The sequence below is a fragment of the Jatropha curcas genome, chromosome 4, assembly GCF_041381405.1.
Source record: "Jatropha curcas cultivar XTBG-Jc1 chromosome 4, XTBG_Jcur_1.0, whole genome shotgun sequence".
In the NCBI taxonomy this organism is placed as follows: Eukaryota; Viridiplantae; Streptophyta; class Magnoliopsida; order Malpighiales; family Euphorbiaceae; genus Jatropha; species Jatropha curcas.
In genome coordinates, this window is record NC_143154.1 from 8,665,404 (window position 1) to 8,737,492 (window position 72,089).

Consider the following 72,089-nt stretch of genomic DNA (forward strand, 5'->3'; position numbering starts at 1 on the left):
AGTTCTTGCTGCATCCCGAGCATCAGCTCCATCATCTGACTGACCAAGCAGTTAGGAACCTGGAAATCATACAAAAGACACAAGTCGATATCAAATCTCTTATGAATCCTTTTTGTGAGAGATTTATCAGTCATTACCTCATTAATGTCCTCGGGAGGAAGATCCAAGCGATCCACATTCTCCAGCGAGACCTCCCGAAAAGCTAGAGTGCCGTCAGGTGTATAGTAGGAAATGCTGTATGGAAGACGTAGGTTGGCCAGGCCTGGATGAAGCGGCCCGGTAGCCTCTGAAATGGCCCGAGGAGCCCTGGAAGGACCTGACGGGCGACTAGGCCCAGCCCGAGATGGACCCTCAACCGGAGTGGAAGAAGAAGGATCGGTCGAAGGCCTCCTCCTTGGAGTCCTGGTCGAGGGGCCTGAAGCCCGAGAAGAATGTGTGATAGGAGGCTGGGAAGGTGCCTAAAAATCATCAAACCGAGATCCGATAGGCTGCATCAGAAACATCTTGCAGAACTCATCATAATCTCCTCCCAGAATGAACTCCACATGTGGGAAGCCCTCAATATGAGTGTCGGTAAGCATCATCTACTTTCCCGCTCGCATGTCTTCGGGAGGGGGATAAGGGACGGAGCGGCAGCCTCTGATCTGAAAGTCTACTCTCTCGCCCAAGTAATATCGTCTCAGGACTATATTAACAAGGATTATGATTCAAGGAATCTTTGAACAAAAACATAAATAAAACAAAGTGAAAATTAGTTAAAGTGATTGAAATTACTAAAATTCTTAATAAGAACTATATTAACAATACTGTAAAAATAACACCTATCAAAACTCCCCAAACTTAAATCATTGCTTATCCTCAAGCAACAAAACTAAAAACAAAAGAAAAACATAAGCTAAACAAACTAACAAAGCTAGCTTACTATGGTTGGAGATAATTATTCACAATTTCAAAAAGATATCAAAATTACTAACATGTGAAGAAATCAAGTGTTTCCCATGCTAATTATATTCAAGCAAAAATTCAATTTTTGATGAAACACATTCCTTAATTTAAACATAAGTTAATAAGATTTTCAACACTAATAATTATCCAACCTATGATAAGCAGAATATGAATTTTCACAAACTATTTAACCTTTGATTAAGATGTTTTAACAATATAAATTTAACGTTCCCATAAGCAAAATTAGTCATCCCTTCTCCACAATTGAAATGCATACGATTTAAAAAGATCAAAAGGTCTTTATTTTGGTTGTAATGGGGTTTTTGAGGTATAATTTTAGCTAAACAAAGAAAAAGGATAAAAAGATAGACAAAGAGCATAGAAAATGCATAATATCAAGATTTTCATTATATCAAAACAAAATTTTCTTTGTAAAGGGAGATTAATCTTGAAGTTCTTCACTAGCTCAAAAATTAGAGATACTTTGGCAAGGTCTTTTCATAATACTTTGATAATTTCTTCCTTGCTTTAATTCCCCAAACTTGAATTCTTGATTGATTGCTTCTTTTATGGGGTGTTTCTCTTTGTTTTTCTACTTGCTTCTCTTGCTAGTATTAATGATATTTTTCTCCCTTTTGCTGCTATGTTTTAACAGAAATCAAATCCTTCAATTATACATTATTGCACTTACGGTAGGAAATTAAGTTAGTTTAATGGTTAGGCTTAATAAGGGTGAATAATAAAATTTGGATATAGGTTTCAAATTGGTTGCAAAAGTCATATTTTAATTTAGTTGGCCTAGGCTAAATAAGGGGTTCAACAAAGAATGCCTAAATCATCTCTTTCTAAATGTAAGCATCTTAAAAATTTTGTCTCAAAAGGAATTCTAATTTGTTATAGGAATGCCTAGGTTAAATAAATTTTGATTAAAACATATCTATATATCATAAAATTTGCAAAAATTAGTGTTTATAATCTTAGAAATAAATAGTTAAATAAAAGACTTATGTTAAGTCAAAAATTAAAATTAAAGCTCAAACATACTAAACTAGGAAAATAACTAAATTTATCACAAGTTAGTAAATTACGATAGTTTTCAAGCTTGCTCATAATTATTCCAACCATGTTAAGCTAAAATAATAAAATAAAATTTTAACTAAAATTTTCCTTCTCCTAACTTAATCTAGCACATTGTCCCTAATGTGTTCAAAAATAAGACCGCTTCCCCAAACTCATCACATTATCAATATAAAAGAATAAGGGAGTGTAGTAAGCATTACCGTCATTGTATTGAAAAATACAATAGAGCTAGGTGTTGGAATGTAGCAAAGCTAGAAAATTAGAAAAAACACTAAAAACGAGAATATATAATATTCAAAGAAATGGAAACAACAACAAAGGAAACAAAAAAATCCAAGATATAACATCCAATATATAAAAACAAAAAAAAAAATCAAAACAGAAGGCAACCGAAAAGAAGTCAAAATCCATCGAGATTCCGATGGTGGAGGCGGGTGTGGTTGCAATAACTGAATGACAGTGTGGAGTTGGCCTTGCATAGTGTCAATACGAGAACCGAGGCTCCTGCACATAATCTCTGTGGACTGGAACCTATCAGCAATCATGGACTCCATTCCGTTAAGGCGAGTGTCAAACATGTCCATTCAGGACATCATCCGTGCAAGTACTTCATCGTTGGACATGCTCGACGCTCCCTGAAAAGATGGACCAGCTCTAGAAGTACCTGCACCAGAAGAAGTACCAAAAGTAGGGAAAGGAGTCGGATTACCCTCCTCCATGTTAGGGTCATCGGCATCCTCAGCCTCCTCATCATTAGAACTGTCTTCTCGAGAACCCACTGTCCGATATGAATCGCCCACTTTTTCAATCAACTTCATATGAATCATGACATCTAAGTCTAGCCTAATGCCCTTTCCTCCTCCGACACTATCATAAACTGGTCTAGCGAGATTCCATAGTCTCAAATATGCTGCAATTCGGGTTACAAAAAACCCCATCATAATAGCTCCTTTATCCGCCCGTGCAACTCTCGCCCGTTGCAAACATAGCTAATAACCAACATGCAACAAAATCCCCTGATCAATGGCCCATAAAAAGTATAATTCGTTGTGGCTCAATACCCCATCACTCTCATTTCGCCCAAAAATAGTGTTGGCTAGGAATTTGTGAATATACCTCAGGGCAGGGTTTCTCAATTTCGATGCTTTCGAAAACCTAGGATTATAATTATCTGCTCCAGTTAGTTTGGTCCATATATTGCGATCGATAAAATTCATCGGTATTCGATTATGAGCATTTTCAGTGGAAACCCAAATATATGACTAACCTCGTTTACAAAAAGTTCATAATTTCTCCTAAATAGCCTAAATTTAATTTTGCTAGGAAAGTCAAATAAGCGAATAATGGAAGAATAGGAACTCAAAAACTCTAAAGTGAGAGGTGCATAAACAAGATCTTTCATGTTAATAAATTGTTCCCACCCAATACGCCTAAGTGGTTCTAAAACAGCATCCCTAAGCCCCACTTGTGCTAGTGTAGTCTCATCAATAAATCAATTGGGTAAAATAGGGCGAAGAGAAAGTTTGTTGTACCTTTCTTGTTGTTCCGATGAGCCAATTTCAAATAAAGGAGGAGCTAGAGTCATAGGAGGTGGAACGGGTGGAGGAGAGGCAGCGGAAGATCGAGCAATTGGTTGTTGTCTAGCGGCTACTAAAGAGGCAGGTCGGCTGCGCTTGTATCGGGGAGGCATGGTGAAGGAGAGAGGTGACGAAATTTGGTGGTTGGTGTGTTTGGGTTAAGAGAAAAAGAGAGAAAAACAGAGAAAAAGGAAGAGGCAGCTAGGCCGTGCGGCTTGGGAAAAGAGAGGAATGAGGATGTGCCCTTTAAATAGAGGTGTGTTTTAATGCGCAGATCTGAACATGGCACGATCGTGCTACCTAGCACGGCCTGGTCGTGCTACCTGGCACGGCCTGGCCATGCGCGCTTCTGACCCTCTATGGCGATTTGCGGGCACGGGCGTGCTTGGAAGCATGGCTTGGGCGTGCGTGCCTCTAACCTGTAGAAGAAATCTTTGGCTTACCTGGCACGAGCGTGCTGGAGGGCACGGCTGGGGCGTGTGTGGCTCTGACTTGCGAAGCGACTTTCTCCTTTTTGGACTCACGGGCGTGTCCTGGAGCACGGTTTGGGCATGCAAGCTGCAATTCCTTATCTTATATTAGCATGGACGTGCTGTATTGCACGGTCAGGGCGTGCTAGCCTCTGACCTTCAAGGGGATTCCCACTTCTTTGCGGCACAGTCGTGCTGATGAGCACGGTCAGGGCTTGCTAGCCTATGACCTTCAAGAGTGATTTTCACCTCCGTGAAGCACCGTTGTGTTGATGAGCACGGCTAGGGCGTGCTATCTTGTAGACTTCAACTCGATCCTGAAAGAATTTTTACTGAAACAAAGAAACAATTATAGAGAAAATTTTTGGGAAATTTGTAACAGCGATAACAAAAATAAATTGAAATAAGAAGATTTAGAAAATAATATGGGTTGTCTCCCACAAGCACTTTTGTTTAACGTCGTTAAGCTCAACGCACTCAACCAGGTTCAAGCTAAACAAGACTGATGGTGTTTTTGACTGGATCAAAGTTTTCATTTTGATAAACCTTTAAGCGTTGAGCATTAACTTTGAAACTCCTGTCACCATCCACTATTTCAATGGCCCCATGTGGAAAAATTTCTTTGATCGTGAATGGACCAAACCATCTAGGGCGCAACTTACCTGGAAAGAGATGAAGTCTGGAGTTATAGAGCAATACCTGTTGTCCTACCTTTAGATTCCTTAGGATAATGTGCTTATCATGCCATTGTTTGGTGCGGTCCTTATAGATTTTGGCATTCTCATAAGCATGTAGGCGCATTTCATCCATCATATTTAATTGAAGCAACCGTTTTTGACCAACTTCCTTAACATTAAAGCTAAGAAATTGGATTGCGCAATATGCCTTGTGCTCCAACTCAACAGAGAGGTGACAAGCCTTACCATAGACCATGCGATATGGAGACATACCAATTGGTGTTTTGAATGCAATTCTATAAGCCCATAGAGCATCATCGAGTTTCTTAGACCAGTCCTTCCTAGATTGTCCAACTGTGGTCTCCAGAATCTTGTTGATTTTCCCTATTAGTGACTTCCACTTGTCCACTTGTTTGAGGGTGATATGGAGTACCTACACAATGAGTAACACCATATTTTGAAAGAAGGGAATCTAAGTACTTGTTATAAAAGTGCTTACCTCCGTCTGTGATTATTGCCCTTGGGGTGTCATGACGTGTAAAAATATACTTCTTGATGAAGTTCATCACACTTTTGGCATCATTATTGGGTAGGACAACAGCTTCCGTCCACTTCGAGACATAGTCCACCGCTACTAGAATGTATCGGTTGGAGTAAGACGATGGATCAAGTCCCATAAAATTTAAACCCCAAACATCGAAGATCTCTACTTCAAGGCTACTGTTTAAGGGCATCTCATGTCGCTTTGAGATGTTACCTAACCTTTGACAACGATGACAAAGACGAACAAAGTTAAAAGCATCTTTAAATAGGTTAGGCCAATACAAACTGCTTTCCAAGATACGTGCTGCCGTCTTGCTTGCTCCAAAGTGTCCCCCACACTCCATTAAAGGACAGAATCGAAGGACACTTTCCATTTCTTCTTCTGGTATACATCGTCGAAAGAGCTGATCACTACAATATTTGAACAATAAGGGCTCCTCCCAATAGTAATATTTGAGCTCATGAAAGAACTTTCTCTTTTGTTGATAAGAAAGATTGGGAGGAATTATTTTGCAAACAAGGTAGTTAACTATATCGGCATACCATGGAGCTTGTGTGTTTACCAAGAAGAGAAGATGTTCATGGGCGAAGTCTTCATTGATTTGTAATTCTGTTTGCTCTTCTTCCCCCAACTCGAGCTTGGATAAGCGGTCTGCTATGAGGTTCTCGGTTCCTTTTTTATCACGAATCTCTAGATCAAATTCCTACAAAAGAAGAACCCAATGGATTAGTCTAGGCTTTGCATCTTTCTTTTCCAATAAATACTTAATGGCAGAGTGATCAGTGTATACTATTGTTTTAGCTCCAATCAGATAAGCCTAAATTTATCAAAAGCGAAAATAATAGCTAGAAGTTCTTTTTCAGTGGTGGCATAATTTAATTGTGCATCATTCAATGTGCGACTGACATAATAAATAACATGCAACTTCTTTTCCTTTCTTTGCCCAAGAACAGCTCCAACAGCATGATCACTAGCATCACACATAAGTTCAAAGGGAAGAGTCCAATCTGGTGTAGCAATGATAGGAGCTAAAATCAACTCTTTCTTCAACCTGCTAAAAGCATTCAAACACTCTTTGTCAAAATCAAAAGGGACATCTTTAACTAATAAATTACAAAGAGGTTTTGTGATTTTGGATAAGTCCTTGATAAATCTCCTATAAAATCTTGCATGGCCAAGAAAGCTCCTTATTCCTCTCACTGAATTTGGAGGAGGTAACTTTTCAATTACCTCGATTTGGGCTTTATCCACTTCAATTCCTTTTTGTGAGATTTTATGCTCTAGAATAATACCTTCACTAACCATAAAATGACATTTTTCCCAATTTAAAACAAGGTTAGTGTCCTCACATCGCTGCATAACTAAAGATAGGTTATAAAGACGTGTATCAAAAGAGGAACCAAACATAGAAAAATCATACATGAATATTTCAATAAATTTTTCAACCATGTCAGATAATATAGACATCATGCATCTTTGAAAAGTTGTAGGAGCATTGCATAATCCAAAAGGCATTCTCCTATAAGTAAAGGTACCATAAGGGCAAGTGAAAGTGGTTTTCTCTTGATCTTCAGGAGCAATAGGTATTTGGAAGTATTCTGAATAACCATCCAAAAAACAATAATAGGGATAACCTGCAAGTCTTTCAAGCATTTGATCAATAAAGGGTAAAGGGAAGTGATCTTTACGTGTTGCTTTGTTCAACTTCCTATATTCAATGCACACACGCCAACCTGTGATTGTTCGAGTGGGAATTAACTCATTGTTTTTGTTAGAGATAACTGTCATACCTCCCTTCTTTGGAACAACTTGAACAGGACTTACCCAACTGCTATCGGAAATTGGATAGATAATGCCAGCATCCAAAAGTTTTATGATCTCAGCCTTAACTACCTCTTTCATATTTGGATTTAATCTTCTTTGATGCTCAATTAAAGGTTTATAATCTTCCTCCATCAGAATCTTGTGCATCCATACACTTGGGCTTATTCCTTGCAAATCTAAAATTGACCACCCTAGAGCTTTCTTATGTTTTCGAAGAACCTGCAACAACCTTTCCTCTTGATCAAGTGTTAAGTGAGAAGAAATAATAACAGGAAAAGAATTATTTTCACCTAAGAATGCATATTTTAAATGAGATGGAAGTTGTTTCAGTTCTTGCTTTGGTGGTTTACTCTCTTTCTCATCCATGATGCTTGAATCATTAATGTCATCTTTAGTCTTAATATGCAAAGTGTTTTCCACACATTCATCAACAACATCAATTCGAAAGCAGTCATTATAATCTATAGGAAGTTTACAAGGTTTAAGAACATCAAAATCAATTTCCTCTTGACCAACCCTTAAAGTTAATTTGCCCTCATATAAATCAATCAACGCTCTTCTAGTTGCAAGAAAGGGTCTTCCAAGGATTAAGGATCCTTCTCTATCTACATCAATGTCAAGAATAACAAAATCAACAGGGAAGATAAATGTACCTACCTTTACGAGCACATCTTCTACAATTCCTCTTGGATATTTGATCTATCGATCTGCCAATTGCAGAGACATCCTTGTTGGTTTTAGTTCTCCCATCCCTAGCATCTTAAAAACTTCATAAGACATAAGGTTAATGCTAGCACCTAAATCTGCTAAAGCTTTTTCAAAATCAAGATTACCAATATTACAAGGGATAGAAAAACTTCCTGGATCTTTTAACTTTGGAGGCAATTTATTTTGAATAATTGCACTACACTCCTCAGTTAACATTATCATTCCTTGATCATCAATTTTTCGTTTCTTGCTCAGGATCTCTTTTAGAAATTTTGCATAGCTGGGCATTTGAGCGAGAGCTCCAGCAAAAGGAATGTTGATTTGAAGCTTTTTGAACAAATCAAGAACTTTTAGGAAGCTTTTGTCATCTTGTGCTTTCTTTAACCTTTGTGGGAAAGGAACAGGTGGAACATAGGGTTCCACTTCCTCTTGCTCTTCTAGGTCAATGATGGGAACTTTTTTCTGCTCTTCCTTTTTTCTTTTCTATCTTTGGTGGTTCTTCTAACTATTTGCCACTTCTCAAGGTGATAGCTTGTACCTGCTCTTTAGGATTCTTTTCGGTATTACTAGGTAACGTACCTTGAGGTTGGGATGCCATCATGTTTGCAACTGTCCTAGCTGGATCTCTAAGTTTCTTATCGCAGCTTGCTGGATTTTATTGTTTTCTCTGGTTTCGTTCATGAAGTCCATGTGCAATTTAGAAAGAGCAGTAAGGAGATCATCATGAGATTTTTTCTCTTGAGGTATAAAACCTGGTGGTGCGTTCAAGGCATTGTTGGGATTCCCATATGAAAGATTAGGGTGATTCCTCAACCTATTATCATAAGAATTGGAGTATGGGTAATTCTTCCTTCCTTGATTCATCATATAGTTTACTTGTTCCAAGGTTTGCGGATTTAAAGAGTCTAGCATGCATTCTCCAATCCCATATTGCCCATTACACCTATCATAAACTTGCATAATAGAGTTGACAGGGTTAGTAGTCAATAAGTCCAACTTTCTTCATATTATCTACCTTGGCATTGAGTGTTGTAATGGCATCTATTTTATAGACTCCTGCAGACTTCTTTCTTTCAGAGCTATTTTGGTAATGACTATTGCTTGCCATCTCTTCTATTAGGTCATATGCCTCATCAATTTCTTTTCTTTCAAAAGATCCACCTGCAGCTGCATTTAGAGTGATTTTAATGTTAAGAGATAACGCATTATAAAAAGTTTGTACCTGTAACCATTTAGGCAAACTGTGATGTGGGCACTTTCTCAATAAGTCCTTGAATCTTTCCCAAGCTTCGTACAAACTTTTTTGATCATGGTGGACAAAGATCATTATCTCATTGCGCAGTTTTGTGGTCTTTGAAGATGGAAAGAATTTTGCTAAAAATTTTTAGGCTAATTTCTCCCATATTGTAAAACTTCCAGCAAGGCATGATTGTAACCAAGATCGTGCTTTATCCCTAAGAGTGAAAGGGAAGAGTCTTAGTTTTATGGTATCCTCGGAAACACCATTCTGTTTGAAGGTATCGCAAATCTCCAGGAAATTTGTGATATGAACGGTAGGATCTTCACTAGGTAAACCACCATATTGAATTGTGGTGGAAAGCATAATTGCAGGTTTAATTTCAAAATTATTAGCTTCCACCCGAGATCTTGTGATACTTGAGGTTGTTCCATTAAGAGAAGGTGTTGTGTAATCCCGCAAGGTGCGGACATGATTCTGAGGTAGAGTTCTGTATTCTGAATTGACTTGATCTGTCATGACTGCTTGCTGTTCGGGTTTGCTTTCACGTGCTCTTCTAACACCGTTGTTCCTACGACAAGTCTTTTCAATTTCTTGATCAAAGATTAGGGGTTCAGTCCTACCTGATCTTCTTTGCATAAACACCTGAAATAATTCTTTTAAAATAAAAATTAAATAAAAAAAAAGAAGAATAAATGTTTAAATTAACAATAGGGTAATTAGTATTGATATTGATAACGCCAATCCCCGGCAACGGCGCCAAAAACTTGACAGTGATTTTTCACAAGTGCACGAAATCGCAGCAAGTAATATAGAGTGAGTAAAGTATCGTCTCCACAGGGATTGTGTATCAAGTACCAAAATTATGTTAACCTATTATTATTTAAACGGCAATAAGGGAGAATTATTGTAAGAAAAATAAATACTTAAAAGAGAACAAAAATAACTCAAGCAATAGTATTTGAAGGAAAGAAATCAAGGATTTTAAAACTCCTAGGGATTTTGATTTCACTTAACTCCATCCAATTTATTTTATTAGTTTGTTAATCAATTTTAATTGTTCAAGTCGGAGAAACAACCCTAGAATCACTAACAAGCTCTCCCGATGTTTTGTTAGCTATTCTAATTCAATTTAATTACCTATCTTCCAATAGTGTAATCAAACATGAATTAAATCATTAAGTTTTGTGGTTTGTTTTGTGAATTCATAACCTAAGGTCATTAACTTATAAAAACCCCCCATGAGTCAAGCCATAAAGCTTCCGCATCAAGTTATTATTCTCATGTAATTTATACCTTGTCCATATCAAAAACCCTTCTCCCGAAAGTGAATAATGAAATAAATCAATCTAGGGGAAAAACTCTGCCTGGAAGCATTAAGTTCAATAATAAATTATACTTTGAATAAAGATAAACAAATCTAATATTATAAATTGGAAAAGAATTCAAACTACATCAAATCCCTAGTATGAGGATTTAGTTCGACATAGTAATTAAATAAAACTCAATAATACTTGAATAAAACTTCATAATCAATGTGAATAATGAAAAGTAAAACAAGATTAAGAGTTTAGAAATAAAAACTAGGCAACAGATACGTGGACGGCTTCCTTGAATCTTGGCACGAATCTTGAATGCTTGAAGTCCTTGAGAGAGAAAAGAAACAATGTGCACAAATTATCAAAGACTGGAGATGTCCTTTACAATGAAATGCCCTCTCTTTATATAGACTTCTTGGGAGAAAACCTGACTCCGTTTAGGAAATAGAATCCTTATTAAGTAAGAAATCTTTTTGGAGATATGAAACTAATTAGGCTTTGGATTTCTTCTCAATTAGGACTCTTCCATCTTCCTAAATAAGATTAGATCTTGATTTGCACGTCAGAAAAATATCTGAGGTGGGCCCATGTAAGTTATAGAGACTGGCTGGCGTTCATAATTCAAGACAGCATCAAATTTGTAGCACGGGCGTGCTATTTTGCACGGTCTGGGAGTGTCAGGGCCTGAGTTTTATGGATGGCTCGGCACGGGCCGTGCTGCGTAACACGTCCAAAGAAAAATCTGTGGAACGGGCGTGCCCCATAGCACGGCCAGGGCGTGCTAGGCTCTGTCTTTTCAGCATGAAATGCATCATGGGCGTGCTTGATAAGGTTCTTTCAGGCACGGGCGTACCAGATAGCACAGGCTTGGCGTGCTAGAGTCTGAGTCTCCACTTGATTTTCCTTAAGTTCAGCACGGGCGTGCTGATTTGCACGGGCAGGGCGTGCCAGAGCCTAAGTGTTTTGCTTTATAATGCTCTTTTCTGTGCCAAAATCCTGCAAATTTCTTTAAGATCAAGTGGATTATGATTCAAGGAATCTTTGAACAAAAACATAAATAAAACAAAGTGAAAATTAGTTAAAGTGATTAAAATTACTAAAATTCCTAATAAGAACTATATTAAAAATATTGTAAAAATAACACCTATCAATTTCCTTGATCTTCTCAGGGTTCGCCTTTATACCCCATTATGATATCACAAAACCCAAAAACTTGCCTGCTTCTACCCTGAATGTGCACTTGTCTGGATTCAATTTCATATTGAACTTGTTTAAGATTTCAAATGCTTCTTCCAAGTCCTTGGGATGGTTTGCAACCTGAGTACTTTTAATGATCATGTCGTCTATAGATACCTCTACCGTTCGCCTTATCTAGTGTTGGAACATGCTGTTGACCAATCTCTTGTATGTGGCTCTTGCATTTTTTAGACCAAAGGGCATCATTTGGTAGCAATAAATCCCCCTATCTATAATGAAGCTCATCTTCTCTTCATCTAGCTTGTTCATCCTTATTTGGTGGTATTCAGCAGCTGCATCTATGAAGATGTATACTTCATAGCCAGCTATTGAATCTACTTATTGGTCTATGTTAGGCAGAGGGTAGGGGTCTTTGGGGCATGCCTTGTTCAAATCGGTAAAATCTACACATAGCCTCAACATTCCATTGGGCTTCGGTACTAGCACCACGTTCGCCAACCAAATCGGTAAAATCCTATTTGTAACAACTTATCTACCTCAACCACTATGGCTTGTTGCCTTTCCAGTCCATGACTTTACTTCTTTTGCTTCACAAGCTTGTAGTCTGGATCAATACTGAGCTTATAGGATATGATGTCGGGATTAATCCCAATTATGTCTTTAGCCGTCCATGCTAAACTGTTGACATTGTCTTCCAACACCTTTCTAATACTGCTTTGTATTTCCATAAGCAGTTCAGCTCCCAAAGTTATAAATGTTTCCATAGTTCTACCTCCCATTTGACCAGTTCGCCCATAGGCGTGGGCTTGAAGCCGAGGTGTATCTGAGTATGTCACAAGGTTGATGCTCATCTGGCATTGTGTGTGTTTCCTCTTCTGGCATCCACATAATGGGTAGGGTAAGAGGTATCCCTTTCAGTGCTACCATGTATGCTTCCTGAGTTATCTTTTGATCCCCCTTCATAGCAATAATCTCATTATTATCACAGTAAAATTTTAGAGTGAGATACTCAATACACGTAACTGCTTCCAACTCATATAGGGCAGGTGTAGACCCTCAAATTTTGCCCCTACTGGCCTAGTGATCATAAACCATTTTTACATAAGTTTGGATCGGGATTTCCAATCGTCCCGATTTTCGGACCAATGTTCCATTGCTGAGATAATACACGTATTTAACCATTTTATTTTTTCGCGTAACCGGGCGTTTAGCGACGAAATCGGACCCAAGAAGCGCATCAAGCCCGCCAGTGCACTACCTCATTTTACGTGCCACCCAATCTGATTTTATAAAAATGGGTCGGGTCCTATTTTGAGGCCTACCAGTGGCGTATTGCCACATGAGCCCTAAAGTAGGGCAACATATCCCCATTTGTCTATAAATAGGGCATTGGATTGTGTTGAAGGAAGATTTTTTGGAAACCTTAAGGAAACTATATCATTTTCAAAACTCAACTAAGAATCAAAGAAGAACTTGTGTTCATACTTTGATCTATGTTATTAAACATCTATTTTTGATCAAAAAATCCTTAAGGATTCATTAAAAATTCTAAAAACACATTTATCTAATCTCAAACTCAGATTCTTGGATCAAAAACTCAACCTTTGAATTTCTCTCATCCATTCTTATACAAATCCTTGGAAATCTTCAAAAAGGTAGTTTCTAAGGGCCTTTAATCTCTTTTTGCACCTCTTTTTCATTTTATTTTGGTGTTAAATCACCATTCTTGTGCCTGGTTGTGAGGAAACCCGAGATCAACCAAAAGAGGGAGTCTAGGTTGAAATGGCGCATTGAGACCACAGTGGCGCAAGCCACTACGTGTGGCGTGCGCCACAAGCTAGTGGCTCGTGCCACTTCCCCACAGACTCACCCCTTTAAACTTTATTTTAATCTGTGACCTTCCTGATCAGGGAAAGGCCTGGCGCTATTACGTGTGGCGCACGCCACACTTATGTCGTGCACGCCACTTTTTCTATGGCACCAGGCACTTCATTTCAGAGGTCCAGATTAATAAATAACAATAAAACTGACCCGATTCGGATATCCAATGGCAAAGCTCCAGACTTTATTGATTTGTGACACATTTTTGCCCACAAATGGATTTAATAAACATCAATAAATAAGATTTTGAATAGTGATGGATGCATTTGCTCATCATTCATGATGAACATCAAGATCTTGAACTCTAATCTTGTTTTAATCTTTAAATTTGTTGCTTTAATTTAATTTCATTTACTTTTAAGCAGTTTTAATATTTTGTGCTTTAAATTTACGCCCTTTTATTCATTGTATTATGATTATTGTTGCACTAACTCATTATACATTAACCTTAGAACATAAACATGCATCATTTTAATCATTAGTTGAATAAATGAATGTTTTATGATTCTATATATGGGATTGTATTTCTATGAATGTCAATTTGTATTTATGTTTTATGGATGATTTTTATTGCTTTGGTTTTATTTTGTATTGGTTAAATGTAAAGGGGATTCCTAATAATTGCTTGTTTGTACTATTAATTGGGATTTGGAAAATTTTGAGAGGGTCAAGGGTAGATTGTATTTTAGGAGATTGGTTGTATTCTTTTCTCCTCCCTCCTTTCTTATGGATGCATATTTTATGTTTTATGTGCTTCACCAATTTGCATGATTGACATGATTTTCAAAAATTGCATTAAAATACATTTTACACCTCAATTCTAATTAATATTATTATTAAATTATTGTGAATTAATGGATAACGAGGAGGCCGGTTTAACTAGGTGATATAGGTGCCTAATACCTTCCCAATATCATACCTAACTCCCAAACCCTATCTCTGGTTTAAAACCGAGTTAGTCGAATAATTCGAGAATTTTTCCTAAATAGGGTGGCGACTCCAAACTAAAACTCTTACCAATATAAGAGATTTTTTTACAAATCCCTTTTTTTTTTTTTAAAGGATCGCCATTTATGAGGATTAATAAATGAGTTTAATAAAAGAAAATCATTTTACTAAATAAAATCCAACCAAGCTCGTTCTCGATTTTCCTTTCATGTAAAAATAAGGCATCATCAGCGAGCCTGCCTAGGATGACATTAAATGGAAAGTGGATGTCCGCTACCATGCAAGTTGAATTGTTCAATAAGTGCAATTTTGTAAGTTGAAGTTTCTAACAAGTCAAAGTAAAAGTAAATTATGCCACAAGATTTTTGACAGAGGTGAATTTATGCATTTGACCTATTTTAACTAATGAAAAGAAAGATAGAACTTGTATGATAAAGCTTCTTGGAATGTTAAATAAATGGAAATACCCTAATCATTAATTTTACCACAAACTTTTAAAGTAATTGTAATTTCATTCTAAATTTACATTTGCACTCTGAGCATCTTAAATTTATCAACCTATATGTATTTACTCTCTGCATTTACTCTCCAATATGCTTTTAATATGCAACTGCACTCTAAAAGTGATTTAGGGCATCTTAAATTTGTTGATATATTGCAATTGCACACTAGAAGAAATTTAATATTGGGATTTCAATTAAAATAATTAAATATAGACGGTCTAACTAATCCAAGCTTGTTAAATGCACAACACACTATTTCAATTAAAAGGGAAAATTAATCATTTTGCCCATTTTTTCTCTGAGTCGTTATTTCTCTTCCCTTTATAGGAAATTAAATAGTGACAATTGACAATGGCAAAGGAATTACCATATTTGTTGTTGTACGAAGAGTAAACATTAAATTAGCGTTGAACTCATATTTTTTGCATCTTAAAGTTGATTTAGTTCTAAAATAAAAGGCCCAATCTTGATTTTCTTGTTTATTATAAGAATACTCGGGCTTAACGTTCTTGTTTATTGTTTGAATTCTTAGGTTATAGCATTTGTTTCCCATTTAATTCAAACAATCCATGTTGCATTTACTTTTATCTTATAGGGTACAATTCCAATACATCAATAAGTTTATGGGCGTCCTAATTTGCTTCTGGGTTACAACTACACGTTAAAAGCAAATTATTATATAAATGCAATTGTTGATCAAGATCGTCTAGAATACAAATGTTAATTCAGAGTGAAATTGCAATTATTTGAAAAGTTGAGAGAGAAATTATCCCACAAGATTCAGTTAAACAGTAAGACATACAACATTATATTTAATATTCATATTACTGGAAACAGTAATGATTATAATTAAATATAATGGATAAAAGTTCTATCTCAAATAATAGTTCATGAAATGCAGCTTTGTTGCAAAAAATTTATCGGGAGAAACAATAGTAATAAGACGCAAGTGAAAAAGGAAAAACATGAAGAAGCTCAGCCACACAAGTTTTAGCTGAAACTTTTACATACAATAATCAAATGTTCAATAACATTTATATATGTATATATATATCTCTTAACTTGAAATTCAACTGTGAAGAAGAAGAAGAAGAAGAAGAAGAAGCTGCTTGTAGTGTTGTTATCTACTGAGAAAAATCCAAATCCCAATCTGCTGTACTCTGATATAACTGAACTTCTTAGTAACAAAGATTTTCAAATCCCATATACTCTTCGTTTTCCAGCTTCTCAACCATATCTGCTATGCCCACTCCACCTGCAGTATCCAATTGTAAGACTTAGAATTACTTCTTGAAAATGAAAATTAAAAACGATTCTGGAGATAACTTATGATACCTAAACTGATTGCGCTGACAAAAATTGTCAAAGCCAGTATGAAAATGATTATTGATGTTCTTCCAAGAACGGCAATAATCCTTCTCACTACGTGCTGCCCGGCCAAGGCAGCAAATGTTGCAACTATAACAAAATAAGTAGCTGCAAATAAAATAAAATAAAAAAATTAATGTAAGCAAACATTTCGTTTCTGTTAGGAGGTCCCAAGTTTGAATTGTACCAGTTATTATCAAATATTTGTGTCTTTTACAAATTATTTTCACTTACCATATGGGACAGGGAAGCGATTGAGAAAGTAGTACTGAACAACTGACATAGATGATGAGAATACCATTGCGAAGGTAGATGTTGCACTTGCCACCTGAGAAGGATACAATATTATTTATTTTATGCATATATATATTGCATACTTCCCACATGGAACTCCATTATGAACTATGTAAGCCCCTATATATAGTAGCGGATCTACATTATAGAAAGGTGGTCAATTGCTATCTTTTTTTCTTAATTTCGTTTGATACACGTGTATTTTTTTTTTTTCAATTGATCACTGTTAAAATTCTGAATAAACTCTCCTTATTATAGTTTATTATATATTGATTCTGGAAAGTTTTTTTCATGTGTTGTACCTGAGGAGGAATTCCTAGTTCAAGGAAAAGAGGTCCCAAGATAAAGCCGCCTCCTAGCCCAAGCAAGCCACCTACCATACCAGCTATTATACCACAGGAACAGTAAAGAAAAATCTGATGAAACTTCCAATTTGTGATTTCTTTTCCCTTTGATGCTATAACTCTTGTCCCTTTCCGCAAACATATGGCTTCGAAAATAGTAACTGAGGCTGCAATTGGTATCTGTACAGCATTCAAATATTACATTATAGTAGAAATTTTCGACTTGAAGGTAATTTTGTCATAATTTTTCAGGTTTCAGATCTCACCTGTAAGGCGTTAAGAATCCAGTATGTCATGGAGCAGGTTTTAGCATATGACTGCAAAAAGATAGTACACGTTTAAAAACATCTAAAAAGCCAATTCAATCTCTCTGTTCCACATTGCCCGCTTCAGATTTGGGGACCTTCCTATAATCTATTAGCCCGTTTAGTTTTGACACTTGGGTTTAAGATTGGCGCTTGGTTTATAATTTATTTGGTATTTAATTCTTGAAATGTTATATAATAGGTAGCTCACCTTAACAATTTGAACAGCAAGAAAGCCTAACCATACATACACCAGCAATGCTACTTCTTTCCAGTAAATGTTTTGAAGTAGAGGAATCTGAACAGAATTATAGAAAATGTAAGCACCAATAGCAACAAAAACAAGAATAGTAGTGTGATTAAGGATTTTTTTGAAAAGGGTATGGAAAATTCAGCAACCTCTTCATCATTTGAGAGAGCTGTTGGACCGCTCGGGAGTGGTTTGTAATCTTGTCCATCTGCAAATTATTTGAGTTTTTTCAATATTTTTCTTAAAATTTATACCCATTTCTGAATTTCAATATTGTGTTTGGATTTGTATATTTGAACAATGAAACACTCACCACCAGGTTTGGACTCTGATTCCAATTGCTTTGCTGCTTCCTGAATCTCAACCAAAAGGTGAATTAATAAGCACGAAAATACAAAAGAGATCACTATAAAGAAAGCTCAAGAACCAGCAAACATAAAACCTTTTACCTTCTTCATCATTGTCTCTTTCTTCCATGTATCTATTCCTTTGAATAAAGCTTTAGTTGATGTACCTGCCATAAGTAGATTTGTTTATTTACTTGTTTTTGGAATCGCTGCTTTGGTTTCTTTAATCAGAAGAAGTGTTATCAATTTCTTGGTTTTTTCTTTTTTACCTATGAAGAGGATAATAAGCAAAACTGTTACCATCCAATCAGCAAACATGACATTAAAAGCTACTCCAATGCTAATTCCAAGCATAAGCATGGGCTGAAAAAGCAAAGCAAGGTCATAGTCTATAAGGGGCATGTCAAGTGTTGGGTGCCTTAATCTTAGGTTGTAGTATACTGTTGATCCTGCAGCACCCATTATCATACCTACAATCAGAAAATCAAATCACAAGTTAGTAACAGAAGTAATTGAAAAACATAATATGGAAGGGAATAGAATTTAGCATTTGTCACTGCTGGCATAAGAGTGAGTGTTGTTTTAAGACTGTGTTGTGCAACAACTTTTCGAGTAGTTTTTATTGTTTTGACCAGTCAAATCATAAATGCTATATATTATTTTTTATAGTGTTCGATAACATAGCATTTGAACTAACTTTTAGAAGTTTTGTTAGCGTTTTATAAAAGGTTAACCCCTAAAACTTTTAGTTTTTAGCGTTTTATGAAAAGCTGCTCAAACAGCTACTCAAACAGCTAAAAACTACTAAAACAGCTAACAGTTATTAAAATAGTTAATTTTGCCGAACAAGCCCTAAGTATTGAGATTTGAATTAAAAAAGTAAGTGTTGCTTACACTTCGAAATGGCAGTGGAAGATTTGGGATCAAAACCTATAATCAAGGTGAGCATAGGAACAAAAATTCCACCACCTCCAACACCTCCAACACTACCCAGTGCTGCACCCAGGAACCCAACTATTGATCCTACCACAATTTTCCAACCAAACTCCATCTCCTGTTACAAATTTACATATTTATTTATATTAGTCATAAGAACTTGTTGGAAATAATCAATGCAAGAATAGTAAACAAAAACTCACTGGCCAAACAGGATCATAAGAGGACTTGCCACTCTGCCACAAGAAATGAGCCATTTTTTGAAGAAAACTAGGTTCCATTTCTTTCTCAACCAAAATTTTTGGTTTTTGTTCTTTCAGTAGTCTTTCTGCATTAGTAAAACTGCCCATAACCATTAGACCAAAGAATATCACCATTGCTCCTATTACTGAAACTCTTTTGACACTTAGCACCATTTTGGCTATTTTGGTTGGTGCAAGACTATTGGAAGCTTTGGGAGAGAGCGTATTGTTGGCTTGTAACAATGGGTTTCAGTCCCCTTTGTTCTTTGTTTTGATTTTTATGGTCTATGGTATGAGCAATTCTTATGCAGGGAGAGAAAATCTGAAACAAATAAGGGAGTGTACTCTGAGGATATGCCCAGCTTCTAGATATATAAGTGTATATATAACTCTCTTTGTGCATCTCTCTCTTTCTCTCTCTCTCTCTCTCTCTGGTCCCCTGATATGGACTGCACCTAAATGATTCTGCATCTTGTTTTTAACTGGTCAGCATCTAACAAAGGTGACCATTGAAATTTTAAAATTAAATTAAAATAAAAGTAAGATTTAGTAATGTTTTACTGTTCTTCAGCTGACAAGTTTTGTTCCTAACCTCAATAGTACCTGCATGCATCCAATAGCTTTAGATTTGGCTCCTTTAATCAGAATTTACAAAGATAGAGTATTTCATTTTTATTCCTAATTTAATTTCATTTTAACTGATTCCAATTTATATTGAGCTTAATCGTAAGCCAACTTAGAGATTACACACATTACTTACTCGAATATAAATGAATCAAGTTACTTGAACTTCATTAATAAAATGTTATGATTCATCAAGTAGCTAGTGAAGTATTTTCATATAATTTTTAACAAATTTTTATATCATATAATAAAATTTTTAATTAAAAATATTTATGAATTCAAGTGTACAAAAAATATAATCAAGGTTAAAGTAGCATTTTAGATTTTGGGTCCAGCTAAATTTAACTCAGTTTACAACTTCTAACAAGGAGGGTACTGTGTCCATTGACAGCTAAAAAGGAAAGGGGAAAGAAACATGGTTCATGATGCCAAAAAAAAAAAAAAAAAAAAAAAAAAAAAAAAACAGAAGAAGAAGAAGAATTAGGAGGAATTAAGTGATTGATCGCCTGATTTGGACGGTTAGGCGTCTCTCAATAAGCTACTAAGCAATTTGTCCCCCTAAAAAGTTGTATTCTGAAATAGATAGGGAAACAAAGCTTTTGGTTCTGAAATTTGTGTCTTTAATCACACTTCCGATAAGCATAATTTGTTTAGTTATTTATTTTTTAATTTATTAAGAGATCCGACAAACAGAAAGAATATTACCGTCTACACAACAGAGGTAACTCTTTCCTTTTAATTAATTGGTAGGTCAAGAGTAGTGGCAGATGTACGTTGTGAAATGAAGAGTCAATAACCCCTCTTTTCTAAAAAAATAAAAAAAAAAAATTAAACTTCCTAATAAGACACTACCATTAGCGAGTTTAAAGTTAAAAATAAATTTTTTAAAACAATATTTTTAGAAATTGAAATATATGAAAAATGGAGGACTTGTGTAATCTACGTCAAATAAAACTTTTTTTCTCTCATCATCATTTCAATTTTTTTCAGTAGTTCATCTCTTACACTTTTGTAGTTCTAACTCTTTAATTTTTCCTAATTTCAAATTGTATTATAAATATTTCAGGCAATTTGAGGTATCCATATTTTAATTCTGTAAGTTATATTTGTTATTAAAACTAAAACTTTCATAGGAATTGCTTGTTTATTGTTTTTCTTTCAAAACTCATTGGATATTTTATCAAAAAGATTAAAAATATAGAAAAAAAATTTAGATAATTATTTATTTTAATATTTTATTACTTATTTATACATTTTATATTGACTCCAGAAAATTTTTTTTTTTCTAGATCCACTGCTTATCGAGAGGATTCGAATTTAAGACTTCTTATTCCTCCGTGTAATGGTTAAAGTTGCCCATTTTTAATGCATCTATACTTTATTGTGTTTTAAAAAATAAATCACTGTAGCTTGCAATTTCTTGGAAACTGAAGCGAAGTATGTTAACTATTACAACTTGTTTCTTTGGTTATCAAAACCCCCAATGTTTTTTTTATAGTAGCTGTAGACCATGTTCTTGCAAGGTCAACCAATCAATTTCTTTATTCCAATCGTACCAATATCAACTAACCACTTAGCTATTTTCTATTTGATGTTATTATGATGGAAGAAGCTTCATATATTTGTTTCTGATTGAGGTAATGTTCTGAATCGAGCAAATCACAGTCTAACCTTTCCTTTTACTTACTTTAATTATTTTAGAAAAGGAAAAATTCCCATAAGCACAAGTTACTTTGTAGTTGAAAAAGAGAAATTATTGTAGGGAAATTTCGAAGAAGCAGCTTTGAACAACACAAGTTATAGCAATTGCAGGCACCGTACAATTTCAAATTGGGACCAAAAAGGCCAAAAAGGACCAATGCTAGCCCGTTTTGTGGCATATAGCTAAGAAGCTTCATAGGGTTTGAATGCTTGTTGGTTTCTTCTTCATAAATTTTTCTCACTTGCATACAAAAACTCTCTCTATTTAGTGGCTCACATCACATTGGCGGTCTGTACTGTATCCCTTTACTTGATTGTTCATCAAGTTATGCCTGCAAATTCAGACCACTAAAATTTGAACTGAAAGCTTGTCACAAAAAGATGTTAAAAGTGGAAGCATTGTAGGTTAAATTACTAAGAATTCATACCTTGAAAAAAAAAAAAAAGAGCAAAAAAAAGTAGAAAGACCAATTAGACCATACCTCATTAACATTTATACAAAAAATTTTGGATCATAATAAAACTAATAAACAAAAACAAAATGCTCTCAATTTTTTTTTTATCCCATCTAAATTCCTAGCGCGATAATGGGAATGAAAATTGCAAAACAAGGCGTACGATATCCATTGCCGATCCTAGAACAAAACGTCCCATGCGTTTAATCCCAAATCGCATGTTGCAAAAGAAACCGCAATAGCCATATCGAATCATTGAATTGTCCTTTTTTTCACTTTTCTTTTTACCTTTATTCTTCTCTTTATATTCTTGCACTTTAACTGAGTTAAGAAATAGGTTTCGTATCATAAATTTTGATGTTATGAGAAAAGGTTCTCGAACTGCAAGATGGACCACGAAGTGCGTTGGCTCTACCCATTCTTCAGAGGATTGGCACTTGATCATTCAACATAACCGCTGGATCAAAGAATTTTCCACTATTTTTTTTTTTTTTTTGACTTTTTTGGGTTGAGGTTGAAGGATTTTGATTCCACTGTTACAGGAGCCAACGGGGTTGGTACTGCTAGCATTTTATGTTTGCCCACATTTTAAATTTGTATTCCTTTTATTGATTTTTCCACACTTTTCACTAATAAGTAAAATTAATAACTAACAGAAAATATTACCTAGAATAGACTTTCCTTAATCTGCAGCAGAACCTTCTCATAGACCAAACCACCGTAATTGAGTACAAACATACAACAAAAATCCAGCATCTATGAACTGGTCAGTATGATGTTATTACACTGAAGGCTAAAGCCGCTCATCCGACTATTTACAAAGCCATTCAGAACACAGTTTCATACTCGTGAAAAGAACTGCCAAACAGAAGGTGCAGTCCACTAGCCGTACAACCTCTTGAAGGATAAATGGAGACATCCACTTCCCACGCAAAAACAGAATGGAAAGTCCTATAGATAAACATTCTTAATGAAGAAAATACCGTCCTAACCTTTTGATACCCTTGTGACCAACAAATTCCAGTCCAATAGATTTTGCAATTAAAGAAATTATATCTAACCCATCACAATTCAGAGATGGTATTGTAATCTGGAACACAAGCCAAGGTCTTTCCATTTCGGATTCAGAAACACAAACAAGCAAAAACAACCACATATCCTTCAATCCTATTAACTCGTACATAAAATAATCCAACGTTTTCTAAACCAGAGACCAGAAAGCACTCTGGCTTTTGATCAAAATATGCAACAAAATTCATTCATTCAATTCATAAAGTTCATACCAAATCAAACAGAAAGACAAAGGGCAATAGCTGTTAACGTAATTCCTCTTACCAGTAATGCACAACAGCATATTTCAGCAGACTTGCAATTTCAGTTATCATACTCCCGTGAGTGAGACCTCTCTGATCGCCGATATTCATTTTCTCTGTCAAGTGATTCTGATGTTCCATGATCATAATGGTAATCATCCTGGTCCATTCGCTCATAACGATCGTGATCATGGTCAGGATATTGCTCGTAACGGTCATGGTCACCTCGAACATCCATGTGATCATATTTTCCTCTGCTTCGGTGATGTTCATAGTGATCATAACGCTGATCATCCTCTGTATCTTGCCGCCCATGCCCCTGTTCAGGTTGTTCATACCAACCACGATCATCCTCTGGTTCAGCATGCTCATAGTCCCTTTCAGAACGGCGATCCCTCTCATGCTTCGATTCAACACGGTCATAATCGGATTCCCTATCGTGTGAACGCCCACGATCATTTTCACCAACTTCATAATCCCTCTCCCTCTCCCGAGTGCGATCACGATCATGGTCGCGACCACGGTCTCTGTCACGGTCGCGTTCATATTCACGACCACGATCCCGACCTCGATCACGATCTCGTGTACGATCCCGGTCACGATCCCTGTCCCGTCCACGTTCTCTCTCCCTCTCCCGGTCCCTCTCCCTGTCACGATCTCGATTGTGCCTATCTTCTCTATGATCACGGTCCCTTGGCCTGTCATGGGAACGCTCACGAGATTTCTCCCGTTCCCTCTCTCTGTCCCTTCCTCGTTCACGAGATTTCTCCCTCTCCCTGAAATGTACATACAGCAACCCATCAATCATATGTACAACATGCAATATATCAGTCACATATATAACAAAAGTACTCATAAAACTATCAAATAACAAAAACTTCACAAAACTCCATGGCTACAGTTAAATAATTTATAACCATTCAAGTAAGAACAATGCAGTAATCGAGTGAACATGAGATTTCTCATCCAACCACTGGTAGAACACAACAGAAAGAATTTATGCTGAAACACTACCCTTTCAACACGACTTCTTTTGAACTCTTTATATTTTGAAGAAACAATCAATAATCAGAAACAGCAATAATCTCTTCCAATGAAAAAGGAAAACCTTACCGTTCAATATGACGATCTTCTCGTGCCCGTGGCTCCTCAGATCTAGATGATCCTCCTGATTGCTGTACTTCTCTGATGAAGGTCAAATGAACATGTTAGATTTTTCCAGAATAACAATTCATCAAATTTCAAGCAAGATAGGCATTGTTATTTCACATGATACGACCTTCAAGCTTAGCATTAATATATTTCATCAACTCATGCTAGTAAATAGTCATTACAGAGCCCATAAAGGTTGTAGCATTGTACAACACTAATTGAAGCATAAAAAATTTTAGGTACAAATACATACATAGTACAAATACCCCTGGCATTCATAACTATTTTTGCATATTATGGATGCAGCTTCTAATATAATAGGCACCGGCACAAAGATTAATGGGGTGTATGCATCCACAAAATATAACTAAAAAGTGTTATGAATGAGAGAAATTACCTCCCAGAATACCTCTGGTTGACTTCTTCACCACCTACTCGTGTAGTTCCAAGTCCACCACCTAGTCTGCGAGGCCGCCAATTTGGAACAGTTCTACCGCGCTCAACATCCACAAGCACCCTTCTGCCATCAAGCTTCCGTCCATCAGCTTGCTTATATGCAGCTGCGAAGACATGAAAATAGTTATTAGAAAAATATGGAAAAGTACATCAATAAAACATCAATAGGCCTGATTACATTAAAAAAAAAAAAAATCAAACCTTTCATGTCTCGAGTATGCATATACTCGATGAAAGCATATCCTCTAGGTTTACTCGTCGCTTTATCAGTTATCAATCGGACCTGCAAAGCTCAAATCAGAAGAATAAATAAAATACATTTATGAGTCAGAATTTTTCTCTTTATGAATGATCTCCACAAGATTTGTTTTTCATTTTTATGTAACCAAGTGACAACTCTATGGAAGTATTAAATAGTAAAACCTAAATGGCACGGCAGACAGGCAATATGCCTCATGAGCCGTGCTCACCTTTTAATCATAGGGCTTCCAATCGCGAGATGCATCACCACCAGTGCTAGGGTCGCAGAAAAAACTGATATTTCGTGGCAAATTTACCAATTCTTGAACAGACTAATATCCCCTTACCAGGGAACAATGTTTTTAAGTAAGAAAATATAGTTTATAAATAAAATAGCAAATACCAGGACATCTTCTCAACTGCTGATTAGTTTTGATAAGCCTTTGAAGCCAAAAGTAAAAGTTTTAGTAGCAAGGAAATGCATTACAAAGAAAATTCAAATAGAGAGAAAGAGATGCTAATACTCCCAACATGTTTTACCCAGTGCAGGGAAAAGGAAAGAGGCCAGTCTCCTTTCGTTGCTTGAAAATAAAGGCCAAAAGGCACAGTATACCACTGCTCTGCTCAACTTAACTTTCAGCTTTGCCAGCAGGATGAAGCACATCGTTCAAATTGTATAGTAAGGAGAAGGGTAGAAAATATTCCATTTGTGGAACAGAACAAAGCAAACAGCCCTTACCAGGGATCTCTCAGCATGAAGAACCGTGTACTAACACAATACCTAGAAGAGGACCAACTCCCCACCCCAAAATGACTTCTAAACCCAAACTACATTTAAAGCAGAGTTAAAAAAAAGGATTTGCAGAACAAGCCCATGCCTTTACCAGTAAATTGGCAGTGATACCTGAGGTATTATTTGCATACTCCACTGATGATATTACACAACAGATAGGTGCTCAACATTCTCCCTTTCATATGGACGCTGAACATAAGATGAACTATGGATCGCTAATTACACTTACCACCAATACAGAACTTTTGCAATTGTGAGGGCCTACTGTATTCATGTTTGGCTAACAGGGATTATAAAATTAATTTTACAAGTAGTGAAAGCTTTAACGTTGAATTAACATAGGTTCAATTGAAGAATATTAACAAATATAGACATGATATAGAAGATACTTCAGCGCCTTGAAAATCTTTTGTTCAGTTAAAACATTAAGAAAGAAGGCATGAACTATAAAATTTTCAAAACTAGAAACTTTGAAAAAGAAAAAAAAACGTGTTCTTTGTGAAAGTGAAATGCTTAAATAATGCTGCTGCATAACCTCTTACCAAATCCGCTTGCGTATACTCAAAAATACCTACCCGTTTTATTGGTCCATAAGACTCAAACTCCCTTTTAATTCTACTCTCAGTTGTCTCATAATTCTGCAAGAGGATAATATGAAATCATTAATCATCGCAGCAAAATACTAAGCATCCAACTAAAAATTGATGAAGAGACAAGAGTACTTACAAGCCTAGCAACGAACAATGTCTTGTATGGATCTCCTGAAATATTTGGGTCATTATTTGGATCATCTGAATGAACAAAAGAGTTAAAAGTTACTGCATAAATCAAATAAACAATTTTCTAATTAGTATTCTAGGTTTTAGTAAATAAGTAAAACCAAGAAAGGCAATCTCACATTTCTGAAGCTCCTCAGCAGCCTTCTCTGCACCCTTCTCTAGTCGTAACTTGTGAATTCTAGCCCTCCTTTGTGCCTGGACCCAAAAAACAGAACTTAAATTTCACGGAAAATAAAAGCAGATTATTCTAGACACAAAAAGAAGTGCCAAATTCCTTCTAATAAATGAAACGCAAACTCATGTTGTATAAGTTCATGTCATTATGTGTGAGATTAGACAAAGAATCATGTAGAAAACTCATATTAGGATCATTTATATGTGATATGTACCAATAGAAGGTTCTGCTTGTTGATGTTTCGTTGTTCCTATCAACATACCATATCAATCTAGTTTGTGCTCGAACTTCATAGTAAAAACAACTGTTTTAGGTTTTTTGACGACTTGCAAAGATAAAGGAAAATAAAATAGAAGGCATTGAACATTGAAAATCACATAATAAAATCATAGTAATAAAAGCAGTAGGAACTTTTTGGATTAGTAAGGAAGAAATTCTTTGTCTGGTAATGTTAAAAATTTTTTGAGAATAAAAGATAGTTTCATAATTTTGAATCACTTCAACAAACGAGTTACAAAGGATTATCATACACAAAAAAGAGGGATCATTCACAAACTAAGCGTATCAACTTAAACAGAAACCAAGGAAAAAGGAAACCTACTGGAGTTTCGGCTTTTTGTACAGGGGGTGCATACTCAGGTTCCCCGGGCTCAGCAAACTGACTCACAAACTGGGCCATGCCTAAAATAGAGAACAAAAATGGATTAGAATCCAAAAGACAAACTACAAAGACTGATATCACAAATCAAAAATATGTATTAAGTTCAACAAAATAAAGGGGTACCAGTATATGGTGGGCATTTCCTCTTCTCTGGAGGTGGTTTATACTCCAATGGAGGTCGAGGTTCAAAAAGCTTCAACAAATTGGCTGTTAAACCAGTCGGATGGCTTTGTCCAATCTGTAAAATCAATAAACATGAGTTTGATTAGATCATAAGAATCAATCATCATGTAATAAGTGTCCAATTTATATAATATCAAGCAAAGAAAAAAAGTTTGAAACCCTAGGGTTCAACTATTCCATAAACCACAGAGAAGAAGAAGACTGGAAAGGAAAATATTTATGGCAGGAACCAGTTTGAGCTGAAGAACATTAGCGCGGTTCTGGCCCTTGGTATTGCCACGAACGGCGGCGTTTTGGTTGCGCATGAAGGGATCGGTGTTGTCACCCATGACGATGAGATCCGAACTGAGCTAGGGTTTTTCTGCTATTTGGGAAAGTCTGGTGTTTAGTGAGATCAGCTTAAGAAAATTGCAACAATGGATTGGTGATTATATTCGGCTCCAGATTCAAATTAGAAGGAAAGAGAGAAAAAAGCGATGAAGTTATCGCAATTGCAGTTATAAATAGGAAATGTGTACCAAATATAAAACTTGGGGAAATCAAATTATTTTTTGTTTTGTTATCAATATCAAATACTAATATTTAGGCCGAATTACTATTTTGTTATAAAAAAAATTTCTTATTTTAAATAACTAAAAATATTGACCATTTATTTTCTCTACAATCTTTTGTTTTAAAATTTTTAAATAACGAAACAAAGCACCGACCTTATTAGTCTTTTTCATAACGTGTGTTGAACATTGATTGTACTCATTGTATACTCATTTGTTTTTTTTTTTTTTTTTGTATAATATTAAAACATAAGTTTTTATTTAGATTAAAATAAATGCAATTGGTTAATTTGTATTAAACTTTATCGTACAAACTACTTGTAACGTTAGATCTTAATTTATTTTTTTATAATGAAAGTAGTTTCAAAATAAACTTCAAGTTCATTCAAAAACCTAATCATTCAGTCCTTAATTTATAATTACAAATTCTTAAAACCCTAATAAATACCCAAAAAGAAAATCAAATCATCACCCAATTTTCAATCCCCTGCCGTCAAACCAAATCAATATCTATATGCAAATATAATGAAAAATAAAAATAAATTATTTTTTACTCCTAGGTAAAAAAAATTGAAAAAATGATAATTGATATTGGTAATCGCTTTGGCTATAGTGACAGTATTACTTATCCAGTGTATTAGAGAAATGAATATATGCACATATACACAAATTCTTAAAACTCCAAAATTAAACACTATTTTCTTTCAAGTCAAACAGATTTAAAATATAAGAGAAAAAATATTAAAAAGATTAAAAATATTTAATCATCAAGAGTTCATCCATTTATTTCAAAGATTACTAAATTAAAGTGATAGTAGTTAAATTATTAAATTTAGTAATGAAAAAAAATAAAAAATAAAAAATTATTATTAAGAATAAAACTCTTTCGAGACCTTAAATATTTAATAAGAAACAAGTTACATTAAAAAATTATCAATTTGAATTTCAAAAATCAATCATTTCTTCAATTGAAAAGATCATAATTGAAATTTAATGTTGATGGACAAAAAAAAAAGATTAAAGTAAGTCAATAAATGCAAATTACAAAGCAAATCATGTTATGATCCAATATTGGTCAATTAATAAATTTATTTAAGTATTTTGTTTCTTGTAAGTTGTAAATTTAAAATAAATAAATAAATTAATCAATAATTAATAAAAAAGATTACATAAAAGAAATGTTTCATCCTTTCCAAATAAACAATCAATTTTTTTCTACAATCATACAAAAAAAAATATATATGTTTTTTTCTTTTTTACCTCTCCTCTAAATTTAATATTTTAAATTTTAATCAAAATAAAATCAAATATTTAAAAAATAAAGTATAAAAATTTTTAAATGTCTCATTATCATATATATTTATTAAAAAATAATATTTTAAAAGATAATATTTTAAATTTTTGAAATTCTTAATTATTTATATGTTCATTAATAAAAAAAGATTAAATAAAATAAACGTTCTGTCATTTCAAATAAACTCTCAAATTTGCCTACAACTACACACACAAAAAAATATATAGTTTTTTCTTCTTTTATCTCTCTCCTAAATAAAACATTATGAATATTTTATTTGAAATTTTATTTTTTTTAAATCATCTCCAAATAAACCTTGAATTTTCCCTCCAACCATATAAAAAAATATAGTTTTTTTTCTTTTTTATCTCTTTCCTAAATAAAATATTATGCGTATTCTATTTGAAAATCTATTTTTTTTTTAAAAATATATCCAATCAAATTATACAAACATAAAGAAAAAAGGATATACTTTTTCTCTTTTTATCATTCTCCTAAATAAATATTTTAAATTATAATCAAAATTCATAATTATCTTTATGTATTTATTTAAAAAATAATTTTTATAAATTATATCCAATCAACTAATAAAATTTAATTTTCTAATTAGATATCACTGATGCTATTTTAGTATATTTTAAATTTTATTAAAGGCGATATCGAAAATCTCATTATTCTCCTCTATTCCCACATTTATATATAGTATAGATAGATAGATAATATTATTATTTTTTTAAATGTAATTTTAAATATCATAATTTATTATTACTTTTCCTAATTTTTCGATAGTAAATTCATTTGATTTAATGATTGATATCCTGCTAACTTTTGCGTTTGCATATACATGTTTTTCGTTATATACTATTTGTTGTTCTCACTTGTATTTTGATTTTTGTATATCTATAAATTTCTTGTTAATTAATCATTTTCCGCAATTAGTTTTAAGTTTTATGGAATGATTTAAGCTAAGCCATAGCTAGGAGCCTAGGATTTCTAGAGTTACTATTTAAGGTTAGATTTAGCCAAACAGTTAATCAAATGTGAAATTAACAATCAAGTTCATACTTCTTACAATATTTTTCTTAATATAATATATAATTTATAAGATTTGGTATGTTTAAATGTATATTTTCTTGAATTCAGAATTTGAATGTTAGAGAAGGTAATAATTATTTTCTAAAGTAAAGTATAAAAGTAAATAGAAAATAGAATATAATATGTATCTTAAAATCAACTAATATTATTTTCCTTAAAAATCTATTATTATGACTAACACTCTAATACTTTATTCTTTTTGCGAGTATCATTATGTTTAATATTAGTTTGGTCTTCCATATCATTATTATCTCCTATAAAATTATTTTAAAAAATAATTATTAAGCCAATAAGAAGATATTCTTGATAAAAAAAATAAAAAATTATTGATAGCACAAATAAATAAACCATTAAAATTTATACATATGTTATAAACCATTAAAATTTTGATTGAATTAACATTCTAATTTAATATTTTAATTGTTATTTAATATGTTATTTTTAATATTATATATACAAGTATAAAGAAAAAGACAATAAAAAAAATACTTTGCTCTTTTTTTATCTCTCTCGTAAATAAAATATTTTAAATTATAATAAAAATAAAATTAAATATTTAAAAATAAAATATAAAAATTTTCAAATGAGTCATTATAATATATATTTATTAAAAAATTAAAAAATAAATTATCAATATGTATTTATTTAAAAATAATTTAATAGATTTTATCCAATCAACTAATAAAATATATTCTTCTAATTGGCTAAAACTAAGGCTATTGTAGGCTATTCTAAATTTCAATAAGGATAATATTGGAAATCTCATTATTTTTCCTATTTCCATATTTATATATAGTATAGTTAGATTGTCATTTGTTTGAAAATACTTTTATTTATAACTCTATATTAAATGAATAATAAAATTAAAATAAATTTAAATTTAAACTATGCTTGTTTAAATTTTCAAATTTTTAAGTTTTTGAAAGGCATTATGGCATTAAGATTTCCAAGGTTTAGCCAAGGCTTATCTCAGGACCCCACTATTCGTCTGGTCCAAGACGAACTGTTATGGGGGATTTATTGAAACCATTGAATACGGAATATGGCAAAGTAGCTCCTGGATGGGGAATTATACATCACAATTATTTTACAAAAGTAAAATGATAAATGTTAATTGCTATTTAATTTTTAAAAAATCAATATATTTTTGCTATTGATAGAAATCTAACATTTTAAATTAATTTATAAAATTATGTAAATATTATGTAAGCTGATAATGTAAGTTTTATTTAGACATCTTAAGTGATCTTATAAAAAAAGAAAAAAATTCAAAATTCAAAATTCAAAATTCAAAATTAAGATACAGATAAAATAATTATTATAAATGAATATTAATTTTAAAATCTAATTATTAGATATAAAATTTAAATTTAAATGATAAATATCATTATAAATATAAATGCCAAATTTATTTTTAATTTATTAGATGTTATCTTATAAATTTCTTTATTATTTTAAATGCATTTATCGAATTTAATGTTTTTTTCCTTTAATTAAATCAATTGTGTAAATGTTTACTTACTTGAAAAGTAAAAGATTTCTCTAATCTCCTATCTTAGTAAACAAAATAAATTACAAAATAATAATAATAATAATAATAATAACTGCACAACAAATTGAAAAAATTACTACAATAAATATTCAATATTATATAATTGATTGTACAAAGATCAAAATAAAAAAAATTATTTTTCTAAAAAAAAAAGCTAATAATTTATGAAAATAATGAATTTCGATTAATATCCATAATATTTATCTCTTTCCTTTCTCTGCTCTTTTACCTCTATCTCAATCTTTTCTTGCACAGTATACTGTATTTCATATTATAATAACATCAAATACAATAAGAATCATAAATTTTTTGTCATATCATATAATTCTTTATTTCTTTCCGAAAAAGTTAAAAAATTGAAAAAGAGAAAGAAAGAAAAGTAAGATTAAAGATTTGACATTACATCGACATTACATTACCTAAGATGAAAAGTAATAATAATAATAAATTAAAATAAATAGATAAAGATTTGAGAGCACAATCAAAATCCAAAAAATTGAAAGTAAAATCATCCAACAAACAACAAAAAAAAGGAAAAAGAAACATTATGAAGAAGATCATTAAAATTGAGAGGTATATATAGATATATGCATATAGATATAGAGAAGAAAAAAATTTAAAAGTTTTAAATTTTTAAATTTAACAATTTAAAAAGTTGTAAAGTTTTAATTATTCAAACTTTTAGATTTTATATATATATATAAAATTTAAAATTTTTCAATTTTTTTTTAAATTTTAAAAAAAAAAAAGAAAAAGAAAATACTCAAAGGAGAATATGCCAAATCAGCTTTTTTTTAAATTTTTTTCTTGAGGATTATATATATAGATACCTTTAAAAATTTTTAAATAATATAAATATTTTCCATTTTTTAACTTTATGACATAATTAAAATAATTTCTTATTTTGGGTAAACTAAAAAATCATTTTTTCCCTAAAAAATAAAATTTTCTTTCATATATTTTAATAATGAAAAAATATATTTCAAATTATTATAAAAGAAAAGTATAATTCAAAGATAGAAAGTACAGAGAAAGAAAATTCTTGTATTAAAATATTAGTATATAAATCCATAGGATTAAGAAATTATTTATATGATATAAAATACATTCCAAAGACATAATCATAAATGAGATCATAAAATAAACTTATGGACAAGATAAATACTTTTATTGATAAACTTAATGGACATCCATCATTTATATAATATTTATTTATGAATTGCCTTTGGATGTCCATTACACAGAGAATATGTCTCGTTAAAAGTTTCTAAAAAAATCCAATGAAAAAAAAAATCCTAGTGAAGGAAAAATGTATAGTATTCTTTATGTCTTAAAATTTTATTTCTCCCTCCGATGAAAGTCTACTTTTAAGATCTTAAGCTGACGCATACCGATCTTGTACACCATTTTCTTAAAGGTTGAAGTTGGTAGGGACTTAGTGAATAAATGTGGCATATTGTGACTTGAAAGAATCTATTGTACATTAATATCACAAATCTTCTGAAGATCACATGTGAAAAAGAACTTTGGTGATATATGTTTCGTTTTATCTCTCTTAAATTCTCCGTTTAATTGGACTATGGAAGCTGCATTATCTTCATACAACACTGTGGATGTCTCTTGGCAAGATAACCACATTTTTCTCGAATAAAATGAATCATGAATCTTAATCAAATTTATTCTCAGCTTGCTTCATAAATGGCTATTATTTCTACATTATTAAGAAAGTAGCAACTATAAATTGCTTTGTAGATCGCCATGATATAGTTGTACCTCTACAAGTAAATAAATAGTCTGTTTGAGATCTTACTCTATGTGGATTAGATAAATACCCTCATAACCAATCAAATTTGGACTATATTTATTGGAATAAAATAAACTCATATCAATTGTCCCTTTCAAATGGCTTGAGTAGGAGTAGAACTATATCTTGCAAGCAAATTAACAGAAAACATTATATATGGTATCATAGAATTGGCAAGATACATAAGTGCACCAATTGTATTAAGATATGGTACTTCAGGATCAAAAAGTTCCTCATTATTTTCTAGAGGTCGAAATGGATATTTATTCACATCAAATGATCGAAGAATCATTGGATTGCTTAATGGATGTGCTCTATTAATATAAAATCGCTGTAAAATCTTTTATGTATAGGTAGATTGATGAACACACAAATTCCATTTGGTAAATGTTTGATCTCTAAACCGAGACAAAATTTTGCCTTTTCGAGATCTTTCATTTCAAATTCTTTCTTTAAATACTTCACTGCCTTTTGGAGCTTTACTGGAGTTCTAATGAGATTTATATCATCAATTTACACATCAATAATACCAAATTCAAATGTTGGCCTTTTTATAAAAATACATGGACAAATTGAATCATTTATATAACCTTCTTGTATCAGATATCACTAAAAAAAATGTGCTTTTGTGATCGATTTTGCGACCAATCGCGATGATGTTGAAGTAACAGAGATTTAACATTCATCGATAGATTTGCGATCAAACTGTGACAAATTTAGCGACGGAATTGCGACCGCATGAATATCGGTAACTAATTCTAGCGATAAAAACTCCTACCAGTTTGGTTTCTACTTTGCAACCTTGTTGCGACAAATTAGCGACAGAATTTACGACGGATTTGCGACCGTTTCACAGTCTATTGCAAAATTGCGCGCTACAGTTCAGTGCCAAATTTAGTTTCTGGTTTGTAAGGGATTAGTGACCAATTTGCGACCGATATTTTGCGACCGATTGTATTGATCGCAAATCGGTCGCAGTTTGTTTGATTACAAAATGACATCGCATGATTAAAAATTGCGATCGATTTTTAAATGATTTGCAACCGACTTGTCGATCGCAAAAAATTAGGGCTTTATAACCCCTGGGTCGTGAGCGCAGTGCACCTTGGTCTCCCATTTTCTCTCCCTTTCTAGCAGCTGGTTCCACCCCTTCCACCATTTTCGCCGATCCCGGCTTGCTCCTGCTATCACCGGATGTTGCCACTGTCGCCGGAAAAGACACATCGGTCGCCTGGTCAGGTATGTGCTCTTACCCTTTTATTTTATATTTTTTTCTTGCAATTTTTTTATGTTGCAAAGTAATTGAAATTTTATTTTATTTTATGTTGATTTTGTTATTTGTTAGTTGTTTTTGTAAATTATTTTTTATTTTGTATGAATGTTGGTGAATTTTTTGTTGTAATTATTAATGGATAATATATTTTTTGTTGTAAATAGGATTTGTTGAAAAATTTGATAAAGTTTTTAAGTTTTGTTCTTTATGTATTTGCTTTTTTATAGAATTTTTTTTTGTTGTTATTTTGTATGAATGGATAATATTTTTCATTGTAAAATTGTATTAATGAATGGATAAAAAAAAAACCTTAAATCTGAATTGTAAAAAATAATGCACAATTATTAAAAATAATTGTAATTTGTAAAAAAAAAATTAATGAGTGTAATTTAATACTAATCAAATTTATAGTAATCAAATTAATGAGTGTATTGAAATTTATTTTTTTGAAATTACTTTATGTTGATAAGCTCTTTTTATTTGAATGGAAATCACATGAATAATGCGTTTGAGTTGGAGGCCTAGTAGTGGCCATTTTGACAATGGAAATACGTTGGGATTATATAGAAGTGTTTATGTGAGTGTGTTTTGACTTGAGATTTGATTATGTTATGCCAAAATTTTTTAAAAAACTGAATTTATGATCGAATTTTGCGATTTTGCGACCGAAAGTGCATTAATCATTTGTTTTTTTTATCTTTTTTTAAAAAAAGAAATGATAAGAAGAGAAAATAAAATAGATCGAAAATTATATCTCTATCAAATTCTTTCCTCATTTTAATCTTGTATCTGATAATCTTTGATTGCTGATTCCTCTTTCAATATTATTACTACTCTAGTGAGTCAGTTCTGAAATTACACTTCATTTTGCATGTAATTTACTTGTTATGAAGCGAAAGATATCCAAACTAATGTGTAAATATTATTAACTCATTCCTAAAGTTACCTTTATCAGGGGAAGCTATCTAAGCAAGATTAGAATAATATATGAATTAATTTGTAACTGGTTGTTGTGGCAATTTCATTTGAAACTCACCTGAGGTACTTTTTTTTCCTCAAATTTGTTTATTTTGGATTGTAGATTTTTTTGTTATAATTTTGAATGGATAATATATTTTTTGTTGTAAATAGGATTTGTTGGAAAATTTGATGTAGTTTTTAAGGTTTGTTCTTTATGTATTTTATTTTATGTTGATTTTGTTAATTGTATTTTGTAAGAAAAAAAATTAATGAGTGTAATTTGTAACAAAAGTTATAGTATTTGGTGCAAGAAATAGGTTATAGTATTGAGATAATTATAATTTGTAAAAAAAAAAATTTAATGAGTGTAATTTAATAGCAATCAAAATTAATACTAATCAAACTAAGTATTGAAATATTTTATACTAATCAAACTAATTAAGTAGTATTGAAATGTTTTTGACTAATCAAACTAAGTAGTATTGAAATATTTTATACTAATCAAACTAATGAAATACTAATCAAACTAAGTAGTATTGAATATAAATTAAAATTTGATTACTGTATTGAATCAATAGTAGTCTAAAAGAAAATGAAAGAAAATAGGATAATCAAGCTACATAGTCAATTGAAATATTTTATAAAATCTAATCTGCGATGATGTATTGAAATTTATTATTTTGAAATTACTTTATGTTGATAAGCTCTTTTTATTTAAGTGAAAATCACATGAATGATGCGTTTGAGTTGGAAGCCTAGTAATGGCCATTTTGACTTTGGAAATACGTTGGGATTATATAGAAGTATTTAAGTGAGTGTGTTTTCACTTGAGATTTGATTATGTTATGTCGAAAGTACTGCTGAAATTTTTTTAAAAACTGAAATGAGGAATCGTACTCTTACTGATATTATAGTAAGTATATATATATATATAGTTAACCTTAGTTAGAAATAACCTTAGTAAGTTTACATATATATAGTTACCCTTATACATATTTATATATATTTACCACATGTTCTAAAATTTATATAATTGTATATATACATATGTAAGTTCTGTTATGTGTAGTAGAGATGGCTAAAGGCAGGGCGGTTAATTCAGACGCGTTCGGCAGTGGTTCGCGTGGAGGTCATGGCTGAGGTCGCAGTACATGTGGACGAGGATGATGCTTCTTAGATTGTCGTTGATTTTTTCATATTTTGTATTTTACATTACATTTACATTTCTTTCTTAGATTGCTATTGTTTCTAATGATGCTTGTGATATGTATATATATGTCGATTTTTAATAGGTGGAAAAAATTATGGTTTTTAATATTATTAAATTCTTTTTTGCTTGTAATTATATTTTGTGGACCGACTAGTGACCGAACTGCAATCAAATTATAACCGTTAAATTTAAATTTGCGACAGATCACCAACCAATCAATTTCAGCATTTGCGACCATGTTTGATAATTGCGATTGATATTTTTTGCGACCAATTTGTGACCGATTAGTCGATCGCTAATTAGCAACCGATATTTATAAGTTTGCGACCAATTAGTCGATCGCTAATTTGCGACCGCTTAGACAATCGGTCGCAAAATTATTTGCGACGAGCACTTTTGCGACTGATTTATTTTTTTCTCAAATCGGTCGCTACGTCCATTTAGCAACCGATTTATCTATCCAATTTACCAATTTTATCGTAGTGTATGTACTGAGGTGATTGTACCACATGCATCCCAAATTACTTTAAACCATACAAAGATATTTGTAATTTGATCAAATATAGTTCTTTGGAAATTAACTTATACGCTTTAGGTATTTTAAATCCTTCAGGAATTTTCATATAAATGTCATTATCAAGTGAGCCATATTGATAGATTGTAACCACATTCATCAAATACAATTCAAGTTTTTCATGCACTGTTAAATTGATGAAGTATCGAAAAGTAATTGCATCCAGAGGATAATGGTTTTTTCAATGATTGAAAATAAACTAAAGACGAGCTTAGTTTATTTTAATTTATAAAGGTCGATTTTCTTTTATTAGACCCATTCATTATTCCTCAGAAATGCAATCTTATTTAGAAAAGGAGTTTTGTAAAAAAGACTCTTACTTTGGTAAAAGATTTATTTTTAAAGTCGCGACCCTCTTTAGTAAAAATTCACGAATTAGTGATTTCTTTGGAAATGACTAACTCGATTTTAACTAGAGACTACGTAAGGGAGTTATATATGGTCATGAGAAGGTGTTAGGCACCCAAACCATTCGGTTAGAAAACTGACCTCCTTCATTGTCCATTCATTCTCAATTTTGATAATAGAATTAACTTTAATTGAGGTGAAAATGAGTTTTAATGCAATTTTGAAATATGACAATCATGAACATCAGCAAATACACAAAGTGTAAAATTAAATCCATCAAGAGAAAGAGGGAGCAGAATAGAGTTAAAGCCAATAACCTATTTTACATTCTACCATTTTAACCCATTAAAATTTTCAAAATTCGTATATATTACACATTAACAATAAATGAAATCCAATAAGGACTCTTTACATTAAGCTCAATATATAGCACCGAATCAATCATAAGAATAAAACAATGAAAAATTATTAACATAAAAGAATCAAGATGAATTTTAATGAGGTTAGCTCATTAAGTAAAGGGCAATATAACAAAGGTGCGAGAAAGTAAATGACTTTGAAAATTAAAAGACAGAATCTTAAATGGCACTAAAGTAAATGACAAAAAGATAAAGAGATTAATTCTTAGTTTAGAATGAGATTTGGATTCAGGTATATGAAGTTCATCATGAATGATGAACAACTATTCAGTTTTATTGAATAATTAGTGGTCAAGAATAAGAATTTATTGATTATTTGTAGTTGTACCAATCATTAATAATTATTGGTCAAGAATATAAATCATAGCCAATTATCAATATTTATTTGCATTTAAAATATAATGAAATACCCCGAATTTTTATTTTCGAAACTTTCAAATTTTTTTTAAATCAAAAATCTCGATTTTCGACTATATGAGCTATAAACACCAAACAATCTTAAATTTGGGTCCAAAGTTTTGTGAGTTGGGCCCAAACCCAAATATATTGTCGGAATTTTCAAATTGAGAACAATTAAAAATTTTCGAGAAATAATATGAAACTCCAGCAATTTAATCTATTATGAATATATATAAATTAATTACTCTAAAATCAAATATCATTACTATTAATATTTTTTTTATTATTGAGTAAATGGAGAAAATGTTATGGAACCTAACTAAAATAATCAAAATAAATCGAATCAGACCCAGAAATCAAATTGATTTTTTGAAAACCACACGAATAATCTGAAAACCAAGTGAAAAACCTGCAAACCGAGCAAAAATCAAGCCAAATCATTGAATTAGACCAAACTGGTTCAAATCTGTCACGACCCGATTCCATGGGCCGGACCGGCACTAGGGCCCAGGTAAGCTTAAGGCTCCCGAGGCCCGTAGTAAGCCTGAAACATTAAAAATTTACTATCTCAATATAATATTAAACATTCAGCCCATGTTTATAGGAAAATAAATCTCAAGATTTTATTAAATCTTGGCCCAAATTTATCAGCTACAACATTCCACAGTTTGGGCCCAAATAACAATACACCACATTTTTAATATGGGCTCACATAATTATATTGCCTATGTTAATACACGACTAATTGTATACAATTTCTACAACTGCGGAGTCACTAACTAATAGATATACATAAATTTTTATACATCTAGATACATAGCAAAATATTTATTGGTCTAGGAAAATTTTCTTTCTAGCTCTGCGACGAAGGAACATAGCTTAACCGAATTAAAGAGAAACTTACTTCCTGAAAAATTAAACAAGATATGTGAGCTTTCTAAGGAGTAACTATTATTGCACAACACACACATTCACACAAATGTGTAAATATATATCAATCTAGTCATCCGACTAGTTATATGCTCACGCAGCCAGTCACACGAATGGTATGTCACCAGCACTCACAAACAATATCACCTTCAAATAATCACATCACGTGGAAATTAGTCAGTGGAGTCACCGAACCCCCGATGAGCCGTCCTCCCACATGGCTCATCCTCTCACATGTGCACCAGGGAGCCGATCCCCCATACTGGCCGACCGGTCTAATCCTCACTTGACCAGCCCTCTCATTGTTTTTCTACCCTCTCTTTTCTTTTTCATACCAACAGGAGGCAACCCGGTGGTCTCCATCCAATCTAGATCATCAAGCGCTCACAACAGGAGGCCACCCTGCGGGCTGCGATCAAATCTAGACTGTCCGGTGCGCAACGACGAGAAGCCAACCCGTGGTTAACGGTAACGGTAACGGTAGGTGCACACGGGGGCGCCGATCTCCCATTTACCCGGCTAACAGAAACAGAATCGGGATCCATATTTTAGAATCAGAATATAACAGAAATCAGAATCAGGATCTGTATAACAGAAACAGTCTCACAAACCCATGGTGACCCACTTCATCCCAATTCCACACAAACAAAGCACAGCAATATCACAACACAATTAATCAAGTATTGCAATTAAATGCAAGCATATTAATCAATTAAACATCGTAATGCAATGCACAATTAGACATCCAAAATCAAATGCAAATAAATAAGTGAATAGTGTTAACAATAAACAACAATAATAAAATAAATAATAATAATAATAATAATAATAATAAACAATAATAATGAAAATAAATAAATAAATAATGGAATACTTAAGTGAATAATAATGATAATAAATAAATAGTTAGAGTACTTTATTTATTATGTATCAAATTATAGGATTTATCTAAATAAACTTATTAATTATATTGTTAATTAAAACTAGTCTAAGTTCTATCGAAATTTCGGCAGCACCTCCCCTAAAAATTGGACTATCTACCTGCTCAAATATCAACAATATTATATCCATCAAACATTATACACACAGCCCATCCATCGGGCAATCAAACAAATTAATTTCCCTTCCTCCATATCAAGTAATAGTATAGATATTTAATCACAATACAAAACTTTAGCTATTAACAATCCAAGCTTCAAGCATCACCATTGGTTATTTACTACTTGCACAAAAATATCCTTAGCTTTGCTATCATGGATCACACCAACTAACTAATTTCACGCAAGAATTAGATTTACAACCTTAATTATACCATGTCAAACAATAATCAATAGAAATAATTGAAAATAGCTACTGCTTTTTGCCAGAAATTTCTTAGTACTCATAAAACTTTGTCATAATTAACAGGGGTCTCATGATTCAGTTTATTGACCTGTAAATCATCATCCTCGTCAAACAAAACCATATGTACTATATCCAGCAATACTTTATAGGAATAATTAAAAATAGTTGCTGCCATTTCAAGAAAATTCTCATTTTTGTTCTATCTCGATCATCAAACCTTTACATTAACAACCAGTTATGAAAGACATGGTTCTACCACCAAATATGGACTTAACTCAACAAAAACTATAATCTTCTTTAGCTAAAGGCTGCCACTTTAAATTCAATACTCAATTCTAATCTAAAACTACATGAATCACTTCAAAACACTCACTAGAATGTGTTTTAATTATAGTTAGTAAATAAAATCAAACCTTTTCCTAAAATTTGCATAAATAGAATATATAGGGATTTAATCCTTACTCTAGCTTGACTAATACATGAAATTCCATATCCTAGCACAAAGAATTCACAAAACATGCAAAAAGGAAGTTAAAGATGACTTACCTAGCTGTAAAACGAGCTGAAAATTGGAATTTTTTTTTCGGTTAAAATGACCGAAATTTGCTCTACTACCCAAGATCTAATTCTGCTGGCATTAGCTTGGCTAGAGCTGGAGAGGATCGTGGTCGATGAGGTCGCTAGAGGGAATGGAAGAGCTCAACCGGCCGATCCTTGGCTGGTTTCGCTGGAGGAGCAGAGAAAGAGAGAGACCGGAGCTGCTGCAACGAGGAGGCGATGAAAAGGAAGTGGTGGCCGAGGCGCTGGTCTCCTGCCATTGCTGCGTTCGCCATAAACGAAAAGGGAAAGAGAGGAGAGGTCGGTGCTGCAGTGAGGTGGCGGCGTGGCAAGGATGCGCGGCGAGGAGGCGCTGGTTCTGGTGGTCGGAAAACCAGAGAGGAGAGGCCACCAGGTCGCGCCGAAGAAGAAGAAGAAAAAGAAAAAAGAAAGAAGAAAGGCGGTTTCTAGCAAATTCTAGGCCATTCCGGTTCAATTCAAACCGGTTTGGTCTGATTTAGTGATTTGGTCTCATTTCGTTTGATTTTCAAGTTTTTCACTCGATTTTTGGATTATTCGTGTGGTCCTCGACAAATTAAACTGATTTTCAGGCCTGGTTCAATTTATTTTAACTGTTTAGTTCGGTTCCGTAATATTTTCTCTATTTACTCGATAATAATAATAAACATATTAATAGTAACAATATTTGATTTTTAGGAGAATTAATTTATATATATTCATAATAGGTTAAATTTCAGGGTTTCGTATTATTTCTCAAAAATTTTAACTGTTTACGATTCAAAATTTCTTTTCGACATTTTATTTGGGCTTGGGCCCAACTCGTGAAACTTTTGGGCTTAAATTGGAATTGTTCACTGTTTATGGCCCATACTGTCAAAAATTCAGATTTTTGGTTTAATAAAATTCTAAAGTTTTGAAAATAAAATTACGGGTTGTTTCAGAATCGAACCAGAATGATCTAGAAACTGACCTACTTTCTTTCTTTTCTCTTCTTCTTCTTCTTCTTCTTCCTTTCCTCTCCAGCATCGACCTCACCTTGCCCTCTCCTCCTCTCGTTTTTCGATCACCGGAGACCAGCACCACGCCTTGCCGTCGCCTCCACGCCGCAGTGGATTCCGGCCTCCCTTCTCATCTCTCTTTCGTCTTTGGCGTACGCAGAAGGTGCAGGAGAGCCGCGACATTCTTCGATCGAAAAATCGCGTCGAGCCTCCTCCTACTTGATTTTCCGGCGGCGTCGATTCCTCTCTTGTCGATGAAGAAGCTTCGGTCTCTTCTTCACTCTCCCCTTCCTGTTCCGGCTGGCGCAGCAAAGCCAGGAGCTGCTCGCAATAGGTACAGTCGCGCTATCTGCTCCTTTTCGAATTTCTGACGAGTTGGGTAAATTATTTAAAACCCTTTTCAATACATTTCATGAATTTTGATCCTGAATAGGAGAGTTGATATAGAAATGGAAATTCTTAGCTACTGTTATGAAGATTAACTAAGAAATTTTGATAAAAAAAATATAAATGGAAGCTATAAATTGAATTCATATATAGAATAGCTAGATTATTGAATCTATTATGAATTTTGTAAGGAAATGATGATTCCTTAGTATGATAGTAGGTATTTTTGGTCGTTGGTTGAGTTCTTGGTATGTTATGAAGGAAACCTTAATTGTACCATTTCAAGTGAACTATAAACTAAAATGGCGAAAGAATTGAGAAACCTGAAATGGCAGCATGCCATTTTAACTAATTAGCTTGAACAATTATTGCTGTATAATGCAAACGAAGTTATAAACTAAGTTCTTGGTGGGAAATGGGTTAAGTAGCATATGATGTATGAGTTTAATCAATAACTCAAGGTTTCTTTGATATAATGGCAGCTTCTAGTTAGAGAAAATCATGGATTTTTGCTTGAACCAAGTTTATATTGTTGGAATAAATGTGCTCTTCATAACTTCTTGTGGATGTAGAGGTTCTAATGACTAAATTTGATGAGAATTAAGAAACTTTTGGTAGTGGCAGCAGCTATCTTCAATCATTTATATAGATTATTGCCTGATATGGAATATTTGAAGTAGTAGATTTAATTCTTGTTAAGAATTAGTTAGTTGGTATATTTTAAGTTGTAAATTGATTTCTTAGTAGATGTATTCATTAAATTTTAGTTTAATTGAAGCATTTGTTCTTAGTGGGTAATATAAAATTTGATAAAGGTATAAATATGTGATTGTCACCTTTAACCAAGGATGAAGAAATGAAGGTTTGATAAAGAGTTCTATAATATTTAAAGGCTAGGTAACTATCAAACAAGGATGGTTGAATTTAACTTATTGATACAAGTTTTGTTTATAAATTGTACATTTATTTGATAATTAGTTAGAGAACAATTAATAATATCGTTGGAACATGCTTGGAGGTTATTATAATTTGTAAATTAATTGGTGCATGTTGACATGGTTGTTTTGAAAGGAGGATGGGAATTAAGCTGATTGATTGCCCGACGGATGGGCTGTATGTATTGATTGATAAATATATAATAATATTTTGATATCTAAACAGGTGGATAGTCCAATTTTTAGGGGAAATGTTCCCGAAATTTCGGTAGAACCTAGGCTACACATAATTAATAAGTTTATTTAGATTAAATCTATAACTTGATATATAATAAATACAGCGCTCTAATTATTTTATTATTATCATAAATATTCATTTAATTATTCAATTATTTATTTATTTTATCATTGTTGTTTATTGTTAATATTATTTATTTATTTATTTGCATTCGAGTATGGATGTCTAATTGTGCATTGCATTATGATGTTTAATTGATCAATATGTCTGCATTTAATGGCAATACTTGATTAATTGTGATGTGATAATGCTATGCCTTGTTTGTGTAGAGTTGGGATGAAGTGGGTCACCATGGGTTTGTGAGGGCGGTCCACGAGACCGTTGGCCGTATGGGAGATCGGCACCTCGTGTGCATCTGATGATATGATAAGAATGATATGGAAAACCACAGGGTAGCCTCTTGTCGGTATGGAAAAGGAAAGAGAGAATGGAAAAACAATGAGAGGACTAGTCAAGTGAGGATTATGTCACGGACAAATTCCGTGACCGTGTTAGGCCCTCATTGAAGAGCGTACCTAGCTGCGTTTCAACCTGCGCGGGTTGGGGCGGCTTAGCATATTAAGTCATTGTTCCACCCTAGTAGCCCTTACCCCATGCAAAGTTTGCATGCAGGCGGGGTATTGTGCCGCGGGGCACAACTGGTCGGGAGCTGGGCCGCTCCCCTGATGAGCCCATGGCAAGGCGAAACCAGTGTGGTATGGTATGGCAAGGCTTGCCTCGGAGCCAAAGTACTGCCAAGTGGGCAGGCTCTCGGGGCGCCGCACGGGAGCTGTGCTGCGCGAGACTCTAGGCTCGTGACAGAGTGGTATCAGAGGGTTGTGGGACTCTCCATCCCTGCTGCTTTGACACATAACTCGAACTTCTCCTTCGGAATGACCTTTGTCAATATATTCGCAGCATTTCTGTCTGTGTAGATCTTTCGCAACTGAAACTGCTTCTCTTCAATGGTAGATCTAAGCCAATGATATCTTACATCAATGTGTTTCGTTCGTGCATGATACATAGTATTTTTGCTCAAGTCTAACTCACTTTGACTATCACAATAAACTATATATTCTTCCTGTTGCACACCTAATTCTTGAAAGAATCTCTTTAACCAAAGCATTTCTTTTCCTGCTTCTGTTGCTGCAACGTACTCTACTTCAGTCGTTGATAACGAAACACATTTTTATAATCTTGATTGCCATGAAATAGCTCCCCCCGAGAATGTAAATAGGTATCCTGATGTAGATTTTCTTTCATCAAGATCACCGGCCATATCTGCATCTGTGTAACCAACAAGTGCAGCCTTTTCACCTCCAAAAGTTAAACATAACTTTGAAGTTCCTCTCAGGTATCTGACGATCCACTTCTCTGCTTCCCAATGTGTCTTCTGGGGATTTGACAGAAATCGACTCACAATGCCAACTGCATGAGCGATATCTGGTCTCGTACACACCATTGCGTACAAACTTTCGACCGCTGAAGAATATGGAACATTTAAGATATCTCCTTTTTCTTTCTCTGTTGATGGGTAGGATTTCTTACTCAACTTGAAGTGAGCGGCAAGCGGAGTGCTAACTGGTTTAGCATTCTTCATGTTGAACCTCTCTAGAACTCGTTCAATATATTTTTCCTGCGATAACCATAACTTGCAGGATTTTCTGTCTCGAATAATCTCCATTCCGAGAATTCGCCTTGCCGATTCCAAATCCTTCATGTCAAATGCTTTTGACAAATCACTCTTTAACTTGCTAATCATATGTGCATCTGGTCCAACGATTAGCATATCATCAACATATAAGAGAAGGATGATAAATTTACCATCAGGGAATTTCTGAACATATACACAAGGATCTGCATTTGTCCTTTTGTATCCTTGATTCACCATGAAAGAATCAAACTTTTTATACCATTGTCGCGGTGCTTGTTTCAACCCGTACAAGCTCTTCTTCAAGCGACAAATCATGTCCTCTTTTCCCTTGACCTTGAAACCTTCTGGTTGTTCCATATAGATTTCTTCCTCTAGATCCCCATGCAAGAATGCGGTCTTTACATCAAGCTGCTCCAACTCAAGATTCAAACTAGCTAGTAGACTTAGCACCACTCGAATAGAATTCATTTTCACAACTGGTGAAAAAATCTCATCAAAGTCAATACCTTTCTTTTGAGTAAAGCCTTTGACGACTAATCGAGCTTTGTATCTCACTAGGTTGCCATCATCTTTTTTCAGTTTGTACACCCATTTGTTCTTGAGTGTTCTCTTCCCTTTTGGAAGTTTCACCAGCTCATACGTGTCATTCTTTTTCAAAGAATTCATCTCCTCTTGCATGGCTTTTGTCCAGCAATCTCTGTCTTTACAAGATTGCACATCTTGGAAGCTTTCTGGCTCCCCCTCATAAGTAATCAAAATGTAATCAGAACTAGGGTACCTTGTAGATGGTTGGCGTTCTCTGGTTGACCTTCTTAACTGAGGTTCAACTCCTTCTGGTGGAATGGGGTTCTCTGGCTCCCCCTGCTCAACACCTTCTGCATCACTGTTATCATCTACAATCGTCTCTTGATCCCCTACGACTAGCTCTTCTTCTTCTTCTCGTTTTGATTCTGGCATTCCTCCTCCTGTGACATTATCTGTAGGAATGCTTCCTGGTGTAATATCAACAACACCATCACTTGTGGATTCTTCACAAGTTGTATCTACCACGATCTCATTCTCGTGGAATACTACGTCTCAGCTTCGGACAAGTTTCTTTTTCACTGGATCCCATAACCTATAACCAAACTCTTCGTCTCCATAACCAACAGAAGTGCAAGGAACTGACTTGTCATCAAGCTTCGATCTCTGCTCCTTCGGAACATGCATAAATACCTTGTAGTCAAATACCCTCAGGTGAGAGTATGAAATATTTCTACCTGTCCAGACCTTCTCCAGGATATCAAAATCTAAAGGTGCTGAAGGTAGTCGGTTGATTAGGTAGACAATATTATTGACAGCTTCTCCCCAAAATGGCTTAGGTAAGTTGGCCATTTTGAGCATGGATCTGACTCTTTCAATAATGGTGCGATTCATCCGTTCAGCAACGCCGTTGTGTTGAGGCGTACCAGGAACTGTCTTTTCATGCCTGATACCGTGCTGACTACAATAATCTCTAAACTTCTTAGAGATATACTCACCACCATTATCCGTGCGCAAACACTTTAATGCCACTCCAGTCTCCCTTTCCACCATCGCATGGAATTGCTGAAAGTGCTTGAATACTTGGTCTTTTGTGCGCAACAAATATATTCATGTTTTCCGTGAGAAATCATCAATGAAGGTAAGAAAATGCCTACTTCCTCCAAGTGATTCTACCTCCATGGGACCTCATACGTCAGAGTGTACCAACTCCAACTTGTTGTCTCTCCTTCTAGAGCTTTTCAAAAATGAGATCGGATGTTGTTTCCCAAATAAACAATAATCACAAGGGTTTATTTTACCTTTGGCTAATGGTACGAGGGACATTTTAGCCAACATATTCAACCATTTCTCACTAATGTGCGCCAGCCGCCTATGCCACAAATTTGGTGAAGCATCATCTGCAACTGTATTCAGTTGACTCGCACATATTATTGTGTGCGTCTTATACAACGAGCAACATAATTTTCCTCTCGCCACCACCAAAGACCCTTTGGTGATTTTCCAATTACCGTCACCTGTATGATGGTGATAGCCTTCCTTGTCCAGTACACTCACAGACAACAGGTTCAACCGAAGATAAGGAATATGTCTCACATTTTTAAGTGTTAATGTGCACCCGACACTTGTCTTTATGCAGATATCACCGATTCCCACCACTTGCGAGACACTATTATTTTCCATTTTAATAGTGTCAAAGTCTCCTGCTTTATAAGTGGAAAAGTATTCCCTTTTTGGAACACAGTGGTATGAAGCACCGGAGTCTACTATCCACTCGGTATCTGCATCTCCAACATGACAACAATTTGCATCATAAGTGACTAAAGTCACCTCACCATCTTCTCCTGAGACTGTAGCAGATGTATTTCTGTCATTCTCTTATCTTCGGTTTGCATGCTCCTGTTTGAGTAAATGATAATTTCTTTTGAGATGACCCTCCTTACCACAATGGTAACATTTTCTCATCTCTCTGGACTTGGATCTATGATGGAGGTCCATCTAGCCTAGCCTTACAAGCTGTCCTAGACATGGGCCTTGGTCTTGATTCCATTAGTGAAGTTGATGAAGACAGTCTAAGTGAAGATGGGCTTGGTGGGAGTGACATGTTCAATCTAAAGCTACAGCTCCTTTTAGGGCCATTTGGGTTCCTTCAAACCATCATCTTTGAAGACAACAATCAAGGAGTACTTGGTTGATCATTGACTATGAATTCCAGCTCATTTGTGTTGTTTTCAAACTTAGTTAGGTGTCCTTTGAATGAGTTATTTCAAACTTAGTTAGGTGTCCTTTGAATAAGTTGTTTTCAACCTAGTTAGGTGTATCTTTGAATGTGTTGTTTTCAACCTAGTTAGGTGTCCTTTGAAATTGTGTCTTTGAACAACACATTCAAAGGGAGTTTATGGCTATCTCTTGTTTCCCTATATAAAGGGATTTTGTGTACTTTGAAAGATAGATTTGGAATAACAAGAAAGTGTTAATCACATTTGGGTTTTATTAGTTTCCAAAAACTATTGGGTTTTGCTTGTTTCCAAAAACAATCATCTATCTTTTTAGGTACTGTAGCACGGATGCTTCTGAGTTCCTGTAGCAAGTTACTGTAGCACTCGATGCTTCTGAGTTCCTGTAGCAAGTTACTGTAGCACTCGTGTTTCTCTATCAAAACCATAGCCCTTTCCACCACGCCATCAATCTACCACTTGACTTTACATGCCCTCGACCTCTACTCTTGCTCCAGCCCCTATTCTCTATGACAAGGGCTTGTGAACTGGTACTGGCAACATCTCTTCTTCGTAGTTCTTCATTAAGTAGTCTATTCTTTACCATAGACATTGTTACCACACCGTTTGGAGCTGAGTTACTCAATGACACCACAAGAGTATCCCAACTATTCAGTAGAGATCCCAACAGTAGGCATGCTTACATCTCGTCTTTTAAGGACATACCGCTAACTGCTAACTCAGTTACATGTCCTTCAAAATCGTTCAGGTGTTGTGTAATTGATCGTCCCTCTAACAGCATCAAGTTCATGACTTTACGCATCATTAAGACTTTTCCTTGAGCATTCATAGCCTCGTACATATGCTCTAATTTCTTCTAGAGAACTTGGGGATCTTTTTCATTTCTCACATGGTTGTACAGGCTAGCATCTATTCATTGGCATATTGTACCCAATGTCTGCTTTTTTAATTTCTCCCACTGCCTTTGTTTCATTTCTTCTGGCTTTGCACTATCACCTTCAATTGGATTGTACAGATCTTTGCAATTGAGGTAGTCATCCATTTTGGATTTCCACATTGAATAATTCGAATCTGTCAATTTGATCATTGCCCCGTCGTTAGCCATGTCGAATTTTGAATCTAACAAAATTTTACTATTCACGAAATTCACTATTCACATGAATAGTAACTTTGTAGAAAATTGACAGAATTTAACAACCAAAGGCTCTGATACCAGTTGTTGGGATTATAACTGATCCCGAGTGGGGCCCAGGGAAAAATACCGTTTGAACAAAGAAAAAAAAAGGGGCATGTTTTTTTTATTGTTCAAAGGTTGGCAGCAAAGCAATTCAAAGGTTGGCATGCAACTTTGACAAAGATGGAGAGCCGTGAATGAATTATACACGGCTCTCTCGTAACTTCTCCTATAAATAGAGGTAGCGAATCCCTCTTTAATGTACAAAAACATAGAATAAGAATACACAATTGAGTGTAAAGAATTTTAGGAAAAGGTTCCTAAAATTAGGAAAGAGAGAAAATAGTGAGGATTGTAATTTTTGGGGTGTTTTTTTTGGGAAACACTTAGAGTGCCACTATTTTGTAATCTCTTTTGTACCTACTATTTTTTAGTGGAAGAATTATTCGGAGTTTTTGTTCCGTGGACATAGCCCATAACAGTTGAAGGGTAAACCACGTAAATCTCAGTGTTCTTATTTTTCATCTGGCATTTACGGTAATTATTTAATTTTTACCGTAGTTATTATTTATAGTGGATTCGATCGTCAATATCTAATATGAAATTATTGGAGGTATATGTGGTAATAGTAATTTTATTTTACTTTTACCACCGATATTTTTCCATGGACCCACTCGGGATTAGTTATAATCCCAACAGATTAGACTGGTCGGCCATGTATGAGGGATTGGCTCCTTGATGCACACGTCAAGAGAGGATGGGCCATGTGGGAGGACGGCTCATTGGGGGTTTCAGTGACGTCACTGACTAATTTCCACGTGACGTGATTATGTGAAGATGCTAATAATTGTGAATGTTGGTTGTAGCCATTCGTGTGACTGACTGCGTGAGCATATAACTAGTCGGATGACTAGATTGATATATTTACACATTCGTGTGAATGCATGTGTTGTGCAATAATTATTATTCATTTTAAACTCACATCTATTTGTTTAACCTTTCCAGGAAATAGATTTCTCTTGTCCTGGTTAAGCTTTGTTCCCTTCACGGTAGAGCTAGAAAAGAATCTTCTAATTTCAGTAATTAATTTACTTACTAACTATATGTACGAAAATTTATTTGTATTTTATCTGCTAGAGAACTCCGCAGTTGTATATCGTATGTTTTGCTAGTCATGTGATAAGATAAGTATGATATTTGCTAGAGAACTCCGCAGTTGTATGTCGTATGTTTTGCTAGTCATGTGATAAGATAAGTATGATAATTTATGTACCCATAAATGTTTTATTTATCTTCCTAAGTTTATGTATTAATGGGAAGTTCATGACATGAATGTAGTATATTACAAATTGGGCTCGAACTATGTAAGGTATAAGATGTTATATTGGGTCAAAGTATAATATATATATGGGTTTAATGTTTGAGATTCACATTAATTTAGTTGAATTTTGTAGTCAGGCTTACTACGGGTCTCGGGGGCCTTAAGCTTACCTAGACCGTAGTACCGGTCCGGCCCATGGAAACGGGTCGTGACACATACATAAAAGTAATTAAAAAGATAAATTTACAAAAATTATTAGTAATTATTGATGTTTGAAATAAATACATTAGGCAAAATAAAAATTTAGAAAGAAAGTTAAAAGAAAAAGGAATAAAAGAAAATAAAAAGAAAAAAAAGAATCTCTCTCTCTCTCTCTCTTGCCCAATTCTCTCTCCCTGACCTTCACTGCGCAAAGCCTCTGTCCACCACTGTCGGACCGATTCTGGCCACCGTTCGATGAGAACAAGGCGGCGGTCGACTCCTTCCTCGACGTTGGACCTACTTCCAACCCATTTAGCACCGATCGAACCCTCTCTTGTGTGAACCGGTGCTCTATCGCACATCGGTGAATTTCTCTCTCTTGTTTTCGGCCACCAAACCGACGAGGGTAGGTGGCGATCGACTCTCCTATAGCCGATGGTCCCTTTTTCGGCTTTCTTCCACGCAAGTAAAGCCTCTAGTGGCGCAAATCGAGACTGTCTTTGTCTTCAGTTCTCATTCCCCGATCTCCAGCGATTTCTCGCTGTTTCTGGCAAGCTCAGTCTGAGAGGGGGCCATCGATCTACTCGCCTCCTTCCGGTAAGTATTTCCCCTATAGTAATTTTGGCTGTTGGCTTCATTTTGTGAATCCACCATGATCGGTGGCAAGGGTGACAACTGCCAATGCAATTCCGGTTAAATGGTTCACCAACTTCTCGAATTGAGGCTTGAAATAGATTCCTTGTTCAGTTGCGAACAAAATAATGTAGGCATTGAACATTTCCTGCGTAGCTCGCTTTTCCAGCCACTGCCCGTGGCAGTTTTGACCGCGTTGCCGGCGGAACTCCGACGCATCTCCGGCGTGGACTCGGAGACAGAATTCTCTCCTAAGCGCTGTGAATGCAATGGTGTAGTTGGAAATTACAATGATTTTATGCATTGATTTGAATTTGCACAGTTGTGGGAAAAATTGAGTTTGGATTGATTTTTTGAAATTAATGAATTCTTTGTGCCTGGTATGATTAATTAGTATTGTAATTATGTATAATTGATGAAAGGAAAATTCCATGAAGAAATTGGAAACTGAACCTCTGTGGCTATGGTGATGACCATTTGTTTTGCTTTGAATTATAATGAATATGGGTTTGACAGTACTTGTGAATTAAACTCGATCATTGGTTTACATGTGTAGGGAATTAGTAAAGCTTTAAAATGTTTAACTGGAGATGAATTATGCGAATTTGATGTGGGTCTGAATGTAATTGTGAATTGTTTGATTGCTTGTTTATGTTTTGGTTTTTGACTTACATAGGTCTTTAATGTTGTAATGTTTAATGACGTGAATTTGTTAAAGAGAAGTTTGATGTTGTTTGAGAATTATGTGTGGCCGAATTGGCCTAGATAATTTATTATTATTTTTCTTGGTATTCCCCTGATAATTTAATGTTAATGTATATAAGGAATTGAAATTTTTAGAAATACTATTATTGGATTTTTAAAGTAGAGAAACTATGAACTTATTATTGGAATTTAATTAAAAGTATCCTTAGTAATGAAAAATATATATAGATACCTTTAATTTTTTTTAGTAAACGTGGGTTTGAATATAATTATAAGTTCTTATTGGTTGTATGCAAATGTTTTGATTTAAATGCCTAGGCAGGTAAGAAATACAACTTCCAAATAATTTTTATAAGAATAGTAGAATAATAAAAAGGGGAATTTATTTGTGAAATTTTACTATATGCATTTTGGGTATATATATATCTATATATGCACTTGATTTTAATTAATAAGCTATAAATATATTTCAAGGAAAATAAAGGGATTTTTACTAATTTAATTTGAAAAGTAAAAAAAATAAGTGAGTTATTTAGTAGGAATCTAAGAACGGTTGAATGTCCTTAAAAGCAAATCTAGTAATTTAAAAAGTTCTTAAAACAAATTAAGTGATTTAATGAGTTACTTTTAATTGTAAAAGTAAACAAGTGAGCTTATCAAAGAAATTCCTAGGCATGCATTTAGTTCTAAAATCATAAATGAGATTTTACATGAGATTTAACTAATATATCGCTTTAATTATAATTTAACGCATCTAAATAAAGATGGAGTATAAGTGTGGAATATGGATAATTTAGTATACTATTAGTTTTTATGTAGTTAATCAAATAAGATTGAAGTGAAGGTTAATTATCTAATTATGGTCTAATCTAATTGAAAAGGGGAATTATGTCTAATTGGTCTTCAATGAATGTTAACACGTTAGTAAACTTGTTAGCATGACCTAATGATTAATTGTAAGTTCAGTGTAATAATTGGTTAATTAAAGTTAGCAATGGCTTAACAAACTAAAGTGGGGATTTATTTCTACTGGTTAGGATTTATCAAATTAATGGCCTAATGCCCAAATAAGGAATGTTGGTTGTATAATTGCATAATTACATAATTACATGATGGAATGAACGAGACTAACCAATTTGAACAAGATAAACCATGCCTGTAATAATAGATGTTTTATTTTATGATTTTTTTACATGTTAATGTGGAATTAAAGTGTGATGTGTGTATGCTTACATGTTATATTACAAGAGCAAAGTAATTGAGACTATGAGTCTTAATTTGGAAATAATGCAAACATGTACGTTTACTATACCTATTGTATTTGAAGTGTGTGATGAGAATGTACTGATATCTTGATGAATTAATAATGCAATTGAAGCATGGGATGTTTAATGTGAGTTTAAATTAAGCTTTAACAAGAATGATTAAGAATTATGAGAAATTGGGCCTATGTTATGTACATGGGTCAATGGTTGTGAAATCTGATTCTTTTTCATCCTAAAATTGGGCATTGCTCTAAGTATGAGTTCCACAGGGTAAATACTAGCATTGATATGGATACAAAATTGGATTTGGAGCTATAATCATATGCTAGATACTTAGATATCTTATGAGTGAACGAACGCGCTCTACTGAATTCAAGGCTTATGCCAGTGTGATAAAGACAATTAGTTATACCCTGAGCACTCTGCTAATTGTTAGTTGATTTGATATCTGATTTGATTCTGTTCTATCCAAGCTATTAATAAGGCCCTAAACTGAAAAGATTATTTGGGAAATGATCTTATAGAAGCATTGAGCTGTACGTGTCTGGTTAATATCTGTTGTGAAGCTAAGATTATGTTGTGTTATATAATACTATGTTATTGAAATGTGGGTATCTATTGAATGTAGATCTATACTTTTACATTATGCCTTGATTGCGAATTTGACTATCTATGACTGTATATGTAATTATATAAATTCTCTCTCTATATATGTATGACTTTGCTACTTGAGTATGAGATTGATTATAATTTATGACTGCGTCTATTGAGAATGTGACTACTATTAGATGAGCACTATGTGTGCCATGGTTTAGACACCATGATCGAATGCACATTATAAGCACCACTGAGTTTTATACTTAGTGCGATGAATTTTTCTTTCGCAGGTAGAAGATCAGTGCCGACTGAGATGATCCAAAGTTCTAGCATCAGAGAAAGAGGATATTATTTCTGTTCAATTGAATTTGAATTTATTATGGACTTGACATGTAGTAGGATGTTATTTTGTTTGAGAGAGTAATTTGAGGTTCAGGATTGTAATTAATGATTTAATAAATTTTGGTGTTTAATTGGTAGGATTATTTTAAAATTTTAAGTTTTGGTATTTAGTTTTATTATTAGAGGTTTGATAGACATTCGTGTATTAAATTCAAATATTTTTATATGAATGCAAATTTTAGACATTTTTGAGAATTTTATTTTTTAGTTTTGTTATTTATTGTTGGCTAATTGATTTACTTGTGTTAAAAGAAAAATTTTAAGATCAATTGGATTTAAAGCTAACGAGTTTTTACCAAAATTTTTCTCTAATTAAATCTTCAACTAATATTTCTAATGTCAATTAATTCAATACTTTTCTTTTGAACTAAATTATCTTATTAATTTTGTACCTTCAAATAAAGAAATAAGCCAAAATATGGCTTTGGCACATAATGTGACATTCATTATCTAATCCTATAAGATCGAATAATGGGTGTTACATGTGCGCCAAACGTATGGCTTCCCCCACTTATTCATGATGTGCGCCATTTCCACACAGACAGACTTAAGAAAGGTGATTTAGATCACTAGAGAAAAGAAAAAGATGATATTGAAGGTTTAGACTCTCAGATTTACCTTGCTTTGAAGAAAATCCCGAGATTGGTTTGAAGATGGTGATGAACACTTAATGATCTTGCTCCTTGAACAATGATCCGAGATTTAATTTATTGATTAGTATTTCAGAGAAGGATTGATTGTCAAACCCACTGTAGTTTTTGATAGAAATCAGTTCTCTCTTAAAATAATTCTATAAAACTTATTATAAATTTAGAGGTTTGAGAAATAAAAATGTAAGAGATTGTTAATCAACCAATTCTCGTCCCCTCATTTCCTTAGACCCTTGGTCTATTTATAGATAAATAAGTGGCTAGGTACCCCTAATTTTGGAGCCTACGTGGCACGAGCCACTAATGGGTTCCGAAACGGGGCAAACCCAATTTTCATGAAATCAACCCGGGCGACACGCAAAATGAGGTAGTGCAACGGGACGTGTTATGGGCACATCCGAGACGTTTTTCGGGCTCTGTTTCGATGCAGAATCCCTGAAAACGTGAAAATGACTATACGAGTTTCACTTTTTAAATTTGGATTATTGGTTCGAGAATCAAGTTCATCGGATATCTAAAACTCATTTTCTCATGAAAAAAAGTTATCATCACTGAGTCTATGTGTCAGGGCAAAAATTGAGCGACACATCCATAACAAGAAAATATGTTTCTTCATAATCAATATCGTGTCTTTGTGAAAAATCTTGTGCCACAAGACACACCTAATATCTTATAACTTCGTTATGCTGATTTCGTTTTCTCACAAAGACCCATTTATACCCAATCGGTTTCACACCCTCTAGTGTTTGGACTATAGGTCCAAAAACTTCACGTTTGGCAAGTGAATTTAATTCAGATTGAATTACACATTTCCATTTTGGCCAATCATGCCTTTGTTGACATTCTTTAACAGACTGAGGAAAAAACATTATAGGAAAAAACATTGTCAATTATTGTCATCACTCGATTTAGATTTCTTACTGTACTAACAAAACTTATTATTATTTTTTATTCATTTCTTGATGTTCATGTAAATGATTTTCCTGAGGAATATCATGAGCAATAATATCTTGATACTTTCATTTGATTCTTCAATAGTGCTATTAGGATTATTTGATATTTTTTTCCTTTTATGATTTTTGCCTTTAGAGCCTAATGTTCTGCCACGCTTCTAGTGTACATTAGATTAATTAGTAATAGCACTAGTGGATGGTCTTGCAAGGACATCAATTTGAACTGGAACATTAGCAGCTGAAATGTATGATTTGGTTATTTGTTTCGAATAAGTAAATGCATTTGCATTTGATTTGCTATTCTTTGCAAATGAATGATCTTTTCAGCTTCTTGTTCACATATAGCTGCATAAAGATTAAGATGATATAAAGATGAAGCTTTCTATTCAAGTTCCCTTTTTATTTATTTTTTCTCTCTCTCTAATTCTAGAAAAATTATTTCATCAAATTGACAGTTCAACAGAATGAGTTATAAATAAATCTCTCGTCAATTGTTCAAGGTAACAAATAATGGAGGGTGATTCATACCCAACATATATTCCTAATGTTTTCGTACCGCCCCTGAGCGACTCGAAAACGTCCTTTTAATTTTTTGATGTGGAAAGTGGTTTTACTATGAAAAGTGGTGACAAAACATTTTATTGGATACGATGCCGATAAATCGGTCTTATAAAACATTTTTTGAGTCACCACCCATTATTTCGGCAATGGGACCGTTTCCAATTTTATAAACAGTGACTCCATTTTAAACCTAATTTTATTTAAGGCCAAATTATTAAAAAGACTCGTCAGGCACACCAATGTGATTCTGGGTAAGGGAATTGAGAATGCCGGCCCGTTGGAAGCCGATGCTCGGAAAAACTGGCCTCTTTTAACCTACGATTTCTAATTTATTTTAGTTAGAAAAGCCAAATTATTTATTTACTTAAACCTAACCCAAATGAATCGGACCGAATTCTTATGTGGAAAATTATTTAATCGCCCCAATCAAATCTAATTATCGCATTTAAAATCATTCAAACGAAAGCAATTAAATCAAATAAATAAAAGACCCGCTGTTGCCTTATGGTTCAAGGCGAGCAACAAACCGAACCTAAAATACATTCTACCCAATTCGAAATCAAACCCAAAAAAAAAAAAAAAAAACCAAAAACCGAAATCAAGCAAAATTATTATTTAGCATCTAAATCATATTTTATTTTATTTTTTTTTCTTAATTTAATCCTAAACATACAAATTACATTTTAGTACTCTAAACCTAATTAAATTGCAATCTGTTCATAATTTGACATCTTCGGATTTATTGGAGAAATTAAACTTTATTCTGTGCAAAATTTATTTTTTTTAAAAGAAACAAAAATTATTTCTGAAAATCTTAGAACAGTTGTGTGGCGCAACTGAGAGTCGCGTGACGCAACTGAGAGTCGCGTGACGCAACTGTTCTTTTTTAAACAGTTGGGTGACGCGACTGTTCTTTCCCAAGCTTATTTTTCCAATAATTTGTTTAGATCATTTTTTTTTATCTAAATATGCTTTAAGAAAACCTAAAATGACCAAAGATGAACAGAATACAGTTTAACTAAGATTAAACTACTAAAACAATAACAAAATAAAAAAAAAATAAATAAAAAATACAAAAAGTGTAAAGGAGTTACCTAATCCTCGGATTGAGGATTGTAAATGGCTTAAATGCCTTAACAAATGATGGTTAAGGCGCTCCAGAAGCTTTGTCAACAAGGATTTTAAATACTCACTCTTTTCTTTCTTGATTTTTCTTTTTTATGATTTTTATTTTCACCCTAATTGATATCTAATGGCTATTTTTCTTCAAGGAAACTCAGAAGAGTCTCTGGAGAAAAACGTAGCCGAAAGTGTATTTTTAGACACCCTAAAAACCAAAAAACCCCTTACGTGAGAGAAAAAAGATGAATTTATAGAAGTAGAGCAATAGAGGATAGCTGCGTCACGCAGCTTATGGCTATGTGACGGGTCTACTAGCTGTGTGACGCAGCTTTCTTTCTGGACCACAGCCATGTGTCGCGTGTCGCTCAGACAGAATAAAAAAAACCATTATGTCGTCATTTTTAATGACGTCATACAAATCGGAGTTGCGTGACGCAGCTAATAGTGCCGTCACGCACCTGCTTAGTTGCGTGATGCAACTCTTACGCAATCCAGACACTTAAAATTGGTTTAATTTAAATCCTTGGATTAAAAGACTTCTAGATAGCAATAACCCTTCATTCCGCATCCTCGTATCCTCATTGGATTAGGTGGGGGCATAAAGACACGCGTCAACAGTTTGCCCCCCACTTTATCATTAATCGTGTAAACAATTAATGTTAAAGTGGCTCATTGGCGCGCCTTCAATCTTGGGTTGAGTGAAATGGTTGTCTTGATCATCTGGTCACGTCCAAAGCTTAGTCTGATCGGCTTTGTTGACTCCAGTCGGATCTGTAATCATCTCCAAAGCTTGGTCTAATTGGCTTTGAAGACACCTCCGAAGCTTGGTCTGATCGGCCTGAAGGATTATGGTCATGTTCAAAGCTCAGTCTGATCGAATTTGGTGTTCACCTCCTCAGCACAGTCTGATCGGCTTTAGAGGGTTTGGTTGAGTTGACTTGAATGCTCCAGTCGGACTACATCAGCGATCTAGGCGTCAGCAGTCATCTGGTCACGTCCAAGGTTTTATTGACCAATTAGCTTCGTAATGCATCATCACTAATTGGTATTGAGATTGTCCTGATCAGCTTCGTAATACACCATCACTAATCAGGAAAAGGATCCAAACAGCTTCGCAATACACCATCACTGCTTGGTGGGATTAAACGGTTTCGAGAAATCATCACCGGTTGACCTGAAAATATTTTCAAGCGAAAAGAGCAATTTTTGTGTACAAACAGATCTCGCCTTTGTTAAATGTTGGAGCATCACATGCCCCCATGCATTAATAACCATAAACTTTGAAATTTAAAATTTTGCATAAGGGCAAAAGATTTTATTTTATTTTTGCCCCCAGTTTGGAACTCCGTCCTGGGACCAAAAATATTATCTTTTAAGCAAACCTTGAAAACTTTATATTTTAGCAAAAAATTTGTTAAATTTTTCTAGTCCTAAATTTTCAGGTATACCCTTCCTGATGCGGTGTTTGAAAGAAAACTTACCTGAGGGTATTTTGGTGAATTTGATGATTTTGCCCCCTGTGTGGCGAGTAGATGGAATTATTGAAGTATACGAGCCGCACACCGACACCAAATTGATTTTTTGAGACTTTGTTTCATTCCTGCATAAAGAAAACAAAACCACAGAAACAAAAAGGAGGCATCCCACTCACTTGCAAGAGTGGTCCACCTTGTTAATGCGGGCATAAATGCCCATCTACTTTATTCCAAAATTGACAAAAGACAATAAAATGACAGCTAGAATCGACATAAAGTAAGAATTACTGCTTTATTCTGATGCCAGTTGCCCATCTGTTGTATCTTGGGATGCTTCCACCACTACTTTTTCTTATTTGATTCCTTGTAGTGGTGAATCCGCACCCTCTCACCACCGAAAGTAGATGCCAGCCAGCTGGTGATGAGCATCATTTTTAACCCAATAATGCCTTTCCTCTCCTATAAATAGGAGTTCCATTCTTCATTCTCTTCATTCCACCGCATTCAAAACAAACTGTTATAATAGCCCTTTTCTTCCATGGCTTTCAGAAATCAAGTCTCATCTTTTGTTCAATCACTTCCTGATGACCTGTGGGAGATCCACCCCATGAATCAACTAGCCTGGCTGAAATATTTCAAAGATTTGAAGCCTGACCATGGTTTCTTGTCTTGGCTCATAAGGCACTTCAACCCCAATACTATGGTTTTTCGATTTGACGACTCTGAAGTGACGTCGACCTACGAGGAGATGTGCACCATAATGGGTCACCACCCTGAACAGGATGAAACTCCAGCTTTGCCCCAGGCCCAAGATATGATCTGACCGAGGTTGCTGCTCTATGTTCGGTTTACTTTCCTGGTGGAATAGATCCGGACCAAGGCCTTCCCCTTAGAGCCTTTCCTGAATAGGGTTCTGTCCATGGATGCGAACCCCTCTTAGGTTCGGGCTTGTTGTTTCCTGTTGCTAAACATGTATGCTATGAAAAATCGCCAACCTGGAATTGGAGATTTCCGACTACTGATCGTCGTCCGAGACATGCAGGTGTATCGTCGCACCGTCTTTATGATGATCATGGGAGAGACCATGTGCTGGGTTAGGGACATTGCCCTTTAGATCACCAACTTCAACATTCACCATCGGGGTTGCCCGATGTTACTGCAAGCCTGGGCTTTAGATAAACTGAGTATGATTCCTCCGGTCCCAGCTTGTTCAATTCCAACTTATGGTCCTGCCAATTTTCGCACCCGCTCCCGAGGACACCTTGATTTTGGAGATAACCCCATGATTCGGTGGACTTGCCCTTGGTGGAGGATTAGACTGGTCACTGCTGGGAGCATGAACCTCAATTATGTGCTATATGCTAATCTTGATCGCTCCATGGCGTATTTTTCAGACAGAATCAATTGCCAGTATGGTGGTGTTCAGCACGTTCCCAAAGTCCAACTTCGAAACCGGTCCCATGATGCAGAGTCTGTTGACCAACCTAGCTGATTGTTGGCGGAATCGGGATACCTGGTACATGGGTCAGGGAGTGATGCAAGACACCGTGACACCCGAGTATGTTGATTGGTTTTATTCCCAGTGATGAAACTGGGTCTCGAAGGGGTCGGTGTTTGATGATCCAACCACTGGGATGACTGCTGCTACTGCTTTTCTTTTATTCAGTTTCCTGTACTTCAGAGGGCTATGAACTCCCAATCGTTGTATCCCTCTTTCTTTCTCTCTGTAATGAATAATTCCATCGGTTCTCTTTTTATTGATTCCTGTTTTCTGCACTTAGCGACAGCAAAAGACAACAACAAATCTTTTCTTTCGAAATTATTTGCTGGATTAGTATTTGGGCCTCCTGCCTTTGGAAATGAAAGCACATAAAAGTGGATTTTTTAACTAAGGATGGAAACTTACATCTTTGAAAAAGAAATGGGGTGACCATTTTATCACCTGCAATATTCAGAAAGAGATAAAATATGCAACTCTCTCATGTATGCATGAACCTAATTAAGTGCTAGGGATTTTATTCATGGTTTTTCTTTATCGATCCTTCCAAGGAAATCACTAAGAAAATGGTATTTGACCTTCCGATCGCCGTCCAAAAGAACCCATCACTCAGGCAGGACCAACAGCCAAAAATCTTCAAAACAAATGAGCAAATTCTGATCAAATAAGTAGAGAGGAAGGTCTTGTAATCGACAATCATACCCCAGAAACAAAAAGGAAGAAAAATCCGAAAATCAAGCTCTTTATTGATCTTACTTCTTTCAACATTATACAGAAGTAAAGAGAAACTACTTTAATACAATAGTCGTTCATTCTAATTACTAATTCGCCTATTCTCCTTCTAGTCAGGTTGATGTCATTGAGCAACCAGTCGGAAGTATGTCACAAATGCATGACATAGATTTCGCATTTAACTAAGCACCATGCGTTAATCTCAAAATTTATTTATTATTATTATTATTTTTTTTTATAAACTCTAACTTTTGCCTAGGCCGCCCTTTACGGGTTTTCAACCTAGCGAGCTCATTTCTTACCTAGGTCGCCCTTTCGGGTTTTCAGCCTACTTTCTTTTTTTTTTTTTGATTGAAATCATCATCTCAGACATAGAACCTTTTCATCTGGTCTTGGTTAACGATCCGATTAAAAGGCTTCCCTTCCATAGTGACTAATTCAGCGGCACCCTTGCCCAACAGCTTTTGAATTCTGAACAGTCCATGCCAGTTGGGTCTGAATTTCCTTCCAGGATGACTCTGGGCTTCGTGGTCTAACAATTTGATCAATACTAAATCTCCATTTTTCAAAGCCCTAGGATGTACCCGCTTATTATAGAAACGAGCAATCCTTCTCCTTCTTTTTTTTTTATCATTATTTTTTCATTCATTTCATTTTTTATTCATTTTTTTTAATGGAATAACATCCCATTCCTACAGTACCACCGATCAGAAAATCTATATGTGGAAGTGGGAAGTCATCTTTGGGCGATGCTTTGTTTAAATCCCTGTAGTCTACACAGGCTCTCAGTCTTCCATCCTTCTTAAGCACAGGGACTATGTTTGCTAACCACTCAGGGTAATGCACTACCTCCAAGAAACCTGCATCTAGCTGCTTTTGAACCTCAGCCTTGATCTTGTCTTGCTATTCTGGTCTGACCCGTCTTCTTTTCTGTATTACTGGCTTGATATTCGGATCGATAGGGATAAAATGCTCTGTAATTGACCTGTCGATCCCTGGCATATCAGCATAACTCCAAGCAAAAACTTCTGAATTCCTCTTGAGACATTCTTGGAGATCCTTTCTGAGTTCAAGCTTAAAGTCTGATCCGATTTTGATTATTTTGGGATCTTTGGCGGTGCTTAGGTTTAATGCGAAATGATGCAATGCATTTATGTCAAATGTGCGTGTGGTATAATCAATGCCATGAACACGACAATCAGGAAAACAAGAAAACAAGTAATCAAAATTCACTTCCATTGATTGAAATAGTAAAGGAAATCCATCCAAATCGTTCTCAAAACAACATTCAGAAAAAAAAAAAAAAAAAAAACAGAATTAAGAGCTTGTTCAATACACTCATTACAACTATCTTTTAATGGTTTCCGGGCGTCGGCTTACTACGCTCAGAAGGCTTAGTGATCTTCCCACTATCTATCAAATTTTGTATATCATGTCTGAGCGTGAAGCAATCATCTGTAGAGTGACCTTTGCATTGATGGTATTCACAGTCTTGATCAACAAACCTACCCCGGATAGGCCTAGATGGATCAATTGGTAGTTTTGACAACACACCATTCTTGATGCAAGATCTCATAACTGTGCTTAAAGGTCTACCTAAATCAGTGAATTCCTTTCTCATTTTCTGATTAACAGCTCCAACTGTATTGCTACTCCCCGACTGGTTTGTAGCAGCATTACCAGCACTTCTATTCTGATCACCATAGGAAGACCGGTAATTACCAAATCCCCGGCTTTTCTTTTTCTCTTCATTGTACAGCTCTTCAATATTTAATCCAGCCCTTTGTACCAAAGAAAAGTCGGTGAGAGGTTGAGCCAACATCCTCTCCTTAAAGTAAGGTAATAAGCTTCGACTAAAAATCCGAATCAACTCTTGATCCTTCAGCCTCGTCTGGACCATAAACAACTTTGTTCTCCATCATCTATAGTAATCGGAGAAGCTTTCATCCTTCCCTTGCTTTAAGCTCTCCAAATCACGAAGACCAAACTCATCACTGTCATCTGTTTTAAAATGGTTGAGAAAAGCAGTCTGAAGCTTGACCCAATCTCTCTGTATCTCCATATCCAAACCGTCATACCATCTCCTATAGCTCTTGTGTAACGTCTAAGGAAATGCCCGCAACACATCTTCTTCATCATACCGGTTCATCTGGGCAACACGAATGAACTCATACAAATGAGACCTTGGGTCATTATCTCCTTCGAATAAAGTATGTTTAAAGGTCTTGGAAGAAGTAGAACTTGTGGGCTTCAAGACATATTCGACCACATGGAAATTGGTGACTGGATCTTTTTCTTTTAAAATAGACATCTTCTCCGCCCTATCCTTCAATTCTGCTAACTGTTTTATCAGATCGCTCTCACCCGGAGCAACATTACCAGCTGATGCTTGGTTACCCGAAGTGGTTTCTGGTGCCTCCCTTTCCACAACTAGAGGGGAAGACAGTTGATTACTCGAAGAAGGAGGAACATGATTCTGTGCCCTCTCTTGAGCAAAAGCAGTGGCTATTATATCAGATATGGCCCTTAACTGGGCCGGAGAAAAACCGGTCTCATTCACATTACCGTTAGCCATCTCAACCAGATCTGAATCAGAAACCGAAATAGACAAACTTGAACTAACCGGAGCAGGCTCGGGGATCGGGGACACTCTGACCAAACGTTGACCAGGACGTCGGTGCCAAATCCCGAGGTGATTTCCCGGGACGGATCAATTCTGGCTGATAGATAAAAGGACCTGAGTTAAAGGAGGTTCTGCATGTATGCATGAAGAATATAGGCACATAGGATGAGAAATACAAATCTAATGTGCTAATAACCAGTATGGAAATAAGATCTCGTTTTCGATGATTGGACCTAAAATTTGGCATGAATAACATTGCAATAATTTACTTTATACTCAAACATTTCTGGCATTATCTGTCGTCGACCGTTCCTTTTGGATTTTACAATCGACTATTTTCTCTCGAGTCCCTAATTTTTGCCTTGGAATGAAAGAATTTCCAAGCAGGATATTTCTTATTATTATTTTTGTTTTTGTGTCCTTACTTTTTGCCTTGGAATAGATGGTCTCAAGCAGGATCTTACTTTGATTGATTACAATTTTTTTTGCAGTCTCACGCTTACTTTCAAATAATGCGGGAAATGTGAAAATTCAAAGGAATCGCAACCCCCTTATAACTCCCTTTTCTTTTGGGTATCAATTCACTATAAACGATTGCATTATGTTATTCAAAATGAATTATAGGTCCACTCTCAAAATCAAGATCAAATGTCCATACCGAAAATTAGCGCTTATTAATGCATGGCTGAAACGAAAAGTATCACGTGATGAATGAATGTCACAGTATATGAACAGTTTATAACACGCAGGGAATGAGAGTTGGGAAATGCATGCCTTCCAACCTTATCTCTCTCGCACATGAATTCTGTTGGTAAAAATTCCGACATCTGTTTCCCAGGATTTGGTCTAATCTCTACAACCAGCAGGGGGTTTTGAGATTGGCAATATAAACTCTCGGAATGAATGCGACAGAACAACAGCAAACAGACTCAGGTTTTCCTTATGGGGAAGTGACTAAGGCTTTCAACTACATGCATGGGCTTTGGTCCATTGGGCTTACAAGGTCTGGGTTCCGCAAACAGGATTCGGGCTTTCACATGGGCCTACTCCTTTTGACGCACCTTTTAAGGTACTAGGCTTGCGGTTGGTAAAATTGCTAATTCTCGGGTGGATGTGCCTAAAACGTAAGGTTTAGGTTGGATCCACCTCCGAAGTTAACAACAATACCGAGGGATAATTTTGTGTAGAAAGTGGTGAGAAGAAAGGAATGCAGTATGGATGCAAGAACTTAGAAAAAAATAAAGGAAAGCAAATAAACAAACAAGGACGATTAAAGAATTTTTTTGCGGCTTTCTAACCAATTTTATTTCTATTTTTTTTTAAGAAAACATAGGTTTTTAGAGTTAATTCCTAATTACAACCGACTAATTAAAAATAACCGGGGATTAGCGGGTGCATATTCCCAACGGAGTCGCCAATCTGTTTTCGTACCGCCCCCAAGCGACTCGAAAACGTCCTTTTAATTTTTTGATGTGGAAAGTGGTTTTACTATGAAAAGTGGTGACAAAACATTTTATTGGATACGATGTCGATAAATCGGTCTTATAAAACATTTTTTGAGTTGCTACCCATTATTTCGGCAATGGAAACGTTTCCAATTTTATAAAAAGTGACTCCATTTTAAACCCAATTTTATTTAAGGTCAAATTATTAAAAAGACTGGTCAGGCGCACCAATGCGATTCTGGGTAAGGGAATTGGGTACGTCGGCTCGTTGGAAGCCGACGCCCGGAAAAATCGGCCTCTTTTAACCTACGATTTCTAATTTATTTTAGTTAGAAAAGCCAAATTATTTATTTACTTAAACCCAACCCAAATGATTCGGACCGAATTCTTATGTGGAAAATTATTTAATCGACCCAAACAAATCTAATTATCGCATTTAAAATCATTCAAACTAAAACAATTAAATCAAATAAATAAAAGACTCGCTGTTGCCTTATGGTTCAAGGCGGGCAACAAACCGAACCTAAAATACATTCTACCCAATTCGAAATTAAACCCAAAAAAAAAAAAACCAAAAACCGAAATCAAGCAAAATTATTATTTAGCATCTAAATCACATTTTATTTTATTTTTTTTCTTAATTTAATCCTAAACATGCAAATTACATTTTAGTACTCTAAACTTAATTAAATTACAATCTGTTCATAATTGGACATCTTCAGATTTATTGGAGAAATTAAACTTTATTCTATGCAAAATTTATTTTTTTTAAAAGAAACAAAAATTATTTCTGGAAAGCTTAGAACAGTTGCGTGACGCAACTGAGAGTCGCGTGACACGGCTGTTCTTTTTTGAACAGTTGGGTGACGCGACTGCTCTTTCTTGAACAGTTGGGTGACGCGACTGTTCTTTCCCAAGCTTATTTTTCCATCGATTTGTTTAGATCATTTTTTTTTATCTAAATATGCTTTAAGAAAACCTAAAATAACCAAAGATGAATAGAATACAGTTTAACTAAGATTAAACTACTAAAACAATAACAAAATAAATACAAAATACAAAAAGTGTAAAGGAGTTACCTAATCCTCAGATTGAGGATTGTAAATGGCTTAAATGCCTTAACAAATGATGGTTAAGGTGCTCCAGAAGCTTTGTCAACAAGGATTTTAAATACTCACTCTTTTCTTTCTTAATTTTTCTTTTTTATGATTTTTATTTTTACCCTAATTGATATCTAATGGCTATTTTTCTTCAAGGGAACTCAGAAGAGTCTCTGGAGAAAAACGTAACCGAAAGTGTATTTTTAGACGCCCTAAAAACCAAAAGACCCCTTACGTGAGAGAAAAAAAGATGAATTTATAGAAGTAGGGCAACAGAGGATAGCTGCGTCACGCAGCTTACGGCTATGTGATGGGTCTGCTAGCTGCGTGACGCAGCTTTCTTTCTGGACCACAGCCACGTGTCGCGTGTCGCTTAGACAGAATAAAAAAAACCATTATGTCATCATTTTTAATGACGTCATACAAATCGGAGTTGCGTGACGCAGCTAATAGTGCCGTCACGCACCTGCTTAGCTGCGTGACGCAACTCTTATGCAATCCAGATGCTTAAAATTGGTTTAATTTAAATCCTTGGATTAAAAGACTTTTATATAGCAATAACCCTTCATTCCGCATCCTCGTATCCTCATTGGATTAGGTGGGGGCATAAAGACATTCGTCAACACCTAATCTTCTTTGAGGATCCATTTTGATACGTTGTGATGTTATTGGCACATATACAACACACCCAAAAATTTTTAGGTGAAAGATATTCAGTTCATGACCAAAAGTCAATAGTAATGGGGAGAATTGATGATAATTTTTTGGCCTAAGACGATCACGTGTTGCTGCATGAAGCATCGTATGGCCGCAAATAGAAGTTTGTAATTTTAATTCTCATAAGCAATGATTTTGCTATCAATTGGAGACGTTTAATAAATGACTTTATTAAGCCATTTTGCATATGAACATATGCTACAAGATGTTCAATAAGTTTTTCCAATTGATAAGCAATATTCATTAAAAGCACGAGATGAGAACTTCGCAGTATTATCAAGGTGAGTATTTAATTGGATGATCTGAAAATTGAGCCTGTAATCGAATTATCTGTCAAGTAATCTCGCAATTGCCAGGTCGCGAGTTGATAATAAGCACATATGTGACCTTCTTAAAGATGCATCTATTAGGACTATAAAATATCTAAATTGTCCACTAGGTGGATGTATAGGTCCATAAATATCTCCATGGACACGTTCTAAAAATGCAGGTGATTCAATTCCAACTTTAGTTGGTGATGGTTTAATGATTAGTTTGTATTGATAACAAGAAACACAAGAAAAATCCTCATTTGAAGAATCTTCTGGTTCTTTAAAGGATGGCCATGTGAATCATTAATTATTCTTCTTATTATTATGGATCCAAGATGTTTCAATCAATTATGAATGTATGGATCAGTAAACTTCTGGTTTACAATAGAATGTGTCTCAATTGCACTATTCTTTGTATACTGCAAGCTAGAGGATAAAGTTGGTAGTTTTCCAATACGCATCTTTTTCCTGAGACATTACTGGTGATATTCAACATTTAATTCATTTATTGTCTCAATATGATATCCATTTTGGAGGATATCTTTGAAACTCAATAAATTTCTTCGAGATTAGGAAGAAAAAAATGCATTACATATAATGAATTTTGTTCCCTCAGGCAAAAATATGGTGGCTCTCTGAAAGCCTTCAATTAAATTTGCATTATCAGATATTGCATTAACATTTGCCTTTTCCATAAGCAAAAAAGAAAAATATTTTCTAGTTTGAATATAGTATGCATAGTAGCGCTATCAATTTGACATATATCTTCATCATTGAATTTTAATCCAAACGAAAATTTTAGAACATCCATATTATCTTCAAAAGAAAGAAGATACACAATATGAGAAATATATAGAGTAAAACTTTATACAAAACTTAACATGTTAAAATAAAACATATGATTAAGAGTAACTTGAGTAAAATTCAAGAAATAACTTGAAAACATTAATGGAAAGCTAAACAAATATGGAAGCATTTCAATAACTTTAACTAACAATCTTATCACCAATCAAATAAAATAACAATCTTACTAGGATTTTTGAAGAAAACTATCACATCCAGATGTGTTATATCAATCTTAGCATCATCAGTGTCTAAAATAAAATTTGTTTTGAATTTTCATCTTTTTTTTTTCGATGGTGATTGATAAAGATCAACTAGATGTTTTGGCGTATGATAGTTATGAGACCAGTGCCCCTTCGCACCACACCTAAAGCATAGGTCCTTCGAATTTTTATATGATATTGTTTCTTGTTTCTCATCTTTCTTTTTCCACTTCTGGTGCTGATACTTTGATGAAATATGCATATGATTATTATGATTGTAATTTATATTTCTTTCTCAACCACAACTACGGCCACAACAACGACCATGACTGGGACCACGAGCTTTTCTATGTTTAGAATAATGAGCAGAAACCTCATTTGTTTCAGGGAATGGGGTAGAACCAGTCGATCAACTTTCATAGTTTTTTATTAATAGTTCATTATTTTGTTCAACCACAAGAAGGTATGAAATTGATTCATAATATTTTTGAAAGTCTTTCTCTCGATATTGCTGCTGCAGAAGCATATTCGAAGCATGAAAAGTGGAGAATGTTTATTTAACATATCTTTATCGGTAATATTTTCTCCGTCCAATTTTTATTAAGAAGATGTTCTAAACATAGTAGAATTATATTCATTGATTGATTGATTTGGAATCTTGTAGCCTTAAAGTGCATCCAATCATACATTACTTTTAAGGAACAACCATTTTTTGATGATCATACCTTTCTTTTAGATTCCATAGGACAAGAGGATCCTTAACAATCAAGCATTCAATTTTTAACCCTTCATCGAAGTGATGGTGAAGGAAAATCATTAATTTGGCATGATCTTGTTTTAATACTTTATTTTCATTTTTGATGGTGTCTCCAAGACCCATTGCATCTAGGTGAATTTTATTCAAAATCCATGGTAGATAGTTTTTATCCCAAATATCAAGGGCCACAAATTCAAGCTTAATGTTTGTCATAGAGAAGAAAGAAGGAAGTAAAATCTAATTTACTGTAAGATTATTTCAAAATAGGTGCCCAAAATGATAGAGTCTCATGCTGATAACGTATTATAAAAGAATAATATAACTCAAAGATAAAGAAAGTAGAGTTAAAGAGAATTCTTTTATTAAAATATTAGTATATAAATCCATAGGAATAAAGGAACTATTTATAGGATATAAAACACATTCCAAAGGACATAATCATAAATGAAATCATAAATAAACTTATGCAGAAGATAAATAGTTTCATTGATAAATTTAATGGACATCCATTATTTAATATAATATTTATAACACAAATAAAATTATTTAAATATGTCAATATAAAACGACTTTTTAATAATGTAAATAACGTCCCAAAACTTTCATCCATCGTTCTTGAATCAGAGGGATTGCCACTTAATTATCCTTATATTTCAATTCTTTATTTAAAAATCCCTTAAATATTATTAGAGTAACACAAAAGTGATTTTACCAGTTTTTCAGTCATGAGCCAGTTAAAAGATGACAAGGGCAATTTTCATTAAATAATTAAAAAAAGCCACATCAGACCCTTAATGTGCAAGATAATATCTCTCCGCTCTCGTCCCTATCTCCTCTCTTCAATTGAAATCCACCATTACATCTTTCTCGATCAACTTTCAAAGATCTTTAATCCCTCTTTCTGGATCAACTCCTTAGTTCCCTCTCTCTCACTTATCTTAATAAACTCCTTAATCCCTCTCTCTCACCTATCTCTCTCTTGTACTCTAATAAAGTGGCCATAAAACCTCTTTTTCCCCTCTCTCTCCCTTTGTCTATACCATCTTTGTTCTCTCTCTAGAAAACGATGACAACAATATTGCCATGTCGTCGAGAAGAGGAGTACCTTTTTAAGATCGTGATAATTGGGGATGCATAGTTGACTAATCGAATATGTTTCTCAATATGTGACCCGATATGCAAATGCCTTCAATTTGCATTCAAGGCCAATATAGGCATGGAATTTCGGACCTAATGCATGAAAATCAATAGCAAAGAAGTTGTGATACCCCGATCAAGAAAAGTTTAATGCAGTCATTTCCTCTTACTATAGAGGTGTTGTAAGTGTTCTATAAAGTAAATCATTTTATTGGTTTTTTTTATTTTTATTTTCTTTATGGGTTTAATAAGCACTCATTTGATTTTTTTTATCTGATATTTGTGTGTTTTGTTTGATTGCTTTAAAGGTTAATGTATATTAATTTTGATTTTCTTTACTTTTCATTATTTTTTTTTGGTGATGCTTCATGCATGTTTTTTCTTTTATGTTAAACTGTTCATATTATTTTCTTGAAAAATTGGATTCAATTTTGGTTTTGATTCATCTTAATAAAATAATACAGATATGGAGAGGGCTAACATTGAGGGTTTTAATAGGAGTGTTATAGGCATAAGATAAGATATAGAAGAAAAGGATATGAAAGAGCTAGTAGAGAGTATTTCACTTATGTGGCTTTTTTGCTAATTATTAGAAGAAAAAATCTATCCACATCATCTTTCAACTGGCTCATGATTGCAAAATTGGTAAGAATATTTTTATATTACTCTTTGTTGACGCGTGTCTTTATGCCCCTGTGAACCCCTCCCCCGAAAACATAGGCATATAAATGCATATGACTAAGGGCAGAAATGCACGTGAATGTGTGAGTCGCCACCTTGTTTAATTATTTTAGGGTAAACTAGGAAAAAACCCT

The 72,089-nt window shown here is 34.2% G+C and overlaps 2 protein-coding genes, 1 long non-coding RNA gene, 1 other non-coding gene and 1 pseudogene across 4 annotated transcripts; 2 read left to right on the forward strand and 3 right to left on the reverse strand.

Annotated features, from left to right (window-relative positions):
* The first annotated feature begins 9,063 nt into the window (after nucleotides 1–9,063).
* Nucleotides 9,064–9,170, forward strand: LOC149496807 (small nucleolar RNA R71). Its single transcript, XR_016320704.1, has one exon. It is a non-coding gene; the product is annotated as a small nucleolar RNA R71 (small nucleolar RNA).
* A 6,627-nt stretch (nucleotides 9,171–15,797) lies between these two features.
* Nucleotides 15,798–19,373, reverse strand: LOC105633940 (sulfite exporter TauE/SafE family protein 3). The gene is made up of 12 exons (XM_012216646.4): nucleotides 18,958–19,373; nucleotides 18,713–18,872; nucleotides 18,088–18,288; nucleotides 17,921–17,985; nucleotides 17,785–17,824; nucleotides 17,621–17,679; nucleotides 17,433–17,519; nucleotides 17,183–17,233; nucleotides 16,875–17,096; nucleotides 16,513–16,606; nucleotides 16,246–16,386; nucleotides 15,798–16,165 (listed from the first exon to the last, which is right to left on the reverse strand). The coding sequence occupies exons 1-12, from the start codon at nucleotides 19,168–19,170 to the stop codon at nucleotides 16,089–16,091; spliced, it is 1,410 nt and encodes a 469-aa protein (XP_012072036.1). The 5' UTR covers nucleotides 19,171–19,373; the 3' UTR covers nucleotides 15,798–16,088.
* A 3,486-nt stretch (nucleotides 19,374–22,859) lies between these two features.
* On the reverse strand, nucleotides 22,860–28,061 carry U1-70K (U1 small nuclear ribonucleoprotein-70K). Its single transcript, XM_012216643.3, has 10 exons — nucleotides 27,759–28,061; nucleotides 27,469–27,583; nucleotides 27,286–27,365; nucleotides 26,629–26,704; nucleotides 26,457–26,521; nucleotides 26,306–26,368; nucleotides 24,899–24,980; nucleotides 24,639–24,801; nucleotides 24,203–24,274; nucleotides 22,860–23,865 (listed from the first exon to the last, which is right to left on the reverse strand). The coding sequence occupies exons 1-10, from the start codon at nucleotides 27,855–27,857 to the stop codon at nucleotides 23,151–23,153; spliced, it is 1,530 nt and encodes a 509-aa protein (XP_012072033.1). The 5' UTR covers nucleotides 27,858–28,061; the 3' UTR covers nucleotides 22,860–23,150.
* A 23,194-nt stretch (nucleotides 28,062–51,255) lies between these two features.
* LOC149496808 (uncharacterized) lies at nucleotides 51,256–55,342 on the forward strand. The gene is made up of 2 exons (XR_016320683.1): nucleotides 51,256–52,450; nucleotides 55,036–55,342. It is a non-coding gene; the product is annotated as an uncharacterized LOC149496808 (long non-coding RNA).
* Nucleotides 55,343–69,675: 14,333 nt separating this feature from the next.
* Nucleotides 69,676–70,350, reverse strand: LOC149496809 (uncharacterized; annotated as a pseudogene).
* Between the last annotated feature and the right edge of the window lie 1,739 nt (nucleotides 70,351–72,089).

Bases quoted from the DNA above. Each gene is read 5' to 3' on its own strand.
- U1-70K (XM_012216643.3), bottom strand. From the start codon at position 27,857: ATGGGTGACAACACCGATCCCTTCATGCGCAACCAAAACGCCGCCGTT. The intron at 27,584-27,758 runs GTTCCTGCCATA...TTGATTTTACAG, and splicing joins ATGTTCTTCAGCTCAAACTG to ATTGGACAAAGCCATCCGAC. The intron at 24,275-24,638 runs GTAATTTCTCTC...GACCTTCATCAG, and splicing joins AACCAGAGGTATTCTGGGAG to AGAAGTACAGCAATCAGGAG.
- LOC105633940 (XM_012216646.4), bottom strand. From the start codon at position 19,170: ATGGTGCTAAGTGTCAAAAGAGTTTCAGTAATAGGAGCAATGGTGATA. The intron at 17,680-17,784 runs GTGAGTGTTTCA...AATAATTTGCAG, and splicing joins ATCAGAGTCCAAACCTGGTG to ATGGACAAGATTACAAACCA. The intron at 16,607-16,874 runs GTACAACACATG...TATCCTTCTCAG, and splicing joins AACTAGGAATTCCTCCTCAG to GTGGCAAGTGCAACATCTAC.